The sequence below is a fragment of the Lycium ferocissimum genome, chromosome 5 (genome assembly GCF_029784015.1).
Source record: "Lycium ferocissimum isolate CSIRO_LF1 chromosome 5, AGI_CSIRO_Lferr_CH_V1, whole genome shotgun sequence".
Taxonomy (NCBI): domain Eukaryota; kingdom Viridiplantae; phylum Streptophyta; class Magnoliopsida; order Solanales; family Solanaceae; genus Lycium; species Lycium ferocissimum.
Genome location: NC_081346.1, coordinates 6245261 through 6307085, shown reverse-complemented (window position 1 = coordinate 6307085; position 61825 = coordinate 6245261). Strand labels below are relative to the sequence as shown.

The 61825-nt window shown below is 33.9% G+C and overlaps 8 protein-coding genes across 10 annotated transcripts; 4 read left to right on the top strand and 4 right to left on the bottom strand.

Annotated features, from left to right (window-relative positions):
- Positions 1-7512: 7512 nt before the first annotated feature.
- LOC132055658 (uncharacterized) lies at positions 7513-14156 on the top strand. Its single transcript, XM_059447601.1, has 12 exons — positions 7513-7667; positions 9869-9967; positions 10196-10308; positions 10473-10627; positions 10715-10803; positions 10888-11425; positions 11834-11944; positions 12692-12930; positions 13019-13101; positions 13330-13441; positions 13530-13604; positions 13696-14156. The coding sequence occupies exons 1-12, from the start codon at positions 7578-7580 to the stop codon at positions 13870-13872; spliced, it is 1881 nt and encodes a 626-aa protein (XP_059303584.1). The 5' UTR covers positions 7513-7577; the 3' UTR covers positions 13873-14156.
- A 1422-nt stretch (positions 14157-15578) lies between these two features.
- Positions 15579-27502, bottom strand: LOC132055657 (late embryogenesis abundant protein 2-like). 2 transcript variants are annotated; one of them, XM_059447599.1, is made up of 3 exons: positions 27491-27502; positions 16387-16500; positions 15579-16183 (listed from the first exon to the last, which is right to left on the bottom strand). In XM_059447599.1, exons 2-3 carry the CDS (start codon positions 16438-16440, stop codon positions 15737-15739), a joined length of 501 nt encoding a protein of 166 aa, XP_059303582.1. In that variant the 5' UTR covers positions 16441-16500; positions 27491-27502; the 3' UTR covers positions 15579-15736. The 2 variants fall into 2 exon arrangements, with proteins under 2 accessions (XP_059303582.1, XP_059303581.1); XM_059447598.1 differs by lacking the exon at positions 27491-27502 and having other exon boundaries at positions 16387-16544.
- On the top strand, positions 18950-20465 carry LOC132058136 (uncharacterized). Its single transcript, XM_059450698.1, has 3 exons — positions 18950-19097; positions 19651-19731; positions 19837-20465. The coding sequence occupies exons 1-3, from the start codon at positions 19038-19040 to the stop codon at positions 20161-20163; spliced, it is 468 nt and encodes a 155-aa protein (XP_059306681.1). The 5' UTR covers positions 18950-19037; the 3' UTR covers positions 20164-20465.
- Positions 27503-29073: 1571 nt separating the features above from the next.
- Positions 29074-32058, top strand: LOC132058134 (zinc finger CCCH domain-containing protein 5-like). Its single transcript, XM_059450697.1, has 2 exons — positions 29074-29832; positions 31582-32058. Exons 1-2 carry the CDS (start codon positions 29397-29399, stop codon positions 31773-31775), a joined length of 630 nt encoding a protein of 209 aa, XP_059306680.1. The 5' UTR covers positions 29074-29396; the 3' UTR covers positions 31776-32058.
- A 1216-nt stretch (positions 32059-33274) lies between these two features.
- Positions 33275-35647, top strand: LOC132058133 (PHD finger protein At2g01810-like). The gene is made up of 3 exons (XM_059450696.1): positions 33275-33619; positions 33706-33949; positions 34156-35647. The coding sequence occupies exons 1-3, from the start codon at positions 33322-33324 to the stop codon at positions 35591-35593; spliced, it is 1980 nt and encodes a 659-aa protein (XP_059306679.1). The 5' UTR covers positions 33275-33321; the 3' UTR covers positions 35594-35647.
- A 246-nt stretch (positions 35648-35893) lies between these two features.
- LOC132058132 (uncharacterized) lies at positions 35894-36938 on the bottom strand. Its single transcript, XM_059450695.1, has one exon. It carries the CDS (start codon positions 36816-36818, stop codon positions 36132-36134), a length of 687 nt encoding a protein of 228 aa, XP_059306678.1. The 5' UTR covers positions 36819-36938; the 3' UTR covers positions 35894-36131.
- A 527-nt stretch (positions 36939-37465) lies between these two features.
- Positions 37466-41020, bottom strand: LOC132055655 (uncharacterized). Of its 2 annotated transcripts, none has more exons than XM_059447596.1 (3): positions 40380-41020; positions 39519-40282; positions 37466-38040 (listed from the first exon to the last, which is right to left on the bottom strand). In XM_059447596.1, exons 2-3 carry the CDS (start codon positions 40227-40229, stop codon positions 37759-37761), a joined length of 993 nt encoding a protein of 330 aa, XP_059303579.1. In that variant the 5' UTR covers positions 40230-40282; positions 40380-41020; the 3' UTR covers positions 37466-37758. The 2 variants fall into 2 exon arrangements, with proteins under 2 accessions (XP_059303579.1, XP_059303578.1); XM_059447595.1 differs by having other exon boundaries at positions 39519-40264; positions 40380-41005.
- Positions 41021-41230: 210 nt separating this feature from the next.
- On the bottom strand, positions 41231-42924 carry LOC132055656 (uncharacterized). The gene is made up of 3 exons (XM_059447597.1): positions 42672-42924; positions 42055-42286; positions 41231-41617 (listed from the first exon to the last, which is right to left on the bottom strand). The coding sequence occupies exons 1-3, from the start codon at positions 42764-42766 to the stop codon at positions 41330-41332; spliced, it is 615 nt and encodes a 204-aa protein (XP_059303580.1). The 5' UTR covers positions 42767-42924; the 3' UTR covers positions 41231-41329.
- Between the last annotated feature and the right edge of the window lie 18901 nt (positions 42925-61825).

The window sequence follows — 61825 nt, the reverse complement described above, 5'->3', positions numbered from 1 at the left end:
TGAAATCGACGAACCGCTCCACAACCTACTTAAATGTCATTCTAATTGCGGTGACGGGTAGTCCCCGTGCGCATTTCAACAAGCCGTTGAACGACCTCGAGTTGTTTGTTGTCGCATACCGCATCGCTACCTTCATCCTCGTGTAATGTCCATTTGTCTTTATCAATTGCATTCAACCAGCCGGGAAGGCTTCCTCATTCGCCCGCATAATAATATCTATCTACGAGTTAAACTTCTTAATGATGCTCATTACCACATCCAATTGCTGCGGGATTCGATATGCCTTTTGGAAGTTTGCCTTCAAATGCCTTAAACAATAACGACGGTAGGCAAAGAGTGGTTACCCCCGCAAATTGAACATATTGTGCAATATGCCAAACATCGTTCGGTATCACATATATTCCCCATGCGATCCTTAATAACGTGTTGAAGTAGTCCAAAAACATAACGTAAATGCTCTAAAAAAATACAAGAGAATATAGCTCCATTTGCATCCATTCTAACTACACTTTATGTCATACTTCCCGTACACATGTGTTCCATCTATTGGTTGGCGACAATGAGCAAAACCATTAATGCATGGTTTGAAGGCCCACAACACAAAATTAAAAAAAGAAAAATGATATTTTCCATTCAACAATACAAATGATTAAAAAAATTAACGTTTGAAAGAGGTCTTCCAATTGCCGAAGACTAAAACATGCCTACGCCCAAGATACGCCTTCCTCCTAATAAAAGCTAAAACTCTATTAAAAATGGTATAAAAAAATAATAGATATAACAACGAGGAAATTATATTAACACCAAAAATAAAATAAATTAAAAAAAATTAAAACTAATACACGCGCAATCAAATTAGTATCTAGATGTGCAATGATCATTTGGGAGGTCACCCATATCACAATTAACTTTAGTAGAACTTTGAAATAGTCCACATCTTTTCAGCTTCTTTACCACCGAACATCTATTGGACAACCTTGATTTTTTCGTCATAGTACAATCGCTAAAGTTTTCCAATAATCATCAACTTTGAACTCCCTTTATCCTCGGATGCAATAAATCTTAACATTTCTTTGCAATGATTTTTTCAATGAAAATCATCCCTTTTTCAATATGAGCCTTTTGTTTTTACCGCATCCACCGGCTCTTTCCACAAACTTCGCCGAATGTGATCATCATCCGTAGTAAAGACAAAGGCATCGGGCGATCTTGAAGATGATCAAGATGAGATCTCGTAAGAATGCCAGCAATCGTGGTCGACTCTTGTCACATAAATTGGGCTTTAATTCTAGTTGTATAAATGAATTTTAATTAGGATTAATGTTCATCATTAAAAGCTTCTACTTGGATGTCGAGGATTAGTTCCAACCTCAATCTCATCGTCACTTTGCTCATCATCACATTAGGGTATTTCCTCACTATTTGGATGATGTCACTATATAACTCGGATAATCCTGACCATCCATAGCAAGCCTTTTGCCTATAATTTGGTGTAATCGTCCACATTCTCCCTACATAAGAAAGAGGTGTTTTAACTACTACACATCAAATAACACTAGAGTTAAAAAATAGACGTCACCGATAGTAATTTGTCAAACTCAAGGGGACCATCGCGTGTTAGATGGTAGGATGTTCAAGCTCGATTCATCCATTGGTGAGGAGATTTTCTTAATCCATATGGGTATAACTCCTAAATAATATAATCAACATCATTAGTAGCATTCAATGCCACACCTAATAATAATAATAATAATAATAATAATAATAATAATAATAATAATAATAATAATAATAATAATGATAATGATAATAATAATAATAATAATAATAATAATAATAATAATAATAATAATAATAATATATGAATATTTAAAAAAATTGTCTCGACTTAAACTATAAGTAGTCAAAAAGCTTTCGGGTACTCATGTCGTGGTAATTGTGTTGATAAGTAAGTTTCGCTTGAGTGACTTCGGCTCGAATTATAGACGAAATAAGGTCTAGTTTCCCGAGAAACCCTAGCCATGAATTCAAGTCGATTTCGTGGACCTTCTCTATACATTTCAAGGACGTTTAAAATTGTGCGTCTATAAATAAGGCGCCGAATAATCGAACAAAATATCGTCTCTTGAATGGTGCATAATTAGTTACATTGCGTAAATGATTTGACATTTTTTATATTTAAATTAAAATCCCTTGTAGTCTATTATACCTTGAGTATATAAGTCTGGAAACTTAACATGGTATTTTGGGAAGAATGGCCAAATTAGGCCCTCATTGGGATATAATAAAAGAAACTCTTTGAACAAAATTTGAGGAGGAATACAAAATGCAAAAACTAGATGAAGCTTGAATTTTTTTGGTTTTTTTGCCTTTTTTGCCTTATAAACTCGGTATTAATAGATTTGAAGTTTGAATATAGAACGCATGCAACGTTGTCTTGCGGTGTTACGTCAAATCAAATTAAGTGCGGAGTGTTGCATAATGCATGAAATAAACTGCGTTATTCTCGGAATAGTATCATACGTATAACGCGGTAATTTAATGGTTTTGTATAAGAGATTGTAATTAGTGGCTTTGTTTTGAGATATTGTACCTCAATCATAAACGAGAAAAACGTCATGATTCGAATCAATTTATATAACGTAATTTGACGAATAGTTGTTACCAACCACACAACATTTCACACAAAATTGAGTTACTATGTCATTTTTTGACCAATTTAGAGATATTAGTTGTGTTATATCGTTCACTAAAACATATTTTGTAGGATGGGAACTAAATGATGATGATTTTATTCAAATAACCCTAACGATATTGATCGAGAATACAATAATAAAATGAGAAAGGATTGGGATTGGTGTGTTAGGGGTAAGCACAAGTTAGCGTTAGGCTTAAACGCCCAAAAACGTGCTATGTCAATTCCTCGCGGAACTCGGTTTAATTTGGCTCTTTATCGTTTTCGATAATCGGATGCAAATACGTTTAGGGTAAAATATGGTATACATGGTAGCACAAGATTTAGATCAAGTGATTAGTGAAATGTTCGATGAAGATTAATATTTTTCTTACAATAAGGTAAGTAGGTAGGGTGTAAAGACCCCCCCAGGGTACTTGGGGTTTCCTCTTTCTTGTTATTAGACTACACCATTTTCAATGTCGAGTAGTAGAATACCGAAAGATTCATTTGATGATGAGAGTTCGAATCATAGCGAGTTTTCGAGCGATACCGGTGATTTCAAACATGAGCTAAATCCCCCTTAACATGCGTAATGATGATTTTATTTTACCGCGGGAATATTAGCGGTTTAGGCGAGAATGGTCACGTCGGCTTGTCGAATCGAACGTCTTGTTCGTGACTTGGAAAATCTCGCGCTCCGATCCCTACAAAGGACCTCTTAACCATGCCTGCGTAGGTCCGAAACTTTGCGAGAGAAAAGGAGGAGAAAAGAAAACAATGAAGCACAAACGATGTAGATTTTACATACTAAAGTTGGCCGAAGAACAATCGGATAAATGTTCATGGAAAAAAGATGCGTCTTAAGAAACCGATATTTTTGCGATATTGAAGACAGTTGATTAAGAATGCTGTGTAAGTTTAATTTATCATTATGCTGTTATTTTGAAGAATATTAGTATGGTAAGTATTTTCATCTACTCAACGTTATGAATGATGCAATTTAATTAAGTTTTTTGTTTTTTTTTGTTTGTATGAATGCTGCCATTTTGACTAACTTTTGATATTATTAATGAACAAGTTTAAGTATTCGTAAAGAACTTCAAGCTAATGTCAAGCCTTCACGAAAATGGCGTTGCACTTTTCAACCACTAAAACGGCCATCCGAACTTTTGTGTATCCTTGATGTATTGATCCTACCTTATTAATCGCAAAAAATAAGTAGGGTTCTATATAAAATATTGAAGTTTCGGGGTCCGGAGCATGAATAATCTATGGTCAAAGTACATTAAAAAAGTGTAATGGAATAAGGGTTAACCAAAATGGCCAAAAAAAAAAAAGAAAAAAAAAAATTGGAACACTATTTAAATAATTGCGCTATTTGAACCGTTTTGCTTTGTTAAATTTTAAAGTCTTTTGGTAACATTTTTTTTTGTTGGGATATTTTGATTCAAAATATTTTTTTTGGGGGCATTTTGGTTCCGGACTCATGCAAACTCAACTTGCTTTCTTTCTTATTAGAAAAAGACACTTCTGCATGGACAAAAGTCACTACAATGTTAAGATTTCCTTTTCTACTAAAAATAAATATGTATCTCAAGGGCCATACAATGAAAATCACATTTCAGTTAGGTGACAATGAAATATATGCCTTGTTTAATATTGACTCTCCAAATAAATATATGGAGTATAAGACAAAGTTGTTGTTTGTTAGACTGAACATGAGAGCTTAATTGCCTCAATCCAAAAGAATAATCTATAAGGTGAGAGAGCTCATTCAACTTATAAATTTCTTAAGTATTTTTTTTTTTTCTGTTTAAATCAATGAGAGACTGTTGGCACGGAACAATCACCTCACTTGAAGACCAACAACCTTGTTGGTCAAGGCTGGTACCACTTCTTTTTTATTTAGGCCATCATCCTGGCACTCCTATGGTCAAGATTGAATTTGTTAATTCAAAAGACTAGTCTATTAGATGAGATACCTCATTCAATCTATAAATTCATTAATATTTCTCTTTTTAATAGATAAGGGGCAATTAGCACACAGTAATTAACCCCTAGGTATACATTGATTTGCTTGATCTACTCTTGATGTTGGAGTGAGCCAATTTGTGACGAGATACTAGTTTGCTTTCTCCGGATTATTTCGCTAGTTATCATCAAATTGATGTGTTGAAGTTTTTAACTCATATTTTGATGTTTTAATCGACAAATCTCGTGGTGCTTGTCCTTCTTAGGTTTGTTCATACGAACACATGTTGATCAAAATTCCAAATGATAGTATTGGGTTTTTTCCTATCTTTTTTTTTAATTAATAAAAGAATATCTGTGCCAGTTACAAAGTGAAGACCATGTGGAAATGGCACCAGATAGCCACTTTTAGGACCGGTATCTAAGTCTTAGCCAACGCTTGCGAAGTATTTAATATTTAGAAATAACTTTAACAAATGAGTAGATACGGATTCTTCTTCTTCACTTCAAAACTTCATGACATTATGTCCAAAAATTCACTTCACAATCGTAATTGTGTGTCTTAAACTTTCAATTTTTGTTTAAACTTTCTATATATACCAAAATATAGCTCGACGCGCGGCAATATGGTATTGGAACACGTGGCGTTAGAAGGTGGAATGTTGCAAGTTGTCTCATTTAGTTCAAGAAAGAAGCTCCGGAGACATCTGGAACAAATCCACAAAGGCAATAACACCGGGTCATTAATGGGAGAATAACGTTAGAAGGCCGGTCCATATACGGAGCAGGCGTTACGATTTAGAATTAAGACAACATTTATTATTATTCATCATTAGGATTTAATTGCAGCTTAAGAGTTGATGTATATGTACTTTAAAAGGAGCTTAACAGTACTTGAAAGAGGACATCGAATAACGTTCATTTCTTGCAACTCAGTCTTTTCAATTAGATATATTACTAATTCTTTTGTACCGGAATAGTTCCTATTTTCTTAGAATCGGAGTGAATACTTGTTTCAACAAAACCCAACGAAGGATTTGCTCCAAGAATCAATAATAGCCCAGCCTTCTTTAATTTACTCTATTATAGCTCGTTTGACATCTTATATATTTTTACCTGATTGATTATAATTATCATTGATTTCATTCCATTCATTTATAACAAAACAAATTACATATCCTTTAAACCACAAATAAATTCAACCGTTCTCTTTTTAGGGTAAACAAACTTAAAGGATATTGTGTCCTGAATTTCAGTTTTTCATTTCAAAACTTCAGAATATTATATCCTTTAAGTTCAATTTTTTAGTTTTTTTAAAAAAAATCAACTCAAAACATCAAGATACTTTGTCTTTTAGCTTTCTTCAGTCTAAAATTTCATGATATGGTGTCCTTAAGTTCATTTTTCAAATTAAAACTTCATAATTTCAGTAATAGTGTCCTGAAATTCAATTTTTTCGTTTAAACTTTTTGGGAGTCTTTGTCCCTATTTCGAACTTCAGGTTTGTGTACTGAAGTCTAATTCTTGTGGTTCCAACTTCAAGCCACAAGAGAAGAAGAAACGATTAGGAGAATAAGAAAGAAGAAACAGTAGTAGTAACCAATTTGATAAGAGAAAAGAAGCATGTTTCACCTTTTTAAGTGCCGAATAAGCTTTAAATAATATATCTTTACTAAAACTTAAATAGCAGCCAAAAAGATGGGTATCCATGCACTTCGCCCGAAGTAGGAAATGACGCATAGTGTCTCCAAAAGTGTCAGGTTTTAAATTTTTATCCCCACTTAATTTTTTTTTTTTTAAAAATGACTTAAACTTGAAAAAATTCGTTGGGAAGAACTTATGTTTTCCATCAGGCATAAGCTCTAGCTTTTGGCCTATAATGCAGAACTTGTAGTCAATTGAGGAGGTTCATTGTCCTAGAATATCATATATTACCCATCAGGCATAAGTTTTAGCTTTTGGCCTATAACGCAGAACTTGTGGTCAATTGAAGAGGTTCATTGTCTTAAAATATCATGAACTTCTGTTTTATAGGCTAAAGCTATAACATATGCCTTACGAGGCAACACAAGCTTTGCCTTTGTTGCCTGTCAGACATAAGTTCTAATTTTTGCGTATAAGGGATGACTTGTGGTCAATTGAGCAGGTTCATTAAACTAAGGAATAATTACTTGGCATAGCTACTTCTAAGAGGTAATTGTTGATAGTAACTACTTTTTAATTTATTTATATTTAGTAGCTAAAGTGATTTTATAAATTACCATTCGTAGCTATACCAAAATACAACAAGCTTCTGTGGTTGAAGTGGTTATTGGGTGTGGCTGCACTTACTTGCCAGTTCGAACCATATGAGATACATCACATAATTTTTCAAATACATGTGACATCAGATACAATTGAAAATGTAAACTCGAATACAATCAAATACAACAAAAATGTACAGTCAAATATGGCGAAAACATTGTCAAATACACGCGAATACACAAAAGGTAGCTACGAATGGTAAGAAGGGATAATAAAGTAGTTATTTATGTAAGTTTACTTTAAACTAATTTATATCCGATAGACAACAAAAACTTTACCTAACGACTTTTTTGAAACGTAGGCTATTTTATAAAAAAATTTACTCAGCGGGCCCAAAAAATCAAGATCATCCATTGTGGAGGCCATTTGTGAACTTAACCCGCCCGAAGACCACGGTCCAAGCCCAAACTGGGCCTGAATGAGAAGCAAAAAATTGGAGCCCAAGTATGAATCACTTTTTTCTTAAATCTTTCCAAAACCCTCTCAACTGGTTTCTTCTTTCCTCCCTTTCTTTCTGCAGCGTTCTTCTCCGACAAAATCAATTCTCTATCGTGCTTTTTCTCTCCCCATCCTGTGCCTCTAGCGCAAACTCGCCACTTCGTCCCCTTTATACAAATTTTTGGTCATGGCCAGGGAGAAGCTAAAATCGCTAGTTACGTCATTCACTGCCAACGGTGAATATCTCTCCGTATTGTCTGCTGATGGAACAGTTAGAGTAAGCCTCTCTTACTTTTCATCTGAATGAGCCATCTTAGTTTGTGCTACTTGCTGGAATTTTTGTACTTATAATGTTCACTTCACTTTTGTTTCCATTTAGTTACATTGCTACTTTAGAGTTACTATTATGCTGCTGGCATCAAACTGTTCTTGGGACAGTGTAGTTTTGGGTGAAATATACTGAGCATTAATTCAACTAAGATTAGAAAATTTTACATTCCCGCTCAATCCAATTTTGTACAGAGTTTTCAAGAAAAAATTGTGCCCATGTATTTTCTTTTTACTATTCCTTAACCTAATTGACTTAATTTCCCAATAGAATTGAAAAATAACAAGTTTGAAAGAAAAAATGGAAGTTTTTTTTATTTGTGACTTTTTGCTTTACTATGCTGATATTTGTGCTCTTTAGAATATCTTTGGGTTGGAGAGGTGGTTTATTCTTAGATGAAGAGGCCAAGTAGTTGAATATATTAGTGTACAGTATACAGATCAATAGCACCATATTATGGAGGGGTTCCCTCTAGACACCTATGTGACAATATTAAAAAATGATTCTACTATATAGTATTTAGTGCTCTATAACATGTTCATAGTTATTTACATCATTTGATGACATTGTAGCAATTTTGTCATTGTTTCCAGTAACAGTTGCGTAATATCAGTCCACTTTTTGCTACTTAGATGTGTTCACTATCTATTTAAAACCACCTTACGTCCTTGCCTTATCAAAAAAATTTATAACCAAAACATATTATAATATCTTGTTGATCCCGAGTAGACCTCAACTGGCATACTATCTGAAGAGCTTTTGTTAACTCAAGAAGAATATTTGTTTCACTTGGCTGGAAATACTAGTGTGCATGGAATTCTAACGATTGGTTGACTGAGTGATGTAGAAACCAATAAGCAGATAGATTACATGAGTTGAGCATACATATTTCATCGTTTTTTTCATATTGTCAAAGATTTGGACAAGAAAATTGATGGGGAGGCTTGTTGGTTCACCAAACAAGATTTTGCTGGCCTACACCTTGGTTGTTTTAGCCTACTGGTTCTTTATCTGATGCAAAAAGTACCATATTCAGCAGAGAATCATAAGAGCAGGAAAGGTTATAAACAGTGAAGAAATGCTAGAACGAACAACTTATTGCTAATGAAAGAAGAGAAAACAACCATTTCGAAATGTTAGTGCAAGCTAGTGCTCCTAAATCTTTACGTAGGTTATTAATTATTATGCAAGTACAAGACAAGCTGATATGGTTCTTCCTAGACATTTAAGCAACTGAAGTGTTTAGTCTTCATAGAACCTTATAAAAAGGCGTTTTAGTCTTCATGTAAACAGTTATTTCTCAGAAGACCACTTACGTATGGCATTGCATTCTTTTTTTTTAAAATATAGCTAGACAAGAATATGAAGTAGGAAAATCTCTACAAATATAATATGTTTGTAAAACATTTGTGTGAATCGGGCACAAAGTTTAAGAAAGAAATTAAGACTTCTGAAACTTGTGGTATTAAACGTGTCATACATTAATGGGCTATAAGATTTTCGAACAATACTTGTGTGCTATAAAAACTTGTCATTAGAGGTAACTGGGAAAGTTTATGTTAAATTGTTTCCAAATTTAGAGAAGAGGTCATTCTTTTGGGACAAACTAAAAAGGAAATAGGGTCACATAAGCTGGAAGGGAGAGAGTATCAGATATCGTGTCTGCAAGTAAGCTTCTTCTGCCACACCAACACTGTTTCCTCTCATTATTTGTAAAGAATTAAATTAAGAAAAAAGCCATTTCCATTTCAAAAAGAAATACTGTATCCTATCATTGGAGTTCTCAGAACATAATTTTTATATTTAAAACTACTGTGTTTTGCAAGTTCTTCTTCTATTGAACAGTCTTAAAGTGTAAATTAGCTTTGAAAAGTATGAAGTAAAGAAGTTCAACCATTATCAAGATTAGATAAGGAGCATGTGTGATCTTATCATTCAATTTTCTGTATGCTTTTTTGTTTCCATCTATGTCATATTCCAATTCAAGAGTTACAGAGTCAAGTTAGTGAAAAGAACCGGTTACTGGTTAGCTGCTATGCCAGGAACTGCGTTTTTCCATAGTTGTTACGACTCCGCTTTGCTATTACCTTGTCTTGTTCTTTTGCTTTACTTATTACATACTCAGTGACTAATTGTTGCATATTCTTCAGGTTTGGAACACAAATAGTGGAAGCCTATTTGGTCAGTGGAGACTGAAGAATTCTGGAGACAGTTTTCCTTACATGGCGTGCTGTATTGTAGGAAAGAAGGTATAGAATATTGAAAAAAGCGCCTTCGATTATTGTAATGATGGAGTGGTAAAAAAAACAGCCAAAGTTTTTTGAACAAGATCTGATCTCTCCACCTCTATGTGTGAAGTAGAATTTTTAACCAATGCACTCGTCGTTTTGTTGTAACACTTCTGATAATTGTGTCAACTTCGTTAGTCTATTTTTTATCTCATGACTATGTGGTATCTTTTTGTTTTGAAATTTTAGCGCAGAAAAGAACAATGTCTATTAGTAGCTCTTGGCTCAGATGATGGAAGTGTTTTAGCAGTTGATATTTCTGCTGAATCAGTAAGGTGGAGAAAAGATGGAGCCCTTCCTAGGTATGTTATTTTTTTGACAGAAGGTACTTCTGCTTTTATGAGGATGCAGAAGTACTTGTCAGGAAACACAGTAATGAACACCCTTACTTGAATGATGGATGTGTTTGTTATCTCCAAAAACTATTCAAATGTGTAAATAAGAAATATCTTGCTTTTGAATGCAGCGGAGCTGCAGGTCTGTCTTTTGTGGGCAAAGGCCGTAGGATTCATGCTGTTGCTGCGAATGGTTTAGCATTTGAGATGAACTCCGAAACTGGAGAAGTCATCAAAGAGTTCAAAGTGTCAAAGAAGTCCATTTCCTCAGCAGCTCATTCAACTGGTTTGTATCCAACTTATGTCTTAATTTTTTTATTTTTTTTTAAACTTTAAGTGCCTTTTATTTGACTTCCTTATTCTCACTGTGAAGACGAGAAAATTATTGCTGTGGCCAGTGATAAGCTGCGATTTCTAAATTCAGAAAGCGGGAAAGAGTTGCTGAAGTTTTCTCCAGACTCGGTAAGCTGTCTTAAGTTTATGTCTTCATTATGTGGTGTTATTTTGAAGTCTAAAAAGACATAAACATAAAAAGATGTATAACAGGCTGCTGCACAACATATTTGGCTATCTGATGATGCCCGATTTGCTGTTACCGCGGGGTTTGGCGAGAAACAACTTCAAGTGTGGAAACTTGATTTTGGGGAAAAGGCTGCAGAGTATGGGCATGTTGTTTCCATGAAACATCCTCCTATAATGGTCGAATGCAGGAATAATTGCAAGGGAGAAGATGGTATGGTTGTCCTTGCAATATCAGAGAAGGGTGTTTGTTATATTTGGAACTTTGAGTCTGTCACTGATGAAGTTGCAAAGCCAATTAAGATAACAGTAAAAGCCAGCAAAGGGGAAGCAGATGAGAGAACTGGAAGAGCTAAAAAGAATCTTATGCCTGTAATTGCTGCCAGATTGCATGCTTTAGACACAGATGCACATTTGAGAGCCATGATTGCTTATGGCTCTGTTGAATCCCCTGAGTTTACATCAGTAGACATTTCAAGTCCAGGGGAGGATATCGTCATAGCAGCAGGAGACAGGACCAAGAAAGAGGTTGCTGCAGTTCAAGAAAATGGTCATGTCAAAAAAGGTGTGTTAATAGCAGTTTATGTTTTCCTGTCTCCTTGTGGGAAAATCAAGACTCCTTTACGGAAGTCCGTGTCAGTGTCTCCCCCTTCCCCTCTCCTGTTTATACTTCTGACTGGCCAAGCAGGGCTGACTAGCTGAGCTACATTTTCTTATACTCGAATTCTTGTCTTGATGTTTTAGATGGTCTAATAGTCACTATGAGAGATTAAAGCACTTGTAAAATTGCCAATGTTTTTGCAATTAAGGCCATCACTTTGTTAGGTTTAACAAAGATTTTTGAGAATATCATGTATCACGCGCGCTGATACATCATGCGTATGATAACTTGACATTTTTTATTATGATGTGATCATTTTCAAGAAGAGAATTATCCTTATAATCTTTCTAAAAGCTCGTCCCTCTGTTTCAGGTGCAGATATGGAAGTGGAAGGTGCTAACTTAATCCAGAGAAGCAAAGCGACGAATAAACGACCAGCATCTGATCTGGATGTCACTGGTGGAGTCACTATCACAGATAATGGTATGTATTTTCATGATTTCTGCATTTCTCCCATCGACTTTCAACATATTTTAGGGGCTCTTTAAGGCACTATCTTATTAGTAGTCTCCATCACAGATGGCTAATCTTTATATATTGGAGAATGACTAAGAATAAAGTAAAATTCAGTAAAATTCAGTATATAGAGAATCTGTATCGGTCCATTTACTTGATATCGCTTCACAACTTCAAACTTAATCGTCATGCCTAGTGTTAACTAGCAAAAGGGAGAATTAACGTAGGGGAATGTCATATTTAAGAAGATTATGAGAATATCTAGGGGTGTGGTCAATGTATTTGACCCTGATATTTATTGAATTTGGAAAACGTTAAAATGTAAGGTAGTGACCCTGATAAAACTCAAACACATTAATTTCTGTTCTTCCAACTTGAAATGATATAGTTATTATTTTGGGTGTCTTAACATTTTAGGGCTTCCTAGAAGTGGATTGTGTTACGCGGGGTATTATTCACAAGTAGACTACTTCCAGTAGAATTGACCTCGGGAGTTGTTTGATACTTGGTCAGTCTGTTGAGTATTCAGTAGAGAACCTATTCATTCCTTTTGAAACGGGTCAACTTTTTTGTTCTTTAGCAGGTGGGCCTTTACGTGTCATCTTTCTGATGTTTCTGTGTATTGAGCATTAGGACGTGGGGTCATTTGATTTAGAGACTTGAAGAGCATTCACTACCTTCTAGAGGATAACCTTTTTGTTTGATGATGTGTAGGTAATGGTGAACCTATTGACGGAGTTCAGATTGATGATCTGAACGAGCCAACCATGGGTGAGAAACTCGCAATGCTCAATTTGGCAGACAACAATGAAGATAAAAACAACAAGAATCTAGAATCTGCTCCTCAAACAAAGCCTCCAAGTGCTGATTCAGTTCATGTACTGCTGAAGCAAGCACTTCATGCTGATGATCGAGCACTTTTGATAGATTGCTTATACAGACAAGATGAGAAGGTTCTGTTTCAAGTGAATTATTTTTAGGGTTCTAGAATCTGAATTGATGTTTATTTCTTTATCAGTGGGATGTATATTGACTATGCAGGTCATTGCAAATTCAGTATCTCTTTTAAATCCTTCAGATGTTCTCAAGCTTTTACAGTCACTCTTGTCAATTATCCAGTCAAGGTAAAGGAGATTGTGAATTTCATAAATCTGGATGATCATCTGAGCACCAAGTAAATCAAGTTAGAATGCACCAAAGGGGTGAATGCTAATTATGAGACTCATTATGTGACTCAAATTATCATTTGCTGTCAACATAGTGTTCAATGCTATCAATAAACAGAAAACATTAGGTCTCCATTGTCAGAGATGGGTCAAGTTAACGTTTGTTATGGTACTTTTTCTTGACAGGGGCGCCGTATTGGCTTGTGCCCTTCCTTGGTTGCGAAGTTTGCTTCTTCAACACGCTAGTGGAATAATGTCTCAAGAATCCTCTTTACTTGCACTCCACTCTTTATATCAGGTAAGGGGAGCAACTCTTCCGTATGTTGATAGTAGTATCTATAGCGACTGGTAGAATATATCCAAAAGTATTTTTTTTGTCTGTGCAGCTTATTGATGCCAGACTTTCAACTCTCCACCAAGCTCTTCAGCTATCAAGCTCCTTAGAATTGCTTTACGCAGGGGTAAGGGCAACGCGGAATGTCAATCTCTCAGTTACTTCCTCCTTCTCAACCTCTTCCCATGGAATCTTGACTAATTTATTTGTTTTCGCAGACTATTGATGAAGGCGATGATGAAGATGGTGTCATACAGCCTGTCATCTATGAAGATGATAGTGACGAGGAGGGTTCTGAAGTTACTATGGAAACAGAAAGCATCCCAGATGTTGAGGAACCCGAGGCTTTCAGTGACATTAGTGATCACGAAGGAAGTGATGGCATGAGCGAGTGAGTTCTAACCAAGGATTCAGCCAGTTATGAGAATGCATACATATTTTAGACAGATGCACAACCTCGGAAAATGGGCAACAGATTCAAATGGACGTCATGATTCAGATATCAAGACAGACCGACGCTATAGAGAATAGAAAGGGGAGAAGACGGTTTGTGATCTGACAATTTTGTTTTAGAAAGGGTTGAGAATATCATCTGATTTTGAGGCCCGTAGGGCTATAATTATTTATTTGCCCACCATGTACTGTCAATGCGTGCGTGTGTCAAAGATGAAATTAGAGTTGTAAGTTTCTGTTCCCTTTTCTGTGAACTACTTCTGTATTTTATTTTTGTGGAGATAGGTAGTTGCAACGAAATTTGGTATCAAAGCAAATGGTTACGCCTTTTTTGGTCGTTTGTTGTGGCGAATTGGTGTTGAGTTGAGTCGAGTACAATCAAATTTGTTGCAGTATCAAGAAGAGAGATGAGTTCAAGCTTGAATTAATGCAATTACTACAGTGGTCTAAGCTTAAGACGAGTGCAAACAAGTTCTGTTACAATTTAACTGCTGTGTCGAGCTTGAGTAAGTCAATCAAGTTTCATTACTCTTAGTTTAAACGGAACGAAGTGAAGGTCAATCAAGTTTCATTACTCTTAGTTTAACTGGAACGAAGTGAAAGTTTATCAAAGTTTCAGTCGGGCATTAAAATTGAGTGAGTAACAAAATAAAATAAAAGCAGTGATGTTTTAGAGAATTGATTAAATTCATACAGTATATAGTTTAGTCGTGAATTGTTTTGTTCAAATTAAAAATTAGATAACATGAATGGAGTTTCCGTTACAAAAAAAGTTTGAATATAAAGATTATGCTAAATAAAATTCCATAAGTAGTTTAAATTTCTAAATTAGAAGCTCTAATTACATTTTGGGGCGTAATAAACTGTGTAAATTATAACATGATCAAAACAGAATACCTATCAAAAAGTAAAACAATAAAGTCAAGGTTGTCAATTACTTTTACTCATATGAGTTGGTGCTGAATTCACAGATTATTGAACCTTCTAGTTGGGCAGTCGAGCTCTGATAGACTAGAAGCTCCAATAAGATCAAGCTTTGACCGAAAATGACCCCAACTAAACGAGCTCTGATCTCTCTTAAAAAACAAGTCAAGACGTACAGTTCAGTGCCAGGCCTAACGGGTAATGGTAACACAACGCTACCATAACTTGTCTTAGCCCTGATAGAACTTATTATGAGCACAACATACAGCTGCAATAACGGTTATGCTATTCCTTTCTACAGTCTCGAGTGGAAACGAAAAAAACTGAACTAAATTGAATCCCCTCTCCTCCAGCTGAACTATTTTGAAACCAGTCCGACCTCCGATGTGAAAGAGCAGATCCGCACTGAATATTTACAAATTTCTGTCGTGATTCAGTTTCAATCATGCAGTAAGTTACTAAGGAAATGCGCTAAGGTCATATTAAGATGTCTTGCACTAAGTTACTAAGGAAATTTGCTAAGGTCATCTTTTTTGTTTTTATTAAGGTCATATTAAGACCGCTAAATCGGGAATAAAAATCTAGAACACCTTCGGTAGACTCTAAATTAAGGCTAAATGTACGCAGATGAAGAGAATTTCAACTTTTCAAGACAAGTTTGTCGATAACATAGACCGCATCATCTGGACTATAGTTTTGGTATCACCGTTCATGCAGCAAAGTTGAAACCTTTTATTATTACACTACTAACTTTTCTCTCCTCAGACGGGAGGCAAACTTCAAAGGAAAATTAAAACAAGCTGAACACAAAGATACATGAGTACTTGATTCCATCAAGAAACAAAGAGATCCAAGTGAAATGCTAGACAAGGCTAGTCTAATCTAAAGTTCTCTGTTCTTTGTGGCATGAGGATCTTCCTCAGTCTCCGCCATGCCGAAAGTGTGCTTCACAGCATCCGCAGCACCCTGAGCCATGCTCTTCACTTGTTCTCCAGTCTTTTGCAGCATGCCACCTGTTTTCTCTTGACCAGCTTGGGCCGTTTCTTTGGCAGACTCCATCATTTCTGATGCCTTCTCTTTTGTAGCCTGAGCTGCTCCACTAGCCTTTTCCTTAGTAGCCTGAGCTGCTCCACTTGTCTTGTCTTTGGTTGCTTGAGCTGCACCTGAAGTCTTATCTTTGGTTGCTTGAGCTGCTCCACCTGTCTTATCTTTGGCTGTGCCTGTCTTATCCTGTGCGGTTCCTTTGGCTGACTGTGCAGTCTCAGAAGCCCTGTCCTTTGCTGCTTGGGCCTTGTCTTTGATGTTTTCCATTGTTTGACCAACCTTCTCCTGTACACACAACAAAGAAAAGTATAAAGATAGTACAAAAATATACTCAAATCAGTTACGATTGAATTGAAGATTTGAAGTTCATGAATTTTAATCTAGTCATTTTAAGTTACTGAATTCAGTATATATTACAAGTTCAGTGCATATTACTACTTGAATACAAAATCAAATTAAATATGAGGCAGTTTCCTGTATATATGTACCTGAGTTTGGCCCTTGGTTTCACCAGCTCTGTAGCGCTGCTCGTGCGAAGCCATTCTTGCAGTTACAAAAGTATGGATATGTATGTGAATAAAAGCGGAAAGTAGAAGAGGTATATAGGAAAATTATTTTAGAAGCAGAATTGTTGATATTGCTTTGAATGAGATTGGAGCACCGGTTCTGCATGGTATATAAAGAGTTGGTAGTGTCCTACATTGCTGACACGTATCCTGTTATCAGACGCGTGTAATGGACACGTGCTGATCTGTAGTAAGCTTCCGTTGTTTAGTTATCTTAATTTAACCATTCTGCAAGGATCATGTCGATGACGAAAATGATTACTATAACTTCCTGTCTGCTGCTGCATGTTATCATTGGGTTATTAATTCCTCGAAAGTTAGGATTGAGTTAAACTAGCTACTAACGTAATTTAATTGGTTATAATTGAAAACTATGTAGGTATGTTTTTACGTAGTTAATTAATTTGTTCGAACGGATTATCTTTTATTAACTTTAGAATTATTTTAATAATGTACAGTACTACAGTACTTATAAAAGCTAGTATTACAATTGTCTTTACTTTCTTTCTTTAATAAGAAGCTCTGTTAGTCTCTAGCTCAATATAAAGAAGATGGTTCAACATAACTTATAATGGGCCAGGCAATCAAAATTTGGTAGAAATGACGTTCGGTGATCATTTTTCCGTTCTATCATTGAAAAATAGTTGGTATTGTTATTAAGTTTTAATGTGCAGAAGTTTCTGCAATTTCTTATGCATTCGGAACTCCGTCATATTTTCTCGCTAAAAATAGTTTCTTCCATAATGGCTAAAATATAAAAATACATTTAGTTGGTCGGAAAATATAAGGTATAGATAAAAAAATACATATGTTTCGGGGGAAAATATGAGGTATGTATAAAAAATATAATTCAAAAAGCATCAAGAATCTCAGTTTGCACTCTCAAGACTCCTCATGTAAATGTCAATTCCTGATGATAACAATCAACTCTTAGCAGCTAACATCATTCATTATACGCGGCATTCCTGTTATGTTTGTTTGTTTGTTTCTTATTTTACTAGAATGAGAACCTTTTGGAATACTTATAATGACCTATAATTTTCTTTCGTAATTCAAAAAAAGAAGAAACTCGACCTATTAATTTCAATTGGAAAAAAAAAAGTATTTAGATGTGGTGTAAATGTAACAATGGACAAATTTAATACCAATGGGTAGGGGTGTACAAAGTAAACCGACAAACCGCACCAACCCGATAAACCGAGTCAAACCGAGAAAAAAACCCGACTAGTGGTTTGGTTTGACTTGGTTTGGTGTTAAAAAAAAAACCGACCATAATTGGTTTGGTTTGGTTTTAACTAAAAAAGTCAACCAAACCAACCCGACATTATATGTATTCAATTTTTAAAATATTTTATACATAAAAATACTTATTTGTAAAGTAATTTATAAATATTTCTTAAATTTTTTCGTAATTTTTTATCTATTATCATATTATTGAGCTTGAACTCGAATTTTGAATGTCAATAAGTTTTATATCTATGGATGTTAGTAAGCTCAAATAAAGTCAAACCAAAACCAACTCAACACTAATCCTAGCAAAAGAAATTCAATTTACCACTAGAAATGACAATAATGTTGGATATCTATTCTTTAGTTTTGCATAATTGATTTAGCGAGTAAAAATACATAACTTAAGTTTTTTCTGTCATATAATTAATACTTATTTTAGCATGACTTAGTATTTTTAGATTATGGTCATTTTATTTTATGGCTTGTTAATTAGCAATATTTATTTTAACCGATTATATTAGCTTTTATTGAATATTTTAATAAAATGTCATCACTCTTCTCACATTTTGTGTTATTTTCTTAAGAAACACCTTAATTATATAATTGTATCTTACTAGGACTAAAGAAATATTTAAATTAAAAGTTATATGTTTTGTATCAAGACTATTCCGAAAAAAAAACCGAAAAATCCGAGAAAACCGAACAACCGAGAAGACCGAGGTTGAAAAACCGAATTTTATTGGTTTGGTTTGGTGTATAAATTTTAAACCAGAACGCAATTGGTTTAGTTTGGTGTTTAAAAAATGCGAACCAACCGTATCTTACGCGACTTTTCTACCAATAGGAATGGCCAATGTGAACACTTTTCCGTAAACGACAATGAAGTTTGAATTTACTGAGAGTCAACAAGTTCTGCGACTCTGCAGAGACTATTTTACATGAGAATTACCAAGAAAACATAAACGATAAAGAGGAAATAATACATAAACGATAAAGAGGAAATAATTGCTTTGTTAGTCTTAATATGACTCTTGACCGCAGCATTTGGTCAGTACTTACATATTTCCTAATATTAATAATTTTCCCAAATTAAACGGATAAATAATTTCTTTAGAGACGTTCTTGTCCGATCAAAACCATCCACCACGCTAGGAGTGATCAAGTTCCTGCACTGTGCCATGTGTTGGGATATGCATGAATTGAGATCACCAATTGTGCATTTCTGAAGCTTATAAATTCACCAATCCAACAATTTCAAAATCCATTCCATATTTTGCATTTTGATCTACAATTACCAGTACACTACTTTTGAAACAAAATTAAGCAAAAAAAAACCAATTAACATGGCAAACCAAGGAAGCAACAACCTTCATAGCAGTATCCAAGTCCCCGGCCAAGCTCAGGTTTCATGACTCTTCTCTATGAAGCTCTGTTTTTCCTTTATACTAATTAGGGTGTCTAAATTAGTTGAGAAAATATGATTCATTTAACCCGTTCAAGTCTGAACGGGTTGATGCCCAGTCCATTTATTAGTTCCTCCCGTGCTAACCCGTCCAATCCACCCATACATAAATTTAGTTGATTTGGGCTAGTTAAACATGTAACCCGGATTAACCCATGAGAGATCTTGTAAAACTATATAAATGTATTCTTTTAGTTAATATGTTATTTATAGACATAATAAGGAAAAATGTTTTATTAGCTTAGTTTGATAATTAAGTAAATTATACATAAGCAAATAATTTTAAAAAATTAAATTTGGTAATAGATCAGTGGGTTGTGCTACCCATTGTTTGTTTAGTTTATCTTGAACAGCTGTTTCAGCCTATTGATCTTTTGTGGTTAAGTGACCACAGTCATTTAATGCTATTCATCTTATTTTGGCCCGTTAAGTCGGTTGAATTTGCCCATTTGACACTTTTAATATTAATATTTTTTTTTTTAAACCAATTGTAGATGATAAGGGAAGACTGGCTGAACCAACCATCTGACATCCATAACCAGAGCCAAGGCCAATCAACCAACTTGCTTCAAGAGGTAAACTAACATTTCTAAATTTTCTTGTTTCATGCTGATCGTTCAATCAAGTGACTAAATGGAAATAGAAAGAATAAGTCGTGAATATTATTTCTGTTTATTAAGACTGGGACACAAGTGAAGAACATGGCTCAAGGAGCAGCAGGTATGGCACAAGGAGCAGCAGGAAGTGCAGTGAACATGGCTCGAGGAGCTGCAACGGGTGCAGCACACATGGCACAAGGCGCAGCTGACGCGGTCAAGAATACTCTCGGAATGAATCCTCCAAATAACACTAGGGACAATGCAGGTGGAAACTATTTCAACCAGCCAGGTACCATCAACTTCAATGATGAGTTCCCAAACAGTGACACCAGCGTCCCAGGCGATACAAATTACCCTGGTGGCTTGAACTATCCAACCAACCCGAGCAATCCCAGTATCGGCATTTAAAGTGTCCATCGAGAATTCATGTCATACCTTGATTATTGCGCGTTCTAATTTTTCTTAATTCCCTTTTTTTGTTTCTTTGTGTGTGTGTGTGTTTGTTTTTTAGTCCTTTCGGGGAAATTGTTGAGTGGAGGAGGTGTTATGTCCGTTCGTTTTTAACACCATTTAGTTGCGGGGAAACCTGTAATTTTAATCCTCCCTTATTTTCCTGGTATAATAAGATTCAATAGATGGCCCGAGTTCATTTTTCTGAGAACATATTGTCAATTTGAAAAATGTTGATTGATCAGCGGATTTTATTTAAACTTGTTCGTGTATTCGTTTAAAGATGTATCTGAATTATGCACTAACAGTATTTTGCATCTGCAATTTGAACCCGATGGTTGTTAGCCTCTCGATATGCAGCAGCAGCAACAACAACATACCCAATGAAATCTCACAACGTGGGGTCTGGGGAGGGTAAAGTGTACGCAAATTTTACCCCTACCTAAGATAGAGAGACTGTTTCCGAAAGACCTTCGGCTCAAGAGAACATGACGAAAAAAGATTAGATAAGCACAAGCAGTTCAAAGCAATATGAAAATGAAACTAACGAAAGCGAAAAAGCCATGATAAAGCAGTCTGAAAAAATGGAGCGATAGCTACCACAGATAAATAAGATAATCGAAGTACAAGAAACAACATACAGTAACGGGAATCAAAGGACAATAAACTATAAATCAAAACTGTGATTACTAGTACGAAGGGATACGCGGAACTACCTACTGGCCTCTCAATATGCATGTCCTGAAAATTGTTAAAGGCTGTCTTGCTCCGACTCATTAAACTATTGGATCCTCTGCCATAAACAGATTGTTGCGAAGTGGAAAATTAATATTTTTTCTTTGAAATTCACTGGCCAACTAATTTAGCTCTATACCAGAAATTTTCATTCACAGAGACCGAACTTGAAATATTATTTGGTTAAAGGTGGAGGAAGCTCATTTATCCCACTACGTCCTTCGTGGTCGAAAAAATTATTTTCATTGAAGTATCTATTCTAGATTTAGTTATGGAGGGTCTTTGACAGAATATATACAATAACCACAAGTCCATACAACATCAACTGCTATTATTACATAATTCATAATTAGTTGGGGAAAACCATTTGACAAAATAATAGCAAAATAAAAAATAAAAAATTCAATTTAGTTAATGTACTTTTTGACAGAATAGCAATTGGTAACGGATTCAGGATTTTTAAGTAATGGGTGCTCAATTATATTACCAATTGCTATTCTGTCAAAAAGTACATTAACTAAATTGAATTTTTTATTTTTTATTTTGCTATTATTTTGTCAAAGGTTTTTCCCCAACTAATTATGAATTATGTAATAATAGCAGTTGATGTTGTATGGACTTGTGGTTATTGTATATATTCTGTCAAAGACCCTCCATAACTAAATCTAGAATAGATACTTCAATGAAAATAATTTTTCCGACCACGAAGGACGTAGTGGGATGAATGAGCTTCCTCCACCTTTAACCAAATAGCAATTGGTAACGGATTCAGGATTTTTAAGTAATGGGTGCTCAATTATATTTTGCACACATGACCTATGTAGCATATGGTCAACATGTTCAGCTGTATTCAACATTTTCGGACATACATAGATAAATAAGTTAAAAATCATCAAAATTCCAGAAATATAAATTTTGAACCCTTATACTAAAGTGTAATAGGTTCATTGGTAAAAACTTAAAAGACTGAACCCATCCAACTTCAATCCCACATCTGACACTACTAATGCATGTTAATGTTACTACAGTTATCATGTATAAGAGCATAACAATCCGAAACTAATGTTAAAAATATATAACATGTAAACTATAATAAATATTGCTACCATCACTTAAAAAAGGATCATTCCATACATAATTATTCTCGGCGTTTTCATATTTTGCAAACGAGGAATAATAGCACGATTATTTACCCCAAATTTATTTGCTTAATAATTATTCAAACCAAATTGTCGTTAAATTAAACAGAAATTGTGTACTTTGATTTATCTAAAAAAACTAATAACCGAAATTTTACAGAAATGGTCTTAAACTGTGCTCTGTTAGGGGTGAGGTGGTCTAATACAAGAGAAGAATAAAGTTAAAATAGAAAAAGAAAAAGGAAAGCAAATAAAGGGGAAAAGAAAAGAACAGCGAAAGACAGCGCCGGAAAATGGGAAATTTAGTTATGGGTGACTTTCTAGTTTCAAAATTAAGAATGGGCGATTTATCGAGTAGGAGTGACTCTTTTGAGAGATGACACTAATTTTAAAAACCCCAAAGTTTTATTATTTACACGGAGACCTCCTCCCTCCCCCTCCCCCCTCCTCCACTGCCACCACCCCCTCCTCCGCTGCTGCCACCACCCCTCCCCCCACTTATGCCTCCTCCACCGCTGCCACCACCCCTCCCCCTCCTCCTCCGCTGCCACCACCCCCTCCTCCGTCGCTGCCACTAGGGTTGCTCAAAATCAAACCGTAACCGATAACCCAACCGCAAAATTGGCTTATTGGTAATAGGTTATCGAATTAACGGTTCATTTGAACGGATTAAAATTTTATAATTAACGGTTTATCGATGCGAGGGCGGATTACTCAATTTCTTTATCGAGTTAACAGTTAGCTCGTTAACACTTATCATATTTACATTTTTAATTATATAACGTATCTATCGTGAATCTTAAATCTAAAGCCTATTGGGTATCATATTCACTTCTTATCTATTAACCTTTGCTAAGGGAAATAGAAAGAGAGATTTATGGCAAAGAAAAACACTAGTCATGTGTTAATGTTCACTTTGTTGATGGTAATATTCATGGCAATTTGCCTTTACAGTGGCAATGACTATTCTACGAAGTGCAGCGGCTATTGTCCTAAAGGCTATAGGAGACAATATGGAGTATTGTCTCAATGACTGTTGCCCATAAAACGTTGATAATTACAAAGATTTTGTCGGTAGAAATTGAATTACATGTTGTGATTTTAATTTTCGTTGTCTCCTCTTCTGCCACCACCTTCTCTTCTGCCACCACCATCACCACCTTCTCTATCTTTTTTGCCTCACTTTCCACCCTTCACTTTCTGCAAAAAAAAAATAATAATAATAATAAAAAAAAAATCAACAACTTCGATAGTTGCTGCAACAACTATTGTAGTTGTTGCAACAATTACTGAAATCTGCTGCAACAACTCGAAAAATACTAAGTTGTTGCAACAAATTCTAAAGTTGTTGCAATAGATTTCAGTAACTGTGGCAATAACTTCTAAAACTTGTTGGATTCTCTGCAAAAAACAAATTCAATGACTTGAAAAAAAAAAATCAACTTTTTTTCCACAAAGTTCTTACTACCAAAGCAAAACAGTCTGTAGAATAAGAAAAGAAAAGAAAAAAAGAGGAGAATAATCCGCCGCCACCACCAACACTCACATTGCTTCCTCTGCCACTGCCACCACCACCGCTGCCACCATCACTACCACGACCACCACCACCGAAGAGAAGAAGGAGGAGAAGAAAGAAAATGGTAGAAAAAGAAAAAAGAGAGAAGAAAGAATGAAATGAAAAGATAGAGAGGAGAGAGGGATTTGAATTTTGAAATTTTAAATTAGGAGGGATTTTTTTTAAAGTTTACATATTACATTTCAGCCACAAATTAACTTAATCAAATATTAAGTGGGTTGTGACTTTGGCTGCTCAACGTTGTCACCTTTTCTAATTTCAAAACTTGAATGGTACCTTTAATTAAATCTTCTCCTGAAAAACGAAACAAAAATAAAGGAACAGGATTCTAAGTGTGTCAATGGTTTTTAAAAATCGATTGAACCGATCGAACCGCATCGTGCCCTCCCATAGCAAATCAAGCTTTGTTTTAATAAAATCGAAAGTTTCTATATAAATCTATAATTGTACCAAAAATTCAGTTAGATTTTTTATTTTATAGAAATTATCGAAAAAATAACGAACCGAATAAGTGAATATATATATATGTGTGTGTGTATATATATATATATAATATTTATGTATTAAATTTAAAATACAAAGCAATAACTTTGTTTACCTTTGCCTTGTGTTCAATTTAGATGGAGATGGCTACAATTAAAATCTAAACCTATCTAAACCTACTCTACCCTATCAAAATAATATACAAAGGGTCTCAAACATTACTCTACTTAAGGTAATATTACTTGTCAACAAACACAGAAGACTTAAAGGTATGTTTTATCATTTCTTATTATTCTTCCCTCTTTATTTTCTAAGTTTTGAAAGTGATTATTCCAGTTAGCATGGTATTATCCGTAACTTTATCTTCTAAATTCTTTAGCTTAAAATTTATTACAATTACCCTTTAACCTAATCTTTACTAGTTCACGTAAGTTATAAATATTGGTTTATCTATTTCAAATTAACTGAGAAGGTTACTAATTTAATTTATTAATATTTAGTTCTTCTCTTTAACATTTTTTTATGATATTTATATTCTATTAGAAGTAACAAGTATAAGTATATATTAAGAAGTGACATTCATTAGTGAGATTTATCAATAACGTTGCATTTCAGATTGTTTATAACTTTTTAATTCATAACTTCAATTATTTTTTGGTATTGTATTGGCCATTAGGTGACCTTTTAAAATAGGGAAAAGTGTTCAAAACACACTTAAATTATGGCCAAAGTTGCCATAACACACCTAAACTTTGCGGGGGTCCTATGGCCCCCTTGGACTTATTTTTTGTGTATTATTACGCTTTTATATGGACAAAGTCACCCAAACTCAAACGAGTGTATGCACGCGCCCCCTAAAATGTTAAAATCAGACGGGCCTTTTTTATTTCTGAACTTTCCAAGTTTGAAAACCCAAAAAAACTCCATTGTAACGACCAAATCAAACTGGTCTTTTCGATATTATATAGGATTTGTGACATTGTCGTCATTAAAAACATGATTATCAATAGTGGATTAAGATTGTAGAATCAGTAAACAAAAACTCCATAACTCCATGAACAAAGCTTGAAGCTGGGTCTTCAAATTCTGGATTTGATGAATAAAATTCTTGGTTGCTGATTGTTTGAAGCTGAACTCGAGCTAATAAGACGTCTTAACGTGAAGAAGAACTGAACGACTCCATGATTGCCATGAACAAAGCTTGAATCTTCGAACTCGAATTTTCGGGTTGCCGCAAATGGGCTCCATTTCGTGTGGGTGATATATCAAAAGAACCGGAACGTCGAGAGAACAAATATGAAATTTGGTGATGTTTGATTGAGATTTGAAGTGCATTAGGATCAATTTTGACCCGATTCTCTATGAAGAAGATGAACAGTAATTTGTTGCCCAGATTTTGCCAAAGTTGCCATAACACACCTAAACTTTGCGGGGATCCTATGACCCCCCTGGACTTATTTTTTGTGTATTATTTACGCTTTTATATGGAATCTTACGCGCTCAAAGAGAGTAGGTTAAATCGCTTGTACAGGTCACCATATAAAAGCATACAAAATACACAAAAAATAAGTCCAGGGAGGTCAAAGGACCCCCGCAAAATTTAGGTGTGTTTTGGCAACTTTGGCCATAGTTTGGGTGTGTTTTGAACACTTTTCCCTTTAAAATACCAAAAATTAATCGAGCCAAACCGATACAGAAGAAAAATCGAGATAATGAGACGGTTTCGAAAACTCTAATTTTGGTTATACATAATAAAACAACCGAAAAAATTGTATGGCATAAATTCTACAAAATAATCGATCCAACCGTACCATTAATACCCCTGGCGGATTTGATCTCACTCATGACTACTTGAGCTTTTGAACCAATGCACCCAACTACTACTTTAGTAGGTGGGTTCTCACTAATTATTTGACAGTCATTACCAACTTTTATATTTATATATATAAATTACGCGTAGAAAGTAATGGGTGCTCCAGTACCCATAAAAACCTATGTGGGTCCACCTTAACAGCATAATAATGATGTATGTATTCGTAATTTCACGTATTTGGAAAAATCTCTTAGGGTCTATTTGGAAAGCCACCTAGTAATTGGAATTGGTGCTACTACTGGGGTAGTAATTACGCAGCCTACTAATTACACAACATAATAATTACGAAGACCTGTTTGTTTGTCATAACATAATTACAGTGTAACATAAGCGCACTGTTGTTGCACAAGTGTAACTATACATTTTGATTAAATTTTAAAAATATAAACTATTATCAATAAAAAACTAAAAGTTAATATTTGACATATGTGTACCTTTATAAACAATATTAAATTACTTATTTAAGAAGAATTTTGTCGATTAGATTTTAAAGAGTTAGACTGTAATAATGCATATTACAATAATCTCATACTATGCATTTCCGCTATATAAATAGGGCATAACAACCGTAACTTTGTGAAAAACATAGAGAGCAATTTCGTTCCTCGACAAAATCAGGTATGTGATGTGGTATTAAATCCTTTAATCATTTTTTTCCAATTGAAGCTGACATTTGATTGACTTGGTATATTATTGTTGTTGAAGCTGACATTTAATTTGATTCACTAGGTATGTTGTTGTTGTTTTATACTTTTTCCAATTGAAGCTAACATTTTATACTTTTGTTTACTCCGTCAACTAGGGGTGTTCACGAAAAAATGAAAAGCAAACCAAATATAGGGGGAAAAAATCACCAATTTTTTGTTTGATCTTGGTTTTTAATTCTTAAAAACTGATAAAATTTGGTTTAATTTTTATTTTTCTTTTAAAAATTGATAAGATTTGGTCTGATTTTAGTTTTAACAACAACAACACAACATAGACAATGTGATCCCACAAATGGGGTTTGGGGAGGGGGGCATACGCAGACCATACCTGTGCCTTGTGTGAGGTAGAAACATTGTTCCCGATACACCCTCAGCTCAAGAAAATATTTTCAAAAAGAGGTTTGACAAATCTTTTGAAGATTTATTTTCAAATCTCCCGTTTGGCCATAGATTTTGGGAGCATACTTGAAGATTTATTTTAAAATCTTGGTTTGGCCATAAAATTTTGATAGATTTGGAAAACAAATCTTCAAATCACAAATTCTGGCTCAAACCTGTTTTTGGGCCAAGATCTGTGTTTCGGCCTTTTCAAAACTACTAAAAACTACCCCAAACTTTTGTATTTTATAAAAGCCCAATCTATTTATGACCCAACTAATTCTATATACCATGTTCCTCCATTAAAGCCGCATCTACCATGTTTCTCAATTAAAGTAGTCTCTTCTAGAAAACGAATGAGCTAAGCTGTGCTCAAACAATAGAAGAAGAAACCCTAGGAAAAATTGCTCGATCAACTGTAGAAATCTTTTCCAATGACAAAAATGGATCTTTGTGTTGCAATTTGAATTGTAGTAGCTAATAAGTGTGTTATTAGCAGTTGTTATGAAATATCATGTTCTGCATGATTTGGGATTAACAAGTATGTATATTTTATATGATTGGGTATTCTTGATAGTTTTTAGAACTTATGGGTATAAGTAACGTTTCATGTTTTCCAAAACAAAAAAGTGAAATATGTTTTGAAAACTATGGCTAAACACATTTTCAAAACTTGAAAAATTTCATCCAAATCAAGTATTTCCATTTTTTTTTTTAGGAATCTATGGCCAAATGCTAGCTAAAGCTATGATGAAATTACCATGAAAAAAAAAGTACTAACAACAAAAATAGTCCATATCACCCATGTAAAGAAACAACAGTAGTAATACAATTTGTAGCATAATATAGTAAACAGTATAATGATGATATTGATAAGTAGAATAGGGAGTAGAGAAGGTGCTTTCGTAGGAAAGAGAGACACCACTTGACTATCTATAAACCCTCAACCACCAACCCATTTGTACATATAGTTTTTTTTTTAAAATTTTACGGGTACATAATGATCTTTTGCACTCTTGGTTTGTAATATAGGTGTTTGCATTTATAATAATTCAACTTCTTGCCTTTACTTTCTAGTTGATCTGTATTTTTTTCTTTTTAAAATTTCAAGAATTTATTTTATGTTCAAAATAATTTTTCTTTGAGTCCTTCAAGCATTCATTCTTATTTAAGTCAGTTATCGTCAAGACATCTTAGTATATCACAACATTTTTTCATTAATGGTATATCTTTAATTGTTTGCAGAGAAAAATTTATTACTGTAAGAAATTTTATTCTGTTGCTTGGAAATGGCTCAATTCTTAGACATTGCATATAATTTTATAGCAAGCTGCATAATTGAAGTCTATTGTCACACTATATTTCTTCTAAAAAACGCGACCAAAAAAAAAATCCAAAACCCAACAAAATTACAAAAAGCGAAGCAATGAAAGATCAATTGAACTTGTTTGATTTGTTTTTAACATTTGAAAAATTGACTTTATTGGTTTGATTTTCTATTAGACGAAAATAGACCCTAATCAAACCTTGAACGTCCAACTATCAAATGTTAACTTTTGCTTGTTAAAATAATTTTATAAAATATTGTATAAACAATAATGACAATATATTCTGTGTAATTCCACAAGTGGAGTTTGAAAAAAATAATAAGTTAAAACTTTTCATTTTATTACTTGTTTTGACCAAGAGGACCTTTGTAGCCTTTTACAAACTTGTTTTTAATCTTATGTCCTTTTTACAAGAGAGCTTCATTTTTACACAAAGGTTTATAAAGATCCTTTTCTTCTAGAAATCATTTTTAGTATACTAAATTCCAAAGCATATGGTAGAATGATATCGTCATTTGAACCCAGACCTCTTCGACGTCATTTTAGTCATCTAAGAAAGAGAGAATCATAACAAACACGACTGTTCACTTAATTTGCTTTTCTGAGTTTCTGCTAAAGACTCCCCACTACACTCTTTGATTTTGAAAACCAATCGTCTCATTTCGCCCTCATTAGTGATGTTTCAATATTTGTTGCTTCTTTAATCTTTGATAAAAATAATCTCAGCATTCTCCAAAAAATTTAGATAGAACTTAGAAGTACAGTTGGTTAACATTGGATGATCATCAGGGTCACTCATATTATAAACTCCCATAAATGCAGTTTTTACTGATTTTTACAAAACCGTAGAAACCCCAAAAAGTAGAAAAATGAGTACTCCTTCTAATAATCTTGGAGTTTCCAGTAAAAGTTGAAAAGAATTCTAATGACGAATCTCAATCTTTGAAGATACCAAGAACATTGAATTCAAGAATGGCTCAAGAAGATAACAAGTCAAATGTTCCTTCAATTCTTGGCCAACCACCATGCTTACAATTTGAAAGGTGGGGTACGTGTGCTTATGGTGACAACTGTCGTTACACTCATATTGCTGGGTCTACATATGAGCAAAGAAATGTTGGTAAAATGGTACCGTGTAAATTTTTCTCTAGTGGTAAGGGGTGTCCATTTGGAAATGCATGTCAATTTCTTCATCAAGAAGTTGAGGAAAGAAGAGAGAGTTCTGTGATAAGAATTGTGACTAGTGGAAATGAAGTGGAGAATAAGAGTAATTCTGGTACTACGGAACCAAAGAGGGTTGTGGATGTACGTAGTAAAAAGTATCTGAAGACCAAGTTATGCACCATGTGGGAAAAGAATGGTAGCTGTTCATATGGTGCAAGATGTCAATTTGCTCATGGGATATCAGGTATTTTCACAACCATTGGTTTAATATTGAATGTTTATGGCCCTGTTATATTGTTTACTCCTTGCTTGGTTTGTTGAGTTGATTCTCATGTTGATTACTTGATATTTTTTGTTTGAACATGCTCTTATATCAATTAACAGTTTTTATGCGCAACCTGTAATTAAGTGAATTTTTGGTTTGTGGCACACCTTAAGAAAGTTAATTAATTATGATCAAAGGGTTAATTGACAATGTTACCTTTTTCCTTTCCCCAAACTTTTCTTAAAAGAGAAAAATCAAAGCTGGGTTTTTAAAAACCCATTAGAGAGAAGGGCAATTTTGGAAAGTTAATTAATTACCGTTTTGGATTTTGAAAATTCATTTACTTTGGACCAAACAAAAAGTGCTACAAATTCACTTATTTTGGACTATATGGAGTAATTCTTTATTATGTCTATTAGATGAGGTTTTGGATTTTTTTTGTTTTTGAGTTGAACCTTTTGGCACTGTAAAAAAAGGAGATGCATAAAGCATATTGTCGGAGTCTTGATATTTGGAGGAATAGACAAGGCATGATTGTCATCTTGATGAAGTGTAGAATGGGATTGTCTTTTTATTGAGCCGGGGAGACAGTCCAAATCATAGTCAATGTCCATTACTAGATTGAGCACCATGTTGTCGGTTGCACGTCTCAAACTAGTATGAAGATTCTTGTTCAAGACTTTGTTGAAAACAAGAGGCTTAGTAAGCATGGTTAATGTGCAATTTCTTGTTTCCTAATTTCTATTCTCTGATTTCTTCCAGACCCCTTTTTCTGTTCTTGTTTCTGCTAGGTTTGTTTTGTTCAAGACATTTTATCGACAAACATGCTACTACCCAAGTATCTGTCTGTTTATATGTCAGTAGATGTACTTTTAATTGGATGTCAACTATAAGGATGGACATGTTTTATGAATCTATGTTCAAACATGTCATGGACACTCCTGTCTGTCTTCCAAGTAATTACTTCACCGTGCTAACTATTGATCTGTAAAGATCATACATTTTTGTCTGTAATTTTTGCTGTCAGCCGGTAATTCTCTGTTTCTACCAGACATTTCCCCCTTCTAGTTTCTGTTAGGCATGTTTTTGTACTAGGCATATTGGTGATCGACATGCTATTGCCAAAGTAGCTGCCCGTTTATATGTCGGTAGATATTCTTTCAATTGGATTTCAAATATAAAGATAGAAATATATTCTAATACATGTCATCGACAGTCCTGTCTAATATGGCTTCGCCCTGCTATCTATTGATCTGAAGATCACCAGACTAAGTTGTCTCTAATTTCTGGCCTCAGCTGTTGACTTGGTCTTGATACTTGAGTTTTTATAGCAGGGGAAGATTCAATTTAGTGGCTACTGATTAGTGAAGCTTATTTTACCGAAATTCTTCATTAAGTAACACATATGGTTACAGTTTTTTCTTAGATATCTCTAAAAGAAAATGGTGACTTTTGCTGCCAGAATTTACAGGGTTCCGACATTGTAAATTGCTCTGTGTGATTAGGGTGTAGAGAATCAGAATGGTGTTTGTGATACTAGTTTTTATGTTAGTTAATTATGCAAGGCCTTGTATTTAGGTCAAAAACCTTATGTCAGAAATTTCGTAGATGCTATTGTGTAAAATTCAGCACTGCAAGATATGATGGTAGAGTTATGCAACATTTGATATTGTTTTCTTTGTGCTTCCTTATACCATTTCTAATTTGTGATACTTCTCAATATGACAGAACTGCAGAGTCTCGATTCCTCCAATCCACAGGAATCGCGGAGCACGGCTGGCATTTCTGCTCCAGCCAAGAATGTTACATCCAACAATATAGGGTTCACTCCTCCGTCTGAGCCTCCTAGGTCTATATACAAGTGGGCTGACTTAAAGAAGAACAGCCAGATCTACGGTGACTGGATTGAGCCTTTCTCGTAATCATCAGACACTGTGGAGAACTAAAGAGCCTGAACTTTTTTGTACTGGCGCTTTGATCAATTTTTGAAATGGTTAATTGGGTGACTTTTTACATATGCAGGGGAGACATTTTGGTAATTCTGTAGTTTAAAATGTTGTTTACTGAGTTTATAGCATTTCGGGTTTAGTTTGACGAGACCTGCCTTGTCATGGTCCTGTGAAGTGAATACATAGTGTTACAACTCAGAATAGGTTCATATATGTTGATACAAGTCAAAGTACAGTTTTTACAACAATAGCTTAAACAAAGATACACATGTAAATGGAAAAAGACTATTGTGAATGTTGGGTGTCTTGTTATTCAGCCATGTCCACGGGCTCTCCATTTTTATCCTCCTATCTTTCCAATTCTTCGTAGTCCTCTTGATGCTTTTTTGCATTCTCATGTTCGTAGTCATTTTCTAATTTTTCCATGTTTAGTTGGTCAAAATATTTTGAAGAACATTTTCTCTACGAAAATAAGTTTTTAAAAATGAGAAAAATGACTTTCCTAATGAAAGTATGGAAAAAAGTGACATTTCAAGTTTATTATGTCCTCCCTACTAATCCAACGCCTCCAACCCCACCTCTTAAGTCTTAACCATCCCACCCACCCCGCCACCCCAAACCCCCTCTCGTCATCCCCTCCCACTCCATAATGTTTTGCTAGATACATATAAATGTTCTTGGATTTTTTTCTTTTTTCTTTTTGCTTACTTGCCATACACTAAAAGTTAAGTTAGAAACATACATGTTTTTTTCGTAGAAAATATTTTCCTTCCTACCAAACACAAGTAGTAATAATTTTCTATCTTATTCCTCTGGAAAGAGCCGCCCGACATTGCAATCACAAGCAATTTCAATTGCATTCAAGGTAGTTAATAGGCCCTCAAGATAGGAATGGAACAAACTCAAGTAATTTTAGTAGATGCTTTATACTTCGTAATTTATAATTTTATATCATCAAACTAGGCGAACAAATTTATCCTATTTCAAATATAATCCACGGATTTTAGCTCTAAATTAAAAGCATGCATAATAACTAAATGAAAGAGGGACACAAACAACTTCCACCGACTTGTTTTCAACTTCAATTTCAAATTACTATTTTTTTTTTTCAATTCAAAAGTCTGAAAAAACTTGAGCATTGTTACAACTTCACCTCCCCACCCACCCCCCAACACCCCCACCCCTCTTCTTGGAGGGAGGGGTGAGAGATCCTAACGAAACAACTCAACAAGCATTGCTCTGAACCACGTGAACCAAAAAAGTTAAAAAACTAAATCAAAAACTCAAATCCTGTTGAACGACATTTACCACAGTACCCTTATTAAAAACTTCAAAACTCCACATACAAAATTCACTCATTCTACATTTCCACAGGGCTAAGTATGTAAACTCCCAAGTACCATCATCATTATAGAGCGCCAAAACGTAAAAGAAACATAACCATACTCTTCACTCTCAACACTCCCGAAAATCCAAACTGATTCTCTCAACAATTTGGCCTAAAAAAAGTAGTTCTTCCATGGCTTCTTCCACTATTATTGAAGCCTGTAACAGTAGAAAAAGAAACCGAAAACCATTTGTCTTTGAAACATTTGCAATTGAAGACTCCATTGACGGTTTTTCAGGACCCTTTAGAGACAACATTCGAATGTTTCTTCAAGAATTTGCTAACATTGAAGATTACACACTTTGTGGTTTCCCAATTTGGTCCACTTGGTTGATTTCCAAATCAACTGGTGCAGTTTTCCCACTTTACACTATTGAAGAAACCACTCAACTTTCTCTTCATCCTTTTTGCGATCACTGCAAATTTTCTGGTAAAATAAAACGAACACTCAAATTATTTTTGTGGTATTTTTGTTTGTTTTGTCCTAATGGGGTATTGTTTTTTGTGTTGTTGAAGGATGGGGTCACCATTATGTGTCGAAAAGAAGGTATCATTTGTTAATACCTGCAAATGAGAACTGGGAAAAGCCATTGGGAAGCGATTCTTTTGAAATTGGTACTCATGTTTTGCATGGTTTGATTCATTGCAATGGATATGGTCATTTGCTGTCCATTAATGGCGTTAATGATGATTCAAATTTGCTCTCTGGAAGTGATTTCATGGATCTCTGGGATCGTCTCTGTACAATCTTTAAAACCAGGTAATAATGAAGATCATAGTGATTAATCTTAATCGTTTTCATAGTTTTTGTGTGAGAATTTGTCGTTCCTGACATAGTACAAGTTATTTTAAAGTTTCGTGAACTAAGTAAACTAAGTAGTATTATTTGCATGTGCTTTACTTAGCCTATGGAATTTATTAGCTGCAATTGAAGAATCATTTATCTTATTATTGTTATTTTGATAGGAAAATTTCAGTGAATGATGTGTCAAAGAAGGGAGGTGTGGATTTGAGGTTGCTTCATGGTGTTGCATATGGACAATCTTGGTTTGGAAAATGGGGTTACAAATTTGGGCGTGGAAGCTATGGAGTAACAGAGCAGAAATATGAAATTGCTGTTCAATTCCTAAGTTCATTAGGGCTTGACAAGATTTTGAATGATTTCAGGAAGGATATTCCGAAAAGACGGAAAATCAAGCAGATTATTGGTACCTATAGAGAATTGAGTGAAGTCCCATTGATCACAATCAGTGAATTGTTGCAATTCATGCTTGCTTTTAAGTCTAAAGCACCGTTTCATAGCAAGATGAAACTTGCGAATGGCGATGATTATTGGTGTGATCCTGATAAAAATAGGCCAATTAGTATGGAGACATTTGTGAATTTGATGTCTAAAAATGATTGTAGATGGCCTGCTAGACGGCTAGAATTCGTGCTACTAGTGATTGTGAATTTTCTGAAACAAAATCAAGCAAATGTAGGCAGAAATTGTGGGATGACCAGGCAGGATTTGAGAAATGAGGCAAGAAAATTCATTGGTGACACTGGTTTGATTGATTTTGTGCTTAAATCCATCAGATGTTTTGCATTGGGTAACCAAATTGTTCGTCGATCCATCAATCCAACGACTAAGTTATTGGAATTCACTATCCGTGAACCTGCTAAGGAAGAATCCATGATGGGGAACAAGATTATTTTTCGATCCCCGTCTACTAAAAGGATTAAATTTGCCTTTGAAGATATTGTTGAAGCAAACAGAGTTGAGAACATTGAGTTACACGTGAGCATTGATCAAGAACTTAAGTACTTGTATGAAACAGTGTTTTTGAGTTACCCAGGGTCAGATTCAGTGAGTTTGGCTACTGCGGTTGTCTTGGATAGCAAGAAATTTGTTAAAGAGTGGAAGCTTGAGGATCAAGAAAACCAAATAATGGCATTAACATGTAAATTCTTGCCGAGTTTTGACGAGTTAGAGACTGAGTTGACTCGACCATTGTCACCTGGTGTGATTGTTTTTGTTCCTCCTTGGATTACAATAGGTGAGCTTAAGGGAGTAGCCCAATATGCACTAAGGGACACTTATTGCATAATGCAAAACTTTGTAGTAACACAAATTGGAGGTTTAAAGGGAATAAAGGATGAGAAGATGCTATATTGCGCAGTGGACAGAGATGCACACGTTTGGGTGAGAGGGTGTGGGCTTGACTTGGATACTGAATTGAGATATGAAGGTGGGCCCATAAAGTTAAAGGTGGATTGCATTTGTGGGGCCAGAGATGATGATGGGGAGAGAATGGTAAATTGTGATGCTTGTCAAGTGTGGTTCCATACAATGTGCACTGGCATTCATGATCATGAGGAGGTACCAGAAATTTTCTTGTGTGAGAGCTGCAGAAAATTTTAATTTCATAAGATATTACTTGGTACAATCTGATTTATCAAATCATGTAGTAGTATAGATTTATCAATAATATAAATTGCTCTGCATATTCATGATTTATGCTGACTGGATTGACAGTGCAGCTTGTCCCGTTATTATCACAGCCAGTGAAAACGGATGTATAGTTTCAGTATTCCGAATATGTTTATATCTGATGAGATGCAACTATGCAAGTTATAAATACACTCTGTTACAACAGTATAGTGTGGGTGTCCTGTTATTCTGCCGCGTCCATAGAGTTTACTAGTACTTCAATTTATCCTTCAAAGAAGTTAAACTCTGATTATGAAACGATCAAAAAACTTGAAAATGAAATCACAATTACATGAACGGAGAATTGAGGCAAGGAAAGATATACTATTAGATGAACAACTTATAGAGATAGCACAGTGTAGTCTTATCTTTTGAACAGCAGAACAAGACCAAACTCTGGAGAAAGAAGACAAGAACGAAATTGAGAAATTGGCGATGAAGTTTGAGAGTTTTGTTGAGGTTTTCTGTTTTAAAAAAAGGCTTCATTGTCAACACTAGAGCCATGCGGGGGTGGGCATGGTGGCCGAGGAGACCTTGGTGGGAACGGATGTGGTGGCCACGGAAAGGGTGGATGTGGCGGGCGAGGCGGTTTTGGTGGGAACGGATGTGGTGGCCGAGGCGGCTTTGGTGGAAAAGGATGTGGTGGCCAAGGGGGGAGCGGATGTGGTGGGCGAGGCGGCTTTGGCGGGAATGGATGTGGTGGTCGAGGCGGCTTGGGAGGCCGAGGAGGGAACGGCCAGGGCGGCAGTGGTTGAGCATAGCCACACATTCCATTATAACAAAGGCTTGGAAACTGGCATCTATGGTCACAGCTTCCACAATGGAAAGGGTTCATATTAGTGTTGATGCAAATTCCTCGGCAGCATTGCCATGTAAAGGGACATCTTATTCCACATAGCCCACAGTTATTCACATCAGAGGTTACATCAACACAACGATTCCTGCAACAAAGCTTCGTTATATTTGGAGGAAACTGCGCTTCATTGCAAATCCAGGGCCTATTCCAGCACCCAATGGCTCGTGGGTTCTTCACCACTCTTTTAAGCCATAACGAAGAAGATCTGGACGAGCCATTTGTGACATTTTCTTGAGACCCTCGAACTATTTTTACTTGTATAAGTAGCAAAAATGAGATCAAGGAAACTATTAACTGCATTAGGTAAAATCAACTACCTTTCAAACGCATTTGTAGCAAAGAACATAAAAGAACTTGCTAAATTGCATTAGTGAAGCAGAGAGCTAGCTTCTTTGTTTTCCCCCTTGGGTATTGGTTATTCTCATGGAGTGAAGAAAGTATTATATAGTTGAAGGGGATATGGTTATTTTCATGCATGAATGTAAAAAGTTACTTATCATGTTTTTCTTACAAGGGTTCATACTTCAGGTGATTCTTGTATGGTGGAAGTTATAGTTTACGTGATTTTAGTGGGGAGATGGGAGAAGGTGAATGCTGGTGATTGCACTTTCTACTGAAATAGAGGCTTTTTTTATGTAAACACGCACAGTTACCCAGTTGGTCTTTTTTTAATTGCATTCTCAGTTTCTCATAGCTATTTTGGATTCTGAAATCTTAATAATTTTCAATCTTTTTCCTCTGGGAAGGAGCCGTCCAAGATTAAAATCACAAGCTATGCATTCAAGGAGTTAATAGGCCCTCAAGATGGGAACGTAACAAACACGAGGAAAGCTAAAAACCGTAAACTCATCCTGAAAAGAAGCCAGCACTGACCGTTCCAAGTTTCACAATGTCACCTGCATGATTAATAAGTTCTTTTTCCCCCTGTAGTTTTTTATCATCAAATGTGATCCACCCAAAAAAAGACAAATGCTACCAAGATTTGACCATTACATACTATATTAATACAATAGCACCCCGAAAAAAATTTAATCCGTAATATGTTTGTTGGTGTAGAGGCAGAACTATGATTTTGAGTTTATGGGTTCTGGATTCTACAAAAGGCAGCTTACTAGGTTCTAGATAGTTATTTATTCATATTAAGTGGATTTTAAACACAAATACAGGGTTTGGGTGTGGCCTCTACTGCGTCCTACCGAATTCGTAAACAAACGTGTAGCTCTACCCTATGTGGGTGTCTCTATGCATTTCTTTCAACTGATTGAACAAATTCCACAGTTGACCTAGCCAAGGCATCCATTGGGTCGAAACATTTCTTCAGAAGAGGATCATCCGGAGGTAACAGATCACGCATGTCATCTGAGGCAATTATGATAGTGTTAACTGCCCTCACTAGAAGAACTTGTAGCGCGATTCTGAACAAATTCTGTGCCCCTTCAATGTCCTTCCTGCTTAAGGCTTCCACCGCAGGGATTACTGTGTGTTCCATAGTCGCCTTATCTGGCAGCACAACTTCAAAACCCTACACTCGGTAAAAGCGGAACCACAAATAACCATCAGTGATAACTCCAACTGTTGAGGAATAAAATCACCTAACTATAGTATTAACTGTGCCATTGAACACATCCAAAACTCGAAGTTTCAAATGCCTGCTGGTTGGGAGTACATAGCGGCTTACACACATATAGGCTTCCACACGAAGAATACATTTATAGCTTCACTTGTGACATGACAATTGACAAGCATTTATAATTGGGGAAAAGAAGAAGATTTTTTTTTTTTTTTTTTTTTTTTTTTTTTTGAGAAAGAAAGGGAGATGATAAGAAGATTGAAACACTGTCGTCCAATAACCTACAGCATCTTTCACTGTGATGCTTAAAACAGGGTGCTATCCTGTTTTTCTCTGGAGATGCTTCCAATAGCATTCAGTGAATAGCAACAATACTTAAAATCTATTAATCTACATGTCTACATAAGATAGATCTATATCATTGAACTTATACGACTCTAATGCTCAACTCCCTATTTATTGCTACTTGTTGAACTTGAATTGCCTGACAATGCATAGCAAATCCGGCTGAAGAAAAACATGTCTTCACTTCACCATCATATCGAAGCCTTGGTGGGCAAAGATGAAATATCCCTGATCTATTTGTTCTTAAGCTGTTTCTGGAGTAAAATATTTCTAGTTACTTTGGTACATCTCTAAACTACAAACTAGCTAGGTCCTTCTATGGAACCCCATGGAAAGGTTCAAAAATAAAAAGGCAGAGGCGTCGCGGCATAAAGAAAGAATTCAAGAAGACATGGAAAGCTCTTTACTGCAGTTACTTCAAAGAAAAAAGGGGAGCCAGTTGATCACTGAAAACTAACTTTACACAATTCTGCTTTCTGAAAGGCACAAAACATACTTGGAGTCATGCAGGGCCGGCAATCTACAAGATTAGCAACCTTGAGATCACAAATTGAGGGACTAGAAAATTATCAGTTTATGCATACCTATAAACTTGCAAAATCAACAATATAACACTGAATGAAAATAAATTAAATGACTGCTAAAAAGTTGGTTTCCTATAAACTATCGCATGAAGAGGAGCATAAGACCATATATCAGAAGGGTAAAATATACTGAACTGAATAGTTTCATTATAAAGTGTTCTTTTTCTTGGAAGGAACAATCACATGAAGCTCATCTTGACAAGTTGGATTAATGTACCATAGAACAGCCAGAAAGGTCAGTGTTATATAAATATTTCATCTCGGGGCACTTATAGCACAAGACTAGACAGACAACTTATTATATAACATACCATCCCCCCATAGTCAAAACTATCCAATATAAGTTATTGAAGCAATACGAGTTCACAAGTTTATAACAAAAATAAAGGAAAGTTGGCTGTTTCTTGAACTTATTCACATACTGAAACCAGAGAAACATTTCAGATAGCTGAAATGATCACATAAGGTATGACAAAATAGCTCCAAGAACCACAGCAATACCTCATTTTGAAGTTTCTCCTGATAAACTCCAGCACTCAAAGTTGCATCTGAAGCCAAAACTCCAATTCGCAGAGTACTCCCAGCTTCTAGGGGTCGCAAATTTGCTTCCTTGAGCTCTTTGGCCACGCACTCACCCATATGAAGGACAGGAACTGAAGACCCTTGTGCAACCTTATCATGCCAAGAATGTGATATGTGACAGGGCATGACAATGCATCGAGCTCCAGATTTCTCAAGAAAGATCCTTTTGTGCCTTAGATTTTCAACAATCGGAGCATGATCTTTAAGTACGTTTTCATTTTTACAGGCGCGCAAATAACTAGAACCCCTTTCATGGATTGAAAGCTCTTTGTTAAGAACCGGATCGGAACAGAGAACAAAAGGAAGGCCATCTCCTCCATCTTTGGAACTCCACGTGACAAGTTTGCTCACAAAATTGAGAGTGGTTCCAATGGATAGCCCCCCAATGATCCCTACTGTATTTTCTTGGGTGAGTAAAACAGCAGAATCGCGACTGTTTGAAGCTGTATCTAAAGGTGTATTTTCCTTTGAGTTAGCTAGATTTCTGTTTTCTTCAGTTTGTGAGATGATAGATGAAGGAGGTGTAGCCAGAGCTGGACTTTTTCTTGTTCTGCTATGGCTATGGTGGCTGCTCATAAGAGCTAATGTCCATGTTGAATTATAATTCAATGGGTTGAAAGACATCATCATTCTTCTCTACAAAATTCAGCCCAACTCTTCTAAACCTGAGAGAAAGAATCTTTCTTTTTGGGTCAAAAAGTAATGTTAAAATACAAAACTGCGAAAGGGGCAGTCCTCTAAGATCTAATTTCAATAAAAGTTAGTACCCATTTTTTTTACCTGAAACAGAATTCTTGAACTTCTGGCAAAATCTTCCTTTACCTTCAAGATGGAAAACAGAGTAATAGCAAGAAATTTGCAGCAAATGTAAAAACCCTCCAATAGCAGCTAGCCACTAGAACCATAAAAACACCTCTGCAAGTGCAAATTTTCTTATGATTCTGAGAATATTCTCAGCTTCCATGGTACAGCCGAACTCTCTCTAGTTGGGGGTCAGTGAACTCTCAGTACAAGATTCTTTGTACTAAGAGAAGAATCTTAAGCTAAAAGGCAGTAACTTTTCCAAGTCACTAATAGGCTTGTCTCAAAAAGAAACTGAGAAAAGCAAAACCTCGGTATGAAGCGAAAACTCAATACTTTTCTATATAATTGAGGAGAATCACAAGTAGGAAGTAAATAATTTTGTTAATTGCAAGTGGTTCAGCTCCTCTATTCACCAATCAGTTACTTCACTGAGTTCAACTATAGAAGGAATATCTTTATGTTATCTTTCTCTGTCACATTTTCCTATTTGGTGATCAAATAATTAACCCATGGAACCAAAAAAACAAAAAGACAGAAATCCTTGTTACCTAACTGTAGGTTGGTGCTTAGTCTTGCTGCCGCTGGGTCCCCCCATTTGATTCATCACAAAGTGCAAGCTAGGCCCACATTAGTTTCTCCATTGAAAAATAAAAATAACACTTCTTTCATTTGCATACAAGTTGCAGTTGTTAATAATGCATAATTAAATATTATTTACAAACAATTAATCTTTTGAAAGAAAACAAACTTCTATACATATTATTTAGTTACCATGATTGAGGTGTGAGAATAAATGCACCAATGACTGTTACAGGTCAACATCAAAATTGCTGCGATGTAGTAATCACTTTATGAAGATATGTTGATAAGAAAGTATTGCAACCTAAATGTATGACAAGGAAAGGAAAAAAAACAAAGTGTTGCAATCAGCTAGCATATCTAACTCTAGTTATATTTTGCTTTTCTATATTTCTATAAGAGGCCTTAGGTTTGGAGAAACGTATCAGCTTTGTGACATCTGCTCTGATAGAAAAGAAGGCAGAAAGCAAAGCAATAAGCATAGTTGGGTATATGACTACACTTGTGGAATTCCTAAAAAGGACTTGCTTGTCAAGACCCCAAGTGATGAGAAGGATTCCAATAAGACTAAATCTCCCTGATTTCAATAGACCCAATAGCGCTCCTGCCACTGACAAGTAACTTCCTACTATAACCTGTGTCAACCAAAACACAAAAATTTAAAAAAAGAAGTATTGAAGAAGAAGAAGAAGAAGTATCGAAGAAGAAGAAGAAGAAGAAGAAGAAGAAGAAGAAGAAAAAGAAGCCCAAATTAAGAGATAATGGTCAAAAATACATCAGAATTATCACTTTTTTACGAGTTTCATATCCCAATTATCAGCTATTGCCATCTATGTATTAAGAAGCACCTAGTTGAGTAGATGGTGATAGTTCAGGTAGAAAAAGAGAACAATTGATAGTTGGTGTAATCCGCTTCAAGATGTGTTTTTTAATACATAAGTGGTGATAGTTCAAGTAAGAAAAAGGGAATAACTGATAGTTGGGGTGCAAAACTCTCGAAAAAGTGATAGTTCAGGTGTAACTGTGACCATTATCTCCCAAATTAAAGCAGCATTATAAATTGATAACCAACCTCTAGGTTCTGGAGATCATGTGTTGCAGGAGATTCCTTCATGTTGGTGAATTTGTAGGCTTCTAGAAGCTTCCCATAGCTTGGGACAACATTGTTTTTATAAATGGCCTTTGTTATTGCTCCAGGGTAAAGCATGGCTTTTACCATACCTCCTGGAATTACTCCATTTGCGTATAACAGAGACAGTGATACCTCAATAGGTGTGGTACATTTACCAATTCTACATGGGAATCTGCAAAGAATTGGAATCACAGCCATAAAATTGAGTAACCATGCTAGCATTTTTCACAATGAATTTTCATAAATACAAGAGGAACAATCATAGCAATTGGCAGATTCGAGCCATTAACGTACATTAATTTAAGCGACAATCAAATTTTAAGGTGAATCTACTGTCTTGCTGTCATTAATATTGGTTTTGCTTCTATTAATACTTATTCCTAATCAATTTCGGCATCAACATTGATCCAAATTCGCATAGATTTTACAAGGACAGGGCGTCCAATTCCGTCAGAAAACAACATTGTCAAATTGATTCAACAAGGAAGAACATTGTGATTCCTATCTCATGAAATTAATGTTTGGTGCAGAAACAAATTAGAAGGTATTATTGGAACCTGAAAAGTGGGACTTGGAATATTATTACAAGGAAGTATAGCCGAGACGCAACGAAATAGACGTCTCGTGCCCATTTCTTTGACGCAGACGCCATGCTAATTGCCAAATGCTGCTAAAAAGTGTTTCTGAAAGTGCCATAAACCTTTATTCGAATAAGGAAAGGAAAAAGAGAAATTGAACCAACTTTTTGTTGGGCCATTACGACCCTCAATGGTCCCCATCACTTACGCTGCTTCCATCATTTTCCGGGTATCTTTTTATTGGAAAATGCCACAAATAAACAATTTTTTACATTGACTTGGATTTATTTATTAGTCAAGAAATTTATTTTGTCAATGTAGCCTAAAAAACGTAGCAATCGATAACCAAAAACTGTCATAGGTTACTCTTTTCATCTCAAATTATCTATCGTGATTACTAAAAATAGTTATCTCAAATCAATGTTTTAAGAGGCGGAGGCGCGAGACAAAGCATTTTACGTATCACGGAGCGAGGCGTAAGCCCAAAGCCGGCTTCAGGGTAAAGCCACTGAAGCAGCAGCCTTAGGCCTCAAAGAAATTTAGGCCCCAAATTTGTCTGATATGAATAATCAATACAAAGGGCTAATTTAAACAACGATTATTATGTAAGAAAATGCTCTATTTTTAGAAGTTGTGCAAATATAGTCCTTGAAAAATTATCCTTCTGGATAACGTTAAATTATCGTCTAACGTTTTCCCATATATTTTCAATCTTACAAATAAAACACTAGATTGTCATTTAATGTTTATAATGATTTTTAAAATTTAAGCCCGTGATCTAATGTTTTCTCATAGAATTTGTAATTTGTCAAAAGAAATATTTAGACCGTAATCTAAAAGGTTCATAAATTATTTTTAAAAATGATCGTTTACTAAAAAATTATCTCCTTTTGAAACAACTGGTGAAAATATATTAGAAAACATGAATGTCAACTAAAAGATATGGATCTTGTTATTCAAATCTCAATACACATATTACAAAACTATATCATAAAAGTAATTGATTACTTTGCATTTCAAGAAGCTAAAGAAATTTTTTAAGTTAAAACAAATATAATTTTATTAAATAACTTTAAGCTTCTTCTTAAGTTTGGCTTTCGGCCAGGAAATTTGTTAAGCCGCCGCTGCGTAAGTCTCGAGACACATAACGTAAGTCCCATGGATCTACGGGGCGTATGTCTCATGTATCTTCAATTTTATAATTTTATTACTAAATGGAGACTCGCCTCCGGAGTGCTGTGTGATAAGAAAATGCCTCCAAAACTTAAAGGCAAGTTCTACAAAGTGGTGGTTAGGCAGATATTTTACGGAGAGGAGTGTTGGCCGGTCAAGAAATATCACATTCGGAAGATGAAAGTCGCGGAAATGCGAATGCCGTCGCGGTGGATGTGTGGACGCACTAGAGAGAAAGGAATGAAGATATCCGAGACAGGTGGGGAGTGGCATCGGTGGAGGACAAGATGCGGGAAATTTAAGATGGTTTGGGCATGTGAAGAGGAGAGAAGAGAGATGCTCCAATGCGGATTGGCTATGGATGGTTTATTAGTATTGGGGAGAGGTGATTAGACGAGATAACGGTAACAACTAGGACATGACCTTAGATAGGAGGTTGTAGATAAGCTGGTGGCTTACCCTTTCACCATAGTAAAAAGCTTATATTTGTTGGGCCGTTGTACTTTGATTTCGTTCTACCATGACTTTCTCGCTTTTTGGTATTCGTGTTATCATATTGTTTTCGATATGCTTGGCCACTATCCGACCTTTTGTCTTGTTTTCTCTCTTGTCTTTCCTCTCTTTCGAGTCGAGGGTCTTTCGAAATTACCGCCTTACCTTTCAAAGTCGCCGTACACTCTACCCTCTCACCCCACATGTGGGGACTATACTGGGCTTGTTGTTGTTGTTGTTGTTATTACTAAAAAATAAGTAAAAGTAAAGTTTTCATTAAAATTCTGAAAATAAATCACCAATAATTTAAAAAGAATTATTATAAATATTATTTGAGAAAGGTAACAACACAAAACATGATAATAGCCTAGATAATCTTTAAAATAAAATCTTCATTCACTTCATCATCATTCTCTAGATCTATTAGTCCTTCCCACTCTCAACTAATATTTGTATTGACTTTTATTTATGTATTCAAAGAAGGAGAAGGGCAAAAAGTGTAAGAACAATAGCAAACGATGGATATAGTTGCTTCAGGAACATAGCGGTATCAAATCTCTATCATATCTATTTCAGGCATAATCATATAAAAAAACTATTTATGGCAGTGTTATTTTCTCTGATTGTTGCTTGCTTTAGGAAAAATCACTACAACATGATAACATAGAGTATAAATATCATTATACCAATAATAAAAATCATAATTTATAGCAAAAACACTTTTAAAACAATAAAATCAAATTTAACGTCCGAGTGTATGCTTTTATGCCCGGAACTTATGCCCTATAGATCTACGCCTTTCATTTGCACCCCGGAGCGTTTTTGGTACGCCCACCCTTGGCCGGAATCGCCCCGAAAACACCTCCGAAAACACTGTCTCAAATTATTTGTCGTTTTAGAAGTTCAAGATACAATTAGATATTTTTCCTCATTTTATCCTTAGTAGAATTTTGTCATTAAATGACACATAAATAGAGTAAACATCTAATGGAAAGAGATTATAACTTAGACAATAAGAGTAAAATTAGTCAAATACCCCTCCTAATTAGTACTTTCTTAAATGGCGTGTAAAATAAAAAACAGCAGATAATTTGAGACAGAGAGAGTAGCTTTCAACCTTGTAAGTCCGAAGTTTACTTTTTACAAATGAGAAGTTCAAAGGCCTGATTGGATAACATTAATAGTACGTATTTTAAACATTCAGCCTTATGGGGGTCTAATGCTCACGTTTTTGGAAATGAGTTCAGGCTCGAGGTCCGATTGCATAACAGTAATAGTAGTTTAAACTTTCACCGTTTTGAGTCTAAAGTTCACTTTCTGGAAATGAGAAATTCAAACCCAGCCTGATCGCATAACATGATACTCCCTCTCTGTCCCAATTTAGGTATCAAAAGAATGATACATTTCCTTATGTGATTAGACCACAAGATTCAAAAGTCTTACTTTATTTCTTAAACTTCGTGCCCAGTTAAACTATATCACATAAAATTGGGACAGAGGAGTAATAGGCTACCTTCCAATACACTGGTTTGAACTTCAGTATTGAAAATTGTCATACTTAAAGTCTGAAGTTATATATTTTGTATTCAATACAAATATACATGAATATACACAGATTCAAAGAGGTACAAATTTTGTATGCTGTACATCAAACTTCAGAACTCTAGGTTTGAAGTTCAGGTACATTGCCATAAACTCCTAGATATATTGTTCTAAGTTTAATTTTGAATTTTTGGTATATTAAACTAATAACAATATGATTTAATGCTTTAATGGATCTCTTCTTCTTCGTCAATTCTTTTCCCATTCTCATACGTGTTTCGATAATCATTGGGAAATTTCATCCACTTATTCATCTCAGTAATATTTTTTAAACTTTTTGATTCCACAACATTAATGTCAATAACATACATATAATTTCAGTCTCTCTTTGTCCATGACTATATGAAGTGGAATTGAATATCTTGGATGTCCCATCTACATAGGAAGAAAGAGGAATGAATATTTTGAGAAGATGCTTTCAAAGGTTATCAAAAAAATTAAGGCCCCGTTTGGACATGGTTTGGTTTCAAACCATGTTTGGACATGTAATTTGGATATTTTAAGTTGTATTTTCTCTTATAGACATAAAAACCCCACAAATTGTGAAAACTATCAAAATATTCTCAATTCTTATACAATCTTACCAAATGAGCAAGTCATAGTTCATAACAAAATTAGTACACCACTAGAAGCTCTTTCTAAAAAATACAACATCAATTAATCAAACTTTAGTTCAATAAAAATGAAAATTTAACATGAATAGTAATGTAACTACTCTTTAATATAATCCTCCCACATAAATTAAAGGTTGGTAGACATAAATAAAGATTGGTGGAAGTTGATAACGTCCAAATCCACTCCTCAAAGAGAAAGTGTACACGGTCGTCGCAATATAATTTACCCAACTATGATTCGGGGTCGATCCCACAGGGAACAATATACTAGGCGATTTAAACAAGTAAGGAATTATCACCAACTAAGCTAAGCCAAACACTTTTTCAATATTTGGTTTTTGATTTAAAAACTAACAAAGATAAAACTAACTAGAAAACGGGTAAAATGATCAATGGCCACAAGTTTGGATACAAAGGAAATTACGCTCAAGTAACGATCCAATGTATTTCATGATTTTACAACTAAGAGCGGGTTTATTTTAATAGATAATGATTTCTAAAATCTCATTGAAAATCTTCCAACCAAATCAATGAATTTCAGTCTAAACTTTTCCAAGCCTTAGAGTGTGATATTAGGCACAATCAATTTAACCTCAAGTAACTATCCTCTTCCGAGCTCAAGTTATTAGATGGGTTTAATGACCCAAATTCTTGTTAATTAATCTTTCTCAACCTAGATTTCCTCTTTCGAGCTCAATCAAAGTAAATGGGCGAGTCTTAGGGTTAGTTACTCCCTTAAGAATCATTCAAAACGAGATTAATTAAAGAAACAAAGACCCACTTCATTAGAAAAAAAAATCATTCAATACATAAGCAAAACAAGAGTTTCAATCCAAACTTTAACAATGTATACTTCCATAAACAAGGTTCAAGTATAGAAATGAAATACTACACACTTAGATATTCATTACAAAGCAAGAAATTAAAGAAATGAAGTAAAGGTTCAAGAAAGTGCTCAACCAAATCTTCAAATCTTCAACTTCAAAGTGTGGTGTAAACCCTAGCCTCCAAGAATTTGTGTTTTATGCCAAAGATGAATATAATTGCTCCCTTGTCTTCCTTTTGTAGTTCCCAACTTTTTCCAAGTCCAAAAATAACAAAATAAGCCCCAAGTTTTCAGATTTGCAAATCTGTCCTATTTTTGCAAAACTGTCCACTTTTGACAGTTTTGCAAAACTATGCAGTTTTTGTCCAATTTGGCCTCTTTTTGACTTTATTTTCACTTGGTTTCTTCCGTTCACTTCTAAATCACATAAACCTATAAAATGGAAGTAAACGATATTAAATGCACTATTTTCTCAATCAAAACATAGCAACAATCTAAGATTAAAGAAGAAATAAGTTGGTAAAATACCAACTTATCAGAAGTTAATGAGATTGGTAAGTGATTGATGGGGTAATTGTTAAAAATATCTACCAACTTATGGGTCTTGTTTTACAAAATATAAACTTATGGGTTAAGATTTATATTTAAAAAAGTTGAAACCATGGTTTCAAAACCCAAGTCATGCCTTTTTGGATTATTTGGGGTTTGAAACCATGAGTGAAAACGCATGTCCAAACGCTGGTTTGGGGTCATGGTTTCAAACCATGGTTTGAAAACGCATGGCCAAATGCCTACTAAATAGTTGGTAGAGCAATATGTTATCTCATGGAGGCAAATATATTCTAGTCAAACATGTGCTTCAGTCCCTTCCTATCTACTCTTTGACTGCTTTAACTCCTCTTAAAGGCATCATCAAAATGATTGAAAAACATTTTGCTAGGTTCTTTTGGGGCTCTAGTGCTGACAAAGACAAATATCATTAGAGCTCATAGAAGAACCTCTGTTATCCAAAAAGTGTAAGGGCGTTTGGAAATGAGAAGTATGAAGGACATTTGTGAGGTTCTTAAAATTAAAAAGTGGTGGAGACTCAGAGGACAGGATTCCTTGTGGGCTAAATTCACTAAGGCTAAGTATTGCATCAGAGCTCATCCAGTCTCTAAAGTATGGGTTTCTAGTAATTCCCATATCTGGAAATCACTTACTAAAGCTAGATCCAAGGTTAAGCACAACATGATCTGGAAGATTCATAAGGGGAATAGCAGTTTTTTGTGGGACAACTGGACATGATATGGGGCATTAGACACTTATTGCACTGATCAGAGTCATTCTACCAAGACTCTTGTTAGTAACTTCTTTGAAAATCAGATCTGGAATACTCAGAAACTACAGAATTTTCTTCCAGGCTGGCTTGTGGACAATATCATCAACATGAAGATTGACTACAACAATAGAATGGATTTTGTGTATTGGAATGCCACCTAGATCTAATGGAGTTTTCAACAACAAATCTGCTTGGAATTCTTTTTGAGAGACTAGAATACGAGACACTCTATTAAAGAAAATCTGGCACAACAGTGCGCCATTTAAACTATCCTTCTTAATGTGGAGACTAATTGAGTTAAATTGCCTTTTAATGATGTTATTTGCAGGTCATGAAATAGAATTCCAATGAATTGCTTATGTTGTGCAAATCCTCAATCTGAGACCATCAAGCAACTCTTCATAGATAGTAAGCTTGCTCAAAATTTATGGAAGTCTTATGGTAAACCTATGGGGATCAGTTTTCAAAGTAGAACAGTGAGGAGATTGCTACAAGATTAGTGGTAGACAAAAGAAGGAAATGATATTCATAGAATGATGATCCAAATCACCCCTGTTGTGATATGTTGGGCGCGTTGGACAGCAAGATGCTCTTGTAGATATGGAATTCAAACAAGATTTTATACCAGGAGAATAGAGTTGCAGATTCTATAGCTTATAAGAGCCTCAATGGATAAAGCTTTTCCTTTATACAAGATGGACTTACCATGGGTGCAGTTGTGTGAAAAAGTTGAGAACGAGGCACAAAACAATTATCAAAATTATGACTTGGAGCTTTCCTAGGAGTAGTTGGATAAAGGTCAACACAGATGGAAGTTTTTTGAAAGAGAATGGAAAAGCAGGCATTGGTGGAATAGCTAGGGACAGCAATAGAAATTTTTTGTTTGCTTTTACTACACCAGTTCTATGCAGAGATCACAACATGGCAGAAGCTTCGCTACCAGGTATACTGTTAGTTGGTGCAGAGATAGTGGGTACCAACACATCATCATTGAGATGGATTCTCTTCTTATTGTAGATATGATGAAGAGCGAGATCACTCAAAATCTTAACTTGAAGACCATCGTAGAGGATATTGCAGAATTGACTAACAATATTGATATCACTTTCTTACACTACTACAGAAAAGCCAACAAAGTGGCTAATTATCTTGCTAAATTAGCCACAACATTGAGTGAACAGAATTTCTACAGCAGCTATGATCACTTGCCTTCTAGTGCTAAAAAAACCTTTTGTACTGGATAGAAGGCAGAGTCCTAACATTAAGATCAAATATGACAAGGCCAACTTTTTTGTCAGTTAAATACTTAGCCTTAGAACAAAGAGAATGTGTAACATTACGTATAAACAGTCTCTTTGTTGTGTTGTTGAGATTGCACTGCAATCTGTGATGTATACATGGGGTATTGGTCTAGTTCCCCCATACTTTTTGTGTTTCTTACATGAATAAATACATTACCATCAGGAACTCAAACCTGGAATTTTTTAAATTTTTTTTAAAAAATAAAATAATATATATATATTATATTAGAATTTCTTACTTCATTATGTTTTTTTTTTCCAAACATAGAAAGAGATGGAATGAGGAAGATAGCTGCAGGAAAAAAAAAATTGGCAATAATAAAAGAAAATAGCTATGGCATGCAGTCAGTTGGGAGCATGTGTTGTCATTTTCGCATGTTTCTTACTACTAAAAAAAGGAATTCAAGGTTCTAATGACAACCTAATCCTATATAGAACTAGACGTGGACGAGAAATAGGAATTCAACGTTCTAATGACAACCAAATTCTCAAAAGAGCTAGGCGTGCACGTAATCTTTTCTATCACTAGCAAATTACGTAAATTTCAAGGGACTAAGACGCTTTCTTACTCTTTTACAATAAGGATAACTCTTAAAACTTAAATAATCATCTTTACAGGAAAAGATTATAAAAATAATCATAGTAGCTTCTTAATAATTCAAAGTATTCAATAAACATTACTCCCTCTGTCTCAATTTTTGTGGCACAATTTAGAGTTTGAGAGTCAAATTTCTTAATTTTGACTGTGAATTAGGACATCAAATTTTTACAATTTTTAAAATAAAGTTTACAAATTTGAAAATTACGTAAGAAGTAATATAAGTCACAACAAATAACAATTCAAAATACTTAAAAGATCTATTAAAAAATTGCGGTAAAAAAAGACTCGGTGGACTCTCGAAATCTGAAAGATGTCCATAAATTAGGACAGAGGGAGTAACATCATATACTGATGAGCGTATAGCAAATTTTAACTTATCTAAACCATCAATTCGCAAGTTATAATTTTATAATATCTCTGAAATATCGGAGGGATTGATCTAATTATAGTTAATTTAGTAAGTCAAATACTAGAACATCTATCCTTACACTCAAAGAGATTTCTAAAACAAACTATGGCTGGAGAATTCAGACAACACCAACTTTTCTCTAAACAATGCCTGGAGAATTCAGACAACACCAACTTTTCTGGCAAATGACAGTTCTTGTTGATTCTATATTTATACTGTGGATAGTCTATTTTTTAGAGCGAGCGCCAACTGGATGATTCAACAAACAATTCATCAGTTGTTGAATCATGCCATTTTGCAATAGTGTATGATCATGTCAAACATGTGAGGTGGATGATCACTAATCGATAATATGTTTGGTCATATAACTAACGCCAAGTTAAGGACTGCCACTATATGCTGCAAGGGCTTAAGACGGAAAGATGAATTAATACTATTTTGATCCTTTAGATATTTTATTCTGTTAAAGAATTTCTTGTATAAGTTATCTCAAATTGCATCTGGTATTAAATAATAATTATGTATTAAAATTGCAATATAAAATTATATTGATATGATGGTATCACTTACACTGTCGAACCTGTTACAAAATTGACTTTTTACTTAATTCAACCTCAAAATTGATAAGAACACAATTGGGAGCCTAACACATTATAAATAAAAATTAAAATAAATTAAGCTCAAATACCATATTATATTAAGAAAATGGATATTTAACGGCAACCTGAAAATAACTCATAAGGTACGTACCACTTGCGAATCTATCTATATCTATATCTATATTTATATTATTTTAAAAGCATGAATACAAATGTTGGTTGACCAAAATATCTTTCAAATATTGAACGAATTTTATACCCTATCCTTCAAATATTGAACGAGTTTTATATCCTTTTACATTAATCTTAATATAATTAATTGATTATTTAGGTAAAAAGAATATAAATAGAATTTTAAAAAGATACTACTTCCATATGATTGGGAAAAAAAAAAAAAAAGGGAGGCACTTGGCCGTGAGTTGGTTCCGAAAGATCTGATTACTATGGTGCATTTTAGGTTTTGTTTTATGTATTTCTTTTACTTTTTAACAAAACAAACTAAATAATGATCTAATACTTTTTTTTTTTTTTTTTTTTTTGAAGTCTTATACTACTACTACTAATAATAATAATAATAATAATAATAATAATAAAAAAAACAACAACAACAACAACAACAATAATAATAATAATAATAATAATAATCTTGGTATTTTTATTTTTAGGATCTTAGTATTTTGTAGCATTGGATAAACATTCTAAGGATTTTTATCCTTGTGGTTACAATTTGTTTTCAACGTGAAAGGACGTAAAGTTGGTGTAATAAAATTATATAATATGCTTATTACGTATTCCTTTTAGAAGAAAAGAAAGACGGGAAAGTTTTGTAAATAAAAAGTCAAAGTCGTAGGTGGCCATGTTTAGCGTATGGCAGTGAGACATTTGTATCTTATCTGTTATTTCATAGTATTATTTGTTAATTGAGTAATATTTAGAACTTTGCCTAATAATTACATTTATTTTGGATGAACTGTATGAAAAGTTTTTTAATTCAATTAAATAGATCAAAGTTTATACTTTCTCCGTTTCAATTTATTTGAATCTATTACTATTTGGGGAATCTACAAGGTAGTTCTTTGACCACGTTTTTCTTATATTTTTTCTAAATTATTTGAATTATAAATTATCATGACTTATAGTACTTTTTATGTAGTTTCTAAATATTTAAATTTTATCTTTATAAACTTGAAAATTTGATGTCAAAATTTACTGTTAAAGATATAAAGTTTGACTCTCCTACTCCGAAAATATTCACATAAATTAAAACGGAGGGAGTAACATTGGTCAACTGACTACCCCTAAATTATTGTTTACTTTTATTTATTTATTTGTATTAGGGAGAGGGAAAATACTATAGAATCGACTCTCACGAATCACCACATGGTGGAGGAGTAACTCATAAAATAAATGTATATAATTAAAAATAATACTATCTAATATTTTTTATTATGATTGAGATTGTCTAAGAATAACGTAGAGACTAGTTATTTTAAAAGCATAAGTATAAATGTTGGTTGACCAAAATATTCTTTAAATATTGAATGACTTATGTACCCTTTTAGTCTAATTCTATCATATTTCTAATGGCTATTATGGTAAATGGAAAAAAAATCACAATTGAAAATAGAGTTTACAACAGATACTACTTCTGAATTTTTGATTCCTAATCTAATACGTAATTAATTAAAGAGTATTTAATTTGCTATCACGTCCGAATAAGGAAAATATATATCGGTGGCCTTATTTGCGTTGGATATCTTTGTGATTGAAGGCTTTTTTGTGTGTAAGAAAATGATTACTTACTTATCAGACCATAGTTTAGTAGGCTTACTGGCTTACGTGTTCTATCTTAAAAGATAGAATAAGATTGAAGACTCACTATACTAAAGTAAAGTATAACTCCATATGAATAAGGTTATAATTTAACTAGTAAATTTGCCGCAGTGAAATTTAGGAACTATTCTAATGATTTAAGGAGTATTAAAAGGTTAATTTCTCAAATAGTTACTCAACTAATAGCTACTATTATCTTAGAAAGTCACATTTCTTCTTGATTACAATTTCCTTCAATAAAGAAAGTGACTTTCTGAGTATGCGATAATACCTATTAGTTGAGTAACCCTCTGAAAAATCAACTCGAGTATATAGTATTAATAGATGAAAAGGTAAAATTTATAAGTATCATCTTACAACACTAATTACCATATAAATTAAAATAATTAGATTATTATTTTTAGTTGTACACTTGAGAAGATACAATTTTATATAAATGAACTTAAACTTTTTCATTTACAACAATAAGCTATCCATAGGCAACAAAATTGGAGTTGATATTTTGAGGAACACCAGCAAGAAACCTTTTTAGTTCCTCAACATTTCTCACAACCAAATCAAGAGAGCAACCTGGAAAAAAGATGCACAAGACTAAATCACGGTAATCATTCATAAATAAGGAAATTATCATTTGTGACATATCTAAATTATGATACTCATTTACATGAGAAATGTTCAAGAATAATTTCCTTATTCGCATTTAAACTGAATTAATTCAAAAAAAAAAAATTGTGGATGTAACATGCCAGTGGAATCAAGGTTGGTCAAGTTTTGATAAAAACTATTTAGAAGAGAAGTATTTTATTATTCTTGAACACCGCTCTCTCAAATTGCCATCCATGAAAAATTTTCATTATTGCTTTTACATCATAACCGAAGTTCATAATTCCCTATATCGATTATCAATGTCGAAAACTGATACACAGATAATAAGAAGGAAGTGCCAAAAAGACTAAACAATGGTTAAATAATTAGACCTCTTGAAATCAAATCTAAATAAATATTCACAGGGCACATGATTTAGTAGTCCAAAAAATGGAGTTTAAGAGTTAGATTAAGTCCAAGCAATTTGCAATTTTTTTTTGGCTACAAGCTAGTTCTTTTTCATTCTCCATGATGATATGAACAGACACTGACAAAAAAGAGCTACTAACTTGTACCACACGATTCAGAATCATCGAAGGGATTGCTCAATCCCAAAATCTGTATCTGTCAATGTTGTTGATCTAGAAATGCAACCTGCCAGTTTTTCTCACTTTTAGGTTAGATTAGAGGCCACTTTCATGAAATTTTTGGACCCTTTTACTTTTACCTAAAATTAAATTACATTGATATTTTTTTTTTTTTTTTGCAACTAATAGGCAGAACAGGAAAGACCACTGAAACTTGTGTAACAACTACATAATTATGTTTAGCAGCAAAAGCTAACCTTTAAAGTGATAGGTGAAGAAATGAATCGATAATGACTCTCTTGCGAATACATGTCCAAAAAGAATAAATAATAAGACCCGAAATTCACAGCTAATTGAAGGCTTTCAAAAAACCTTAATAAATGTAGATGAATATATGTCAGACACAGAAAGTATATACTCCATAGTAAGTGTAGATACTGAAGAAAAAATTAAAACAGACTCATCGGACTCGAAGGAAGAATTAATTAATGAGATAGGATTAGAAAAACTAGACCTAGAACCAATTCAAATGGATAATTTAGCAAATATATACCGTAATCATGACTTCGAAAGAAATAAAGGTTTAGATAGTAATGCATGTTTCTCTTGTAAATGGTTTTCTAGTAGAGATAAAAGAACAAAATGTAAAAATTATTTTATAGAAGGATGTATCATGTGTATAGAAAAAGAATTTAAGACAAAAATTCATAAAGAAGAAAGACATAAAAAAATAGAAGACCCTACTATGAGTATAAGAATAATGACATTAGAAACTAGAATAAACGAATTAGAAACCAGGTTATATAAATTAGAAAAAGGAAAAGAAAAAGAAGCAAATAGCGAAGATGAAGAAATACATCTATCTAATATACAACCGCTAAGAACAATACTAGAAGATTCAACAGCGGAACTAATGAGTATAGAAGACCATGGAGCCCTAGTATGTAATGAAGATAAAAAATTAGGAACTATAAAAATACTTGCAAGAATTAAAATAGATGACTATGAAATAGAAACATTAGCATTAGTAGACTCGGGATGTACTAAATGTATAATAAATAAATGAATAGTTCCACTAAATTTAATAAAAGTTCTAGACAAACCGTTGTACCATGCAAATGGATGGAACTCATAATATATATAAACATTATGTTCATAAGGCATACATTAGCTTTATCAACACTTGTTCGAATTTTATAAACCAGTTATAAAATGGATAAAATATGGGTAAGAGACTTGAATATAAATATAGACTTCGTCATCGGGTTAGACTTTATGTTACATAACAATGGAAGTTGCATGATTACAAGAGATGGAGTAATTTTTCTAAAAATATTACTCATACACCGATACAAGCTCATAAAGCGAAATTAGAATCGGACATAAGAAGATCTCTACTCGGACAAATAAACCTGCAAAAGAAAGAAGAGAGTTGTTGTAAGGATTGTCAAGATAACAATACATCTTTGTAAAAGCAAAAGAGAAATAAAGAATTTAATTCTAGAAGAAGAAGAAATACTAGACGACGATAATCTAATAGAAAAAAATTATACTTTAATAGACATAGAAACAGAATTATATAATTTTAAAATAGGGATAGAAAAGATAGGAGTAATAAAAAACCAAAAAGATTTAGATAATATAATAAGAATACTAGATGAGATAGAAATTATAGGTGAAAAACCTTTAAAACATTGGAAAAATAACAAAATTGTATGTAAATTAGACATAATAAATCCAGAATATATAATTAAAATAGCCTCAATAGAAGCAACTAACCAAGACGTAGAAGACTTTAAAGTATAAATAAAAGAATTGTTAGATTTAGGAGTAATAAGAAGATCTACTTCTAAACATAGATCTGTTGCATTTATGGTAAGAAATCATAGTGAGATAGTAAGAGGAAAAGCTAGAATGGTAATAAATTACAAAAGACTTAATGATAACACCAGAACAGATGGATATAAGTTACCCGGACAAAACAGAACTAATAAATAGAATACAAAGTAAAAAGATTTTTAGTAAATTTGATTGTAAATCGGGATATTGGCGGTACGAATGCATGAAGAAAGTATAGAATGGTGCATTTACACCTTACAAGGACATTTCGAATGGTTAGTAATGCCATTTGGATTAAAAACTGAGCTCCACCAATTTTTCAAAGAAAAATGGATAGTATATTGGAGATTATAAAAGATTTGTCCTAGTATATGTAGATGATATATTAGTATTTAGTAAAGACATGAAAGAACATTTAGGACACCTCAGGACACGGTATTTAGATTATTTGTAGAAAATGGAATAATAATTAACAAGAAAAAGATGGAATTATGTAAAAACCATATAAACTTTTAGGAGTAGTACTAGGAGATGGCAAAATAAAATTGCAACCTCATATAGCTAAAAAGGCCTTAGAAATGCCGGATAAATTAGATAATCTTAAAGAATTACAAAAATTCTTAGGAATAGTAAATTATGCTAGAAGTTTTATAAAAGACTTAGGAAAAATAGCAGGGCCATTTTATTCAAAAACGGGATCAAATGGTCAAAAACACTTTAATACCGAATATATTAAATTAGTACAAAAAATTAAAGAAAAAATAAAGAATATTCCAGACTTAAATATGCCCCTAGAAATAGACTATTTAATTATAGAAACAGATGGAAGCTTCGAAGGATGGGAGCCGTAATAAAGGCAAAACCAAATAAATATAGCAATAAAAGTGAAGAAAAGATATGTGCTTATCAAAGCGGTAAATACCGAGAAAAAAGGAAATATGAGTAGTATAGACGCATAAATTTTATTTTGTAATATATGGCTTAAATAGTTTTAGACTATATATACTAAATAAACCGAAATATTGGTAGAACGGTATTTGTGAAGCTATAGTCAAATTCTATCAAAAAATTAATGATAAAAGTAGCGATAGACGAAGATGGTTAAACTTTATGGATACTATTTCAATTTATAATTTAACATTCGAACATATAAAAGGAAAAGATAATAATTTAGCGAGACCAATTAAGTAGACTAAAAATCACATCTAACGATTTTCTATTTGAACGGCATGAGACCATCAAGTTCTCGGACAACTTACTAGGGGAAAGGCATAGCCTCAACCCAAGACACTTACGGACGGTTTCTTGAAGGTACTAGGTAATCTTCATTTTAGACCTACATACGCATTAAACAGAAATGCCCTAGAAAGAATACATTTTGGAACTAATAATTTAGTATTTTTCCCGCCATCTAATTTAACTTTTAAGGTATTACCAGAATATGTAATAGACAAACAACAGACATGTTTAGTAGACAATTTATGGATGTCGCATAACAAAAAATCTCATTTTGGTCATTTTGTAGCCACTCTAAATGCACTTTGTCTTGTAGTATTTTTACGGTACGAAGACTACCAATTAGGATTTTGTACTACGCTCTTTTATTCCATCTATCTTATTTCTCTTCCTACCAAGAAAAGCATCTTGCAAAAAAAAAAAAATGACAATATCAGAAAGTGTTTTTAAAGAGACTTTGGAAAGATTAATTACCAGTATTACTATCGTTTGGAACCGTACTAAAGTATGTATCTTTATTGGTAAAATACGATGGATCTATTTGCATTCATTGGGAATGCACACCCGTCTCATCCATTTTTGTCTCTAAGAGATGGAGTTTCGGGATTGTACTAATTCAAACTTATACCGCTTGTAGTCTTTGTTCTAAAGTCTTGCTTGTTCCAAGAGTTTCATTTTTTCTTGGATGAGTGTCTCTTCTATAGGTTAAGTCTTCGACGGTCTATATTTTCTATAGGCTCTACTATCGCTAAAAAATCACCTTGTCGTGTCTTTTTGTATTTTGTCCTCGTTGAGGGGTTCTAACGGATTTTGTCCATTAATTCTTTTGGATAAATATAATAGTTTGGTCTCAATACTCCTCTAGCATAGTCTAATGCCTCGATTTCGGTGAAATCATTAAAGCCTTTAAAAAGTGGCTTATAGTTTATCTTTGATAGAATCTAAAACTTCTATCCGGTTTGAAAAATACCATTAGCTCTACCAGGGACTACAACATAAAATTTAAATTTCTTATCTAAATTTTTAAACAATCCTACTCGGTACTTCCTCTCTCCCAAATTTCTTCTTATCATGTAGTTATAACTAATTTTCTGTCTATCTCCCAAATTTTTAATTTTTTTTGAACAGTAGGTTAAATAAAATGATAGTATTTTTTTTTGAACGGTAACCTTTTTTTTTTTTATGGTTTTGTCCTAAAAATCCTACGAATTTTGTTATCTTGTTCATCTCTTTCTCTTAACCTTTGTTCTTAATAAATTCTTCTTTAACCACACCCATTATTTGTATATCTACGCCCAACATCGTCCTTTATTTAGACATTAAAACGGCCTCTTTTAAACCTAGAAATTTACAGGTTAATCCATCGAGGTTATTAAGAAGTTAAGAGAATAACCGTATACTAAGAATAACAAATTCATGAGGATAAGGAAGTAATCACTTAAACATTAATAGTTTTAATTGATTTTGTTGAAAAATCTGTATGTCTCGGTCCACATCTATTACCTCACTTAACTGTTGGTTGTTTTTCTCTCGCGTTCTTCTACTTAAAATTCTTGATAAAAAATTATTACCTATTCTATTATCTGAAAAACTTACTCTTGGTCTTGCTTGCCTTTCTGTTTCTCCTTCGTTTCTTGATCTAATTGGAAGAAGGTCCATTTTTGTGCTTTTCTAGTTATTTTGACTTTTTCTTTTTGAGGTGTTATTTCTACCTTTTTTAATTGGCCTATTAATTCTTCAACTTCTTTAGGTCTCTTTCTCTTTTTTGTTCACTTAACAATAGAACGCGCTCACTTATTACTTCTAACTTTGGTACTATTATTTCGATTTTCTTTATTATTTCTAAGATTAATGAAATTATAGTAATATTTTGTTGTAGTGTTATTTGATCCGATTTAGCGTTAGGTATATAATCTTTATAGTCTGTGGTAAAGGTATAGACTTTTCTATTAATTTTGAGGCTTCTTGTTGAGCTAAGGTCGGTCTACTCATGAAAGAGTGATTTCTTTTAGTTCTTCTCTTTGTCTTTTTTAATTCTTTAATATCACTAGTTAAGACTTCTACCTGTTGCATTAATTTAGAGACTATTTGGGTAGTCTTTAGTTCTATCTCTTTTGTTTTTTCTGTAATAATTTTAATTAACTTTTCTATTTCCGTCTTTGTAGGTAATTTTTCTAGATTAAATTTGTTAACTAGAGTCTGGACTTTCTTTTCTAATTCTAATTCTTGTGTTTTTAAGTAATCGAGATTTTGTTCTATTTTTCGAAAGTTTTCTTTTGTAACGGGATGCTTCTACCACCTCTAATATTCTATTAGTGTTTTTATTATTTTCTTGTATTTTTCACTAAAATTTATGACTAAATCTACTAATGTGTTCAACTGTTTGTCTTCACTATGTAATATATGGTCTCAGATTCTTGAAATTACACTTTATAATACTATGATCTTTTAATGCTCTATATTTCTTTCGGGTATATTCTTAAGTCTAAGTATTCTAGATTTTTTAATGTATCTATTTTTCTAGCTTTATTTATTATCCTAACGGAATCTTTATTTTACAAACTTTCTTCGGTACTCTATCCTAGTTGTATATCTTTCTATATCTTCTCTTATACCCCGTAATTCCCACGTTATAGCAGAAATTATTTTTTCGTTAATCTGACTTTGTAAGAATCTATTGTTTATTAGTGATGATAATGTTTCTGAATTTATTATTTCTAAATATGCACTCAACGCCTTTTCTATTTGTCTATATTCTCGTCTTTTCTCTATATCTCTATATAATAACCAATGATCGATAGCTATTTGTCTAACAAAGGGTAGTGTTCTCATATAATTAATATGGTCTAAATCGCTTGTGGTTCTTTGAGGTCTTTCTAGATTTTATATATCCTAGTAACTTATATTCTAATCGATATTATATCTATTAATTCTTGTAGTCTTAACGGTTTTCTTTGGTACTACTTAATTTAATATATTACGGGTATAGGTTATTTAATTCTTGTTTGACTTTTAAACAATGATCTTGCATCTATTAACCTAAAGGCATAAAGTTTACTTGTTGTTCTAACTACATCTAAGATAGTCTTCGGTTCTAAATATAGCGTCGTTGGTAAAATGAACTTCCCAAAGGAGATTATTTCGAAAACTTAATCTTCTCGTATTATGATTTAATTCTTCTCTATAGGCTGTGTCTAAATAATTAATGTGTTCGGTAAGGAACTTTCTTGAGCTTCTAAGGTTTTCTAGTCTTTTTCTAGTAATATAGATCATGCGATGGTGAAAACTTATATGTTTAGCAAAACGGTGTTGTCTCATTAACTCTTGTCTAATAGTAGGTACAGGTGCTTGCTTTCTTCTTCTAGCAGAAAAAGGTCTTCTCATATAATTTTAGATAAGTCTAAGGTTCCAAAAATCTTCTCGCTCTGATACCAATATTAAAGGGGGTAGTAAATTTTTCAATAAGAAAAGTTCAAAGGACAATGCTAGAAATTAAAGTTGTTTTTAAATAATTTTTTAACAATCCTGGTATCAAAGCAAACTATGGACTGGTGACATCCTTGGACTTGGAGATAATTCTGGACTAGGGTTCTTGATTACATGCTTGTCTTGTTCTGCTTTTGCTTGGAAAAATCTTTCCAAAGTCTCTTTAACTACACTTTCTATGTTATATATATATATATATATATATATATATATATATATAAAAAAAAAATCGGCATTCTACACCTTACTTTGTAAACTTTAAATTTTCTTATAGTATTTATAATAGAGAAAAGAAACCAAAAAATTAAGAAAAGGGAGGGAATTTTTTTTTCTTAAAAAAAGGACAACGAAGAAGGTACAAATCCAAAAGTTTCAGATCAAGTAAAAAATGAGAAGAACTGAACGTACTTTTTTCTTAGAACGTACTTTTTTCCCTTTTATTTCTTGTTCTCGTTCCTTCTTTTCTTCTCTCTCCCCCTCCCTAACTTGTTACTTCCTCAATCACATTTAAACTCCCCTTCTTTTTCTCCTCCTAACAAATCTGCAAAAATAATCACACTACAACTACATCATTTCATATAATTTATAAATAACACATTCAAATTTATTAATGATCATAACAAAAAACT

What these genes read in the sequence shown, in the direction of transcription:
- LOC132058132 (XM_059450695.1), bottom strand. Translation starts at nt 36,818, where the DNA reads ATGCAGTTAATAGTTTCCTTGATCTCATTTTTGCTACTTATACAAGTA.
- LOC132055658 (XM_059447601.1), top strand. Translation starts at nt 7,578, where the DNA reads ATGGCCAGGGAGAAGCTAAAATCGCTAGTTACGTCATTCACTGCCAAC. An exon ending in CTGCTGATGGAACAGTTAGA is followed by an intron (nt 7,668 to 9,868) that starts GTAAGCCTCTCT and finishes CATATTCTTCAG; the next exon opens with GTTTGGAACACAAATAGTGG. An exon ending in AAATGGTCATGTCAAAAAAG is followed by an intron (nt 11,426 to 11,833) that starts GTGTGTTAATAG and finishes CCTCTGTTTCAG; the next exon opens with GTGCAGATATGGAAGTGGAA.
- LOC132055657 (XM_059447599.1), bottom strand. Translation starts at nt 16,440, where the DNA reads ATGGCTTCGCACGAGCAGCGCTACAGAGCTGGTGAAACCAAGGGCCAA. An exon ending in AAACCAAGGGCCAAACTCAG is followed by an intron (nt 16,184 to 16,386) that starts GTACATATATAC and finishes TTGTGTGTACAG; the next exon opens with GAGAAGGTTGGTCAAACAAT.
- LOC132055655 (XM_059447596.1), bottom strand. Translation starts at nt 40,229, where the DNA reads ATGATGATGTCTTTCAACCCATTGAATTATAATTCAACATGGACATTA. An exon ending in AGGAGAAACTTCAAAATGAG is followed by an intron (nt 38,041 to 39,518) that starts GTATTGCTGTGG and finishes TACCGAGTGTAG; the next exon opens with GGTTTTGAAGTTGTGCTGCC.
- LOC132058133 (XM_059450696.1), top strand. Translation starts at nt 33,322, where the DNA reads ATGGCTTCTTCCACTATTATTGAAGCCTGTAACAGTAGAAAAAGAAAC. An exon ending in CGATCACTGCAAATTTTCTG is followed by an intron (nt 33,620 to 33,705) that starts GTAAAATAAAAC and finishes GTGTTGTTGAAG; the next exon opens with GATGGGGTCACCATTATGTG. An exon ending in TGTACAATCTTTAAAACCAG is followed by an intron (nt 33,950 to 34,155) that starts GTAATAATGAAG and finishes TTATTTTGATAG; the next exon opens with GAAAATTTCAGTGAATGATG.
- LOC132055656 (XM_059447597.1), bottom strand. Translation starts at nt 42,766, where the DNA reads ATGGCGTCTGCGTCAAAGAAATGGGCACGAGACGTCTATTTCGTTGCG. An exon ending in TTCCAAGTCCCACTTTTCAG is followed by an intron (nt 42,287 to 42,671) that starts GTTCCAATAATA and finishes AATTCTTTGCAG; the next exon opens with ATTCCCATGTAGAATTGGTA. An exon ending in ATGATCTCCAGAACCTAGAG is followed by an intron (nt 41,618 to 42,054) that starts GTTGGTTATCAA and finishes TGGTTGACACAG; the next exon opens with GTTATAGTAGGAAGTTACTT.
- LOC132058134 (XM_059450697.1), top strand. Translation starts at nt 29,397, where the DNA reads ATGGCTCAAGAAGATAACAAGTCAAATGTTCCTTCAATTCTTGGCCAA. An exon ending in ATTTGCTCATGGGATATCAG is followed by an intron (nt 29,833 to 31,581) that starts GTATTTTCACAA and finishes TCAATATGACAG; the next exon opens with AACTGCAGAGTCTCGATTCC.
- LOC132058136 (XM_059450698.1), top strand. Translation starts at nt 19,038, where the DNA reads ATGGCAAACCAAGGAAGCAACAACCTTCATAGCAGTATCCAAGTCCCC. An exon ending in AAGTCCCCGGCCAAGCTCAG is followed by an intron (nt 19,098 to 19,650) that starts GTTTCATGACTC and finishes AACCAATTGTAG; the next exon opens with ATGATAAGGGAAGACTGGCT. An exon ending in CAACCAACTTGCTTCAAGAG is followed by an intron (nt 19,732 to 19,836) that starts GTAAACTAACAT and finishes CTGTTTATTAAG; the next exon opens with ACTGGGACACAAGTGAAGAA.